Here is a 72,089-nt window from a genome sequence, read left to right as displayed (position 1 = left end):
GAGTTAGGAGTAGTCTCAGGGCCTTGCTTAGGGAGAGTGTCAGGGTTGGAGTTAGGTGTAGTGTCAGGGCCTTATTTAGACTAGAGCCTCCAGGACCCTCCCTGATTTCCAAAGGGCAGATTAGAACAGTTGCTAATCAGGGAAGGGAGGGCATGCAGAGACAATGGAGGAACCCTCAAAAAACAATAGTGCAGCCTTGGGGCAGGATCCTGGTTTTGCCTCAAGGGATACAGGTAAGCATATCTTTGGGCTCTTTACCAACCTAAAACCCCCACAAAATAGAAGGTTTTAGTCTTCTTTATTTCAGAGAAGCTCATCAAGAGACCATCTGAGGCCAGATTAAAAGGGAGTTAAGGCCCTGTACACACACGAAACCTTAGGAGCAACTGCGTCCTTAAACCATTGATGTAAAACTCCTCACCAGATCCTCCTGCATTGGGACGCATGGTTTTTGAGGGCACGAGTTTTCTGTGTCCCCGTATGGCTGCCAAAGCAGCAAAGCTATTCTTTTCTACTTCCTCCAAACCACTCTCCCTCAGATTCGATTTGGCACTGGTGCACAGTGGTCGAGTTTTCGACATCAAATTTAGTACCCAATGTGGGGCTGACTTGGGGATGGCCCCTGTGGGTCCCCTGACTCAATCGGGCACTGAGATTTTCTCCACGCCAGCCTCTTTCGAGAGAGTGTAGTGTTGGAGAATTCCTTTAGAGGCCAGACCACCTGGGACCCTTGCCTGGAAAGGCTGTGCCCCAGTCATCCCAGCAGTTAGAACTCTGGGGAGGGAATAGATGGTGGAAGAGGGAGCACCCTAGCAGCTGCCGAGGCCGTCTTTGCCTTGAGGACGTTCCTCTCTTCCTCCTGCCTGGGCTGCCCCGAATGTCCTACTCCAAGGGATTATTTTGGGGAACCAGAAAAATAGCATTTGGGAGGTTGCACCACCTCAGCCAGCGTGTGGTAACTCCCCTGGCATGCAGTCTGAGGTCCTTTTAACCCCGTACATTTGGGGGAACTTTGGTTCCCATTTGGGTGACTTTTCATTCCAGGAAATCTCATTTGGAAGGTGCACCACTTGGACAGAAGTCACAGGCTAAGTTGAGACTTGGAAGATGATTTGAGTCTTGTGCTGTTTGGTTTTTGGTTTCTGTTTGGTTTCTGGTTCCTTTGGTTTGAGGCTTCCATTGGTGTTTAGGATTTTGTTTGTTTTTAGTCCGTGTATGAGTGTTCTATGGTTCAAGCATAAGAAGTGCTGCTTCTTCAGTTCCATGAGATAGCCAATGGGCAAAATCCTGGCAGACTGGTCAACCTATAGTTGTAAACCTAAGACTAAGAAAAGAATGAAATTCTATTGTAATTTTGTCTGGCCAATGTATGGATACATTCTTGAAAAATGAGGAATGGTGGTCTTTGAGTGGGAGCCTAAATGACTATACTATCCTTCAGCTAGAGTTCTTTTGTCACAGGAAGAGAAAGACAAAAGAAGTTCCATATGTTCAAGCATTTATGAAGCTACGTAATAAAGAAAGTGAGCAGCTAGGTAACAGGCTGATGGTACAAAGAGAAAAGAAAGTCCCTTTGTAGTAGAGTTGGTTGTGTCTGAATGCGGAAAAAAATAAGGGGCAACATAAGATGGATACAGAAGGTGATGAACATTTGTGCAAAGGGAACACTGAGGAAAGAGTTGTGCATGACCAGGATTTTCTAAGATGGATTTTGTTGGCAGTGGGTTAGGGCAAGCCTGGATTTGGTTTCTCCCTCCAAAGTTTTCTTGGAATGCTGCTTTTGATTTTGAACAGCTTGTGAGTTCCTTTGCCTGTCTGTGACCTGTATTTTTGTTCGAAATCTCTTTACTTTGGTTCAGTGAATAAGTGTTGTTTGGCCAGTTCTAACAGTTCTTTTGATGTCCAGATAGCTTTGAGCTGCTTTTGAAGGCCCTTGAGCCATCTAAGAGAGAAACATTTGATTAGTATGTTAAATTACATGGAACTCCTAAAAAGCTAGTATGTCCTGGTAAAGTTTTATCAGTCATAATTCTAGTTATTTTTAAATGTTGTATGTAACAGCAATAATGGTTTCTTTTGTAATTTACATTGTGGTCAAATGCTTAACCATGACCTTTTAAGTCTTTATGTGATTTATAGATAGTTACTGTTGTGCTCTAACACTTTGCAAAAGTGCTCCATCGTCAAGAAGATCTATGTGAAGGACCTTTTGGCAAGCACAGGTCTCTGATAAATTTCATATCATAATGCCACACTGGGTAAGAAATAAAAAATCTTAATGGAGAATCGGATGGCTTCGTAAACAGTTAACAGAAGGATTGGTTATTCAGTGAACTGGTGAATATGGTTATAATGTTTTTGTTTTTTTTTTGTTACTGGCGTTGATCTGTGTTTTCCAGACACAGGGAAGTCCTTCCCCTCAAGCTACTTAGGACTTGGAGCAATTGGATAAATGACACCTCTGTATGGAAGTGTGTATTTATGAAAGTTACTGTGTTGGCTTCATTTTGCCCTGATGTGTAAGAGGAAAGGAAAATTACCTAGTGAAGTTATGAGAATGTAACTACTCATGATGAATCACTGTTTGCTTTAGGTCTACTGCTAAAAGCACATGTGCAATGCTTGTGTGACAATTGGGTATGAATAATAAAATGTATGGCCTATATAAAGCGTTTTCTCATTAATATTCCTCTGAGCAAGTTCATAATACCTGATCAGTATTCCCCCAATGTAGATTAACTAGGCAAATATACAGGAGGCCTAGCGCTGAGGGACATGATCTACACGTGGTCCAAACAGCTGAATCATTCTGGCACTGAGGGATTTACATTTTGATCATCGATGCTTTCTATTGAAAGGCTTGTAATCAAAAGGGAAAAAAACTCTTCACATATTGAGGTATGAGGAAGTCACTCTGGCTTATACATGATTTAACTTCAATTTTACTCACCAAAGTGGCCTGTTTTGTGGTCTTTTGGATATGAATTGTACATCTGCTTTGGCATTGAGGAGGGAAATGCATTTGACTGTCAAAAAGGAGTAACTGTGCTTCAGACATACGAGATAAACCTATGTGTCCATTGTAGATGAGATTTAGATGCATTCCCGTATTTTTGTTTTCTTTTTTCTTTTTTTTTCTAAGTCTTTATTGGAGTATAATTGCTGTACAGTGGTGTGTTAGTTTCTGCTTTATAACAAAGTGAATCAGTTATACATATACATATGTTCCCATATCCCTTCTTGCGTCTCCCTCCCTCCCCCCCATCCCACCCCTCTAGGTGGTCTCAAAGCACTGAGCTGATCTCCCTGTGTGTATCTTTTTGAATTCGTGTTTTTGTTTCCTTCAGAAAGATACCCCCAAGTGTAATTCCTGCATCATATGGTAGTTCTATTTTTAATTTCTTGAGGAACCTCTGTACTGTTTTCCACAGAGGCTGCACCAATGAACATTCCCAAGAGAATGCGTGAGGGTTCTCCTCATCCTCACCAAGGCTTGTTATTTGTTGTCTTTTGGACGATAGCCCAGTTTTTAAGTGTGAGGTGATAATCTCATTGTTCTTTTGATGTGCGTTTCCCTGATGATAAGTGATATTGGTCATAGTTTCATATGTCTCTTGGCCATCTGTACGTACTCTTTGGAAAAATGTTCGGTCCCAAGTTTTAGTTGGGTTTTTGATTTTTGGAGGTTCAGTTGTGTGGTTCTTCATCTGTTTTGGATATGAACCCCTTTTCAGACATATTGTTTGCAACTATTTTCTCACATTCGGTAGGCTGCCTCTTCATTTTGTGCATGGTTTCCTTTGCCATTGAAAAGCTTTAAAGTTGGGTGGAGTCCCATTGGTTTATTCTGCTTTTGTTCCCCTTGCTTGGGGAGGCAGATCCAGAAAATATTGCTAAGACGGATGTCAAAGAGCATACTGCTTATGTTCTCTTCGAGGAGCTTTATGGCTTCAGGTCTTACGTTGAAGTATTTGATTCACTTTGAGGTTGCTTGTGTAGGTGGTATAAGAAAGGATTCCAGTTTGATTCTTGTGCATGTCGTTGTCCAGTTTTCCCACCACCATTCATTGAAGAGGCTGTCTTTTCCCCATTGTATCGTCTCACCTCCGTTGTCATAGATGAATTGACCATATATGCCTATGTTTCTTTTGGGGCTCTCAATTCTGTTCCATGGATCTCTGTGTATTTCTTTTGTTCCTATACCATACTGTCTTGATTATTCTAGATATGTAGTATAGTTTGAAACAGGGAGTGTGATATGTCCAAGTTTGTGCTTCTTTCTTAAGATCATATTGACTATTCAGGTTCTTTCCTGTTTCCTTACACATATCAGAATTCTTTGTTCTAGTTCTCATAAAATTCCATTGGTATTTTGATAAGAATGGCATCAAATCTCTAGATTGCTCTGGGATGTGGAATCATTTTAACAATATGAATTCTTCCAATCCATGAACACATTATATCTGTCCATTTGTCTGTGTCGTCTCCAGTTTCTTTCATCAGTGTCTTCCAGTTTTCTGAGTACAGGTCTTTTACCTCCTGGGTTAGATGTATTCCTAGGTATTTCATTTTTGTTAATACCATTGTCAATGGGTTTGTTTTCTTAATTTCTCATTCTGAAAATGTGTTGCCAGTGGATAGAGATGCAACTGATTTCTATAGGTTAATTTTGTATCCTGCAACTTAACTGAATTTTCCAATGAATTCTATTTGTTTTGGGGGGGTCATCTTAAGGATTTTCTAAATAAAACATCATGTCGGGACTTCCCTAGTGGTCCAGTGGTTAAGAGTCCGTGCTCCCAATGCAGGGGGCCTGGGTTCGATCCCTGGTCAGGGAACTAGATACCACATGCATGCCACAACTAAGAGTTCTCATGCCACAACTAAGGAGCCTGCCTGCCGCAACTAAGGAGCTCACCTGCCACAACTAAGACCCAGCGCAACCAGAATAAATAAATGAATGAATAAATAAATAAATAAATGAAATATAAAACATCATCTCATCTACAAACAGTGACCGTTTTACTTTTTCCTCTACCGTTGGATTCCTTTTATTTCTTTTTCTCATGAAATTACTATGTCTAGGACTACCTAGACCATGTTGAATGAAAGTGGTGAGAGTGGTCGGGGTTAGAGTTAGGTCTAAGCAGAATCCGCCCTCTTCCCCTTCCTCCCTCCCCATCTCTCTGAGGCCTCCAGGAAGGACAGGACTATTCCTGGGTCACAAATGACTCAGGGAGTTGAACTGGACCACTGTTTCTCTGCCCCCCAGTCCTGGGCATAGTTTTGTATACTATCTCTGTACCTTCTTTGACCAGGTGTCTATTTAGAGCTTTCCCTATTTTTAATGGGGTTGTGTTGTAGTTCTTTGTATATTTTGAGACAAATTCTTTATTAGATATGTTTGCAGTTTTTGTCCCCCAGTGTGTGTTGTCTTTCGATTTTCTGAATGAGGTTTTTCACACAGTAGAAATCTTTAATTTTATAAAGTCCACAGAATCCCTTGTTTTTCTTTCTGGACTGCTTTTTTGCGTTGTGTGTTAAAACCACAAAGCTTGTGATGGACATGACCAAGCCCAAGGTCATATCAATTTTCTGTGATGTTTTCTCCTATAATTTTGAATAGTTTTGCATTTAAAACTTGTCTCTGAATCATTTTGAGTGAATTTGGTGTAAGTTGTCAAGCTTGTGTCTACATTCATTTTATTCCATACGGCTTCCAATTCATTGTTCCTTAACTACTTTGGAGAAGCTATGGGATATTGTCTTCATTTGTTTGAGTTTCCACAATTTAATGGGTTCAGCAGTTCTGCCAGCAGGGTCGCTGTCTCCAGTGACCCGTGAGGGAGGGGTGGCCTGCACTTCCCGTACCGACCACAGGGTGGCGCTGATCCCGCCTCTCTGACCCACAGCGCATGCGAGTTCCCCGTGGATCCAGCTCTGAGCGCAGCTGAGGGCAGTTGTGTCTCCTCAGGCAGCGCCGGGTTGTGGCTGCTGACGGGCGCTCGGTCTCCTCAAGGACTCGCTGGGGTTTCGGCTTCAGGACAACGTGGGGCTGCGTCCTCGCTGACGGGAGCTGGGTTTCCTGAGGACACAGGCGACGCCGGAGGAACAGGTGAGGAGACAGTGAGGAACAGTGGGGAGAAGCTTCCTGGGGGCGACTGACGGCTGCCGGGGTCCGTCCTCGTGCGACCCAGGAAGGGCTTGGTGTGCAAAGCTGGGTTTTTGGTCAGGCTGGTGTGCGGTGGAGCTGCGTGGGTTATGGGGTGTGCAGTCTCCCCCGTACCGCTTACCGTGGGGCTGCCCTTCCACTCGGTGTGTCCCTGCCCCCCTGGTCGTAACTTAACGGCCCCCTCCCCCGCCAGAGTGCGGGGTGGGTTCTGGGCTCTCCGTCCCGTCCCTCTGGTCTGTGCGCCTGTTTTGAGCCAGTTCCACACTGTTTGGGGACTGTAGCTTCGTGATGAAGTGTGAAGTCAGGGAGGGAGATGCCTGCGGCCCGTTCTGGTTTCTCAGGGTCACCTTGGCTCTTCGGGGTCCTTTGTGGCTCCACACGCATCTTAGGAGGATTTGCTCCATTTCTGTGAGAAACACCATTGGAATTTCAGGACGGCCTGCCTTCCCTGTGTGCACCGCTTTGGGTGGAACGGACGTTTTAGCAACAGTAATTCTTACATTCCATGAGCACGGGGAGTCTTTCCACCGACTTGTGTCTTCTTCAATGTCTTCATGAGTGTCTTAAAGATTTCAGGTCTTGCACATCCTCGGTTAAATTTATTCCTTGGTATTTTGTTCTTTTTGATGCAGCTGTAAATAGGTTTTTTTTCTCTTTCTGATGGTTCATTATTCGTGTTTAGAAATGCAGTTGAGTTGTGTGTACTGATTTTGCGTCTTTACTGAATTCATTTATTATTTCTAACAGTATTTTCTTGGTGGAATGATGTGGAAAATTGAACTTCCCAAATCCCGCTGTTTCTACCACATCTAAGTCATCCACAACAGGGAAGAAAGGGAAGTCCTTTATATTGGGAAGTTCTAATAAGTCTTTCCACAGTGCCTCTAAATGACATGTGGACTTGGGGTGAACTGCATCTGGGTAAGGCTTGGCCTCTGTATGGAAGTTTGATGTTTCCTCTGCCTTTCTGGCATGGTTTTGACATGGTGTTTTGCAAAGTACTTGACTTTCCAGTAATTTCAAACGTACAGACAGCTTTACATACAGAAAAGCAAGTCTTGTATCTTGATTAAATATATTCGTAAATATTAATGTTGACATTATTTAAAATGGAATTGTTTTCATAAGTTCTTTTTCAGATTATTTATCGCTAGTATATATGTATAAGATAGATTTTTGTGAATTGATATTTTTTCTATAAGTTTGCTGAATTAGTGATTAGTCAAATAATTTGTTGTTGTTATAGGAAGTTTTATATATAAGATGGTGTGATCTGTGTTCTGTGAATGCACACAGTTTTAATTTTTCCATTCACATATGGATGGCTTTGGTTTCTTCCCTCAAAACCCTGGGTAGAACTTCCAGTACACTATTATCAGTGGTGGAGGCCACCTTCCTGGCCTTGTTCCTGATTTCAGGAGTAAATCTTTCAGTTTTTAACATTGAGCATGGTGTTTGCTGTGGCTTTGTATACTACTCTTTTTCGTATTGAACAAACTTCCTTTTATTCCTATTTTCTTGAGTGCTTGTATCATGAAATAGCACTGGATTTTGATTATAGCTTTTCCTGCAGTAATTGATAGGATCATGTGCTTTGACTTCACTTCTTTATAGTTCTTCAGTACATTGCTTAGGTTTAATATGTTGAACAACCTGACATTTCCAGTGTAGAGATACTTGCTTATGGCATCATCCATTTAATGTTCTGTTGGCTCCATGTTGTTCTAATTTTGGGGAGGATTCTTGTGTTCATATTTGTAAGGTATACTGGTGTACATTTCTTTCTCATGATGTATTTGTGTGACTTGATTAGATGTGGCTTGGTGTTGGTGCTTTGAAGGGTCAGCATTAGGGCTGGAACTGGGTTATGGTTGCCCTAAGCGACCCTGACGTTGCAGCCCAGGCCGCCCGCCTCTGAGCACCGCGTCCCCCCGCCAGCTCCGACCTGGCCCTCTAGAGACTCCCCCCGTCCTTGGAGGGCAGGGCTGACCGCCCCTCGGCCTCCCTCCCCCCTCTGCATTTCCGTCCGTCCTCCCTGATTCAGGACACCCCGTCCTCCATGAGGCTCCTGGATTCCGGCCTGGGGGACCCACAAGCCCCCACGAGCTGTGTCGACCACGAGGATTGTCACCTCAAGAGGCCCCGGGAGACGGACTTCCCGGGACCTCAGTATGGGACTTTGTGTGCCGATGGGCCACCACAGAGCTGCCCGGGGTGAGCTGAGGTCACTGACCGGTGTGCGGGCGTCCTCATGGGGGGCATTTGGACCCTGACACATGGAGGAGAAGGCGATGTCATGGCAGAGACAGAGACGGGACTGGGAGTAGCCTGGGACTGACTGACCCCAGAAGCCGCCTAGGAGCGGGCCCCCAGCACCTTGACCTCGGGCTCCAGGCCTGAAGGGAAGCGTCCCCTGTCCCAACCACGCCCCCCGTCTGGTGTCCTGTGCCGGGGCCACAGGAATCCCACACCCGGCCTGCGGGGCGCGGCGCTGTGCTTGCTGACACCCAGGACCGTCACCGGCCTCCCCCGCTCTGGGCATGACCCCCTCTCCTCCTCGGTGAGGGACCCAGGGCCCAGGACCCCCGTCCCACACTTCCCCATCACAGCAACCTGCCCCGCTCCCCCAGCCACCCCTGGGGCATCTCAGGCCCCAGAAAGGAGCCACAGCAGCGTGGTGACTTGGCGAGTGGTCACAGGCCACCGCACCCACCCCGAGACCTGAGTGTGGCCATCTGAGAAGGGACCCACAATCCCCCCGAGCCAGGCGCCCCGTTTCACAGGGCAGGTCCTTTTGCCGAGTCTCTGGAGGGGAATGTCGAGCAGGGGTGCCTGAGGCCTGTGAACATGTGGGCCAGAGAGGTCCTCCCCAGGAGCCCAGGCACAGTGAGCCTCGGGGCGTGTGCATCCCTCTCCTCCTGTACTCCACGGAGTGAGGTTAAAGCCCCAGTGACCCCCAATAAGAGACAAGACACCCAGAGGACTAGACCATCCACAGACCGGGAACTGAGTGTCCACCTCATTTCCCTGGAGAGAACAGTGTGTTCCCCGGGACTGCAGCTGGGCCCATGTGCCCACAGACACCGAGCTTTAGTGAACCGGCCACACAGCAAACCCCCTTCCAGGGTCCCTTGTGTTACTAGACGCAGCCTTCAGGGCAGGGGGCTGGCCCAAGCGAGGATGCACGTGCTCCAGCGCCGGACACGCACTGCCCGTCCCCCTGCCCATCTCCCGGCCCCCTCCTGCACCCTGTGACCTCACCCTCTCAGGAGCCCTCCTCTCCAGGCTCCGAGCACCCACATTTCCCACCTGCACCCCATCACTCTCCACTTCAGTGTGCCCGTTTCCCCGCCAGGTGAAGTGGACGGCAAACGTCCCACACTGGTGTTTTCAGCCGCGGAGACGGGGCTTCCTTTTTCTTGCCGGCTGGGGTCTGGCCGGACATCAGGGTCTGGCCCTGCAGGGAGCAGCCCTGATCCCGCCCTGAGTATAACAGCTTCAGGGAATTCTGGGAGCAAGAAAAAAGAAGCCGCGGAGGGGATCCCCTACCCTGCAGTTGGGGTCAGAAGTCGGTGGGGAGGATCTTGGGGCCCTGGAATCTGAAGGGCCCCCCTACCAGGGGAGGGGTGGGAGACCCTGGGTGGCAGTTAATCTGAGTCCAAGGCCCTCCTGCGTAGGAGGCTTCCTAGCCCCGGGGATCCTGAAGAGGCCGGCTCCCTCCTCCCCTCCACCTGCAGGCCTGGTCCCTACTCTTGAGAGATTCCCTAGGGTGGGGTCCTGGTGCTGGAGGTGCCCCGATGCTGTGGCCTCCTGAGTCTCCAGTGAGGATAATGGGAGTGGGGGAAGCCCTGTTCACAGAAAGGGAGCTTCTGCCAGAACAGAGCCTGGGTCTGCTGCCCCCGACCCCAGGTGCACTGGGGCAGGAATGTGAGAGCTAGAATTTGACTAGAATGCAACTGTGAGACCCTGAGGGGCGAGGATTGGCTGACCTGGGCAGCCTGACCCTGCCGGCCAGCTCTCCCCAGGTGTGCCTGCGTTGAGGTCAATATAAACACCGCTCCAGGCAGCAAGAGCCCCTGCAGCTGGGCCTGACGCCATGTTCTCTGCCCCGTCAGCAGTCTCGGGGCTGGGCTGCTGGGAGGGAGTGAGGGGCCACGGCTCTGTTGGTGGCCCGGTGTGAGTGGGGCTCTGCTGGACTTTCTGCAGGAGTTGCTGGGCTGCCACCTGCTAAAGGACAGGATGTGTCACCCATACCTTCTGCTGGAATTTCTCCCTGGGCAGAGGTGAGGAAGGAAAAACGCAGTGGGGGCCGGGAGAGGAGGGGTATCTCAGGCAGGGAAATGGAAAGCTTCCAGAAGAGTGCCCAGGGCCAGGACCATCCTGGCTGGCCTGCAGGCACCAAGTCGGCCTGCGTGCTGTGGCTGGTGTGACTCCAAGCCCTTTCCTCTAGGCTTTCAAGTCCTTGCACACATTCAGGTGTTTTACCTGGGAAGGGTGGGAACAGTTCAGCAGCAGCTGGCCTGGGGCTCAGCTCACGTTTACTCACAGACGCCTCGGCACCGTCCCCCAGCCTTGCAATGAGGACACTCCTTGCGGGGGAGCTGCTGGCTGCATGGGAGTCGATTCCCCGCCTCTGACCAACTTCAGAATTGTTTACCACTGGAGCAAGTGCCCTGATAGGGTTTTCATCTGTATAACTAGTGGGTTTTTGATTAGCAACGTGAAGGGTGACATCAGAAGTCCTGAATCAGGATGGAAATACTTATCCCCAACAGGTACAGGCGTAAAAACCTGGGGAGGCCGTGTGCAGCCGGCACCCTTAGGGATGGGCTTCTGACTGACCCTTCAACGTTCTGGTGTCCAGCCACTGCTTTAGTATTTCTGAGTCCCAATGCTGACCGTAAGGGTTCTGTAACCCAGCCTCTGTGGGCCTTTAATAAGGCCCGCACTCCAGGATCCTACAGAGCAGGGTCTGTGTGACCATTCTGTGGCTTCTGTAACAAATGACCACAAGCTGGGTGGTTCAAAACAACAGGAATTCATCCTCCCCCAGTCCTGGAGACCAGACATCTGAGATCAAGGTGTTGCAGGACAGAAGTCTCTCCAAAGGCTCCAGGATAGGGTTCTTCCTGCCTTTTCCAGCTTTTGGGGGCTCCAGGCATTCCCAGGCTTGCGGCTGCATCCCTCCCGTCTCTGCCTCTGTCTTCACGTGGCTTCTCCTCTGTGTCTGTGTTTCTCCTCTTTTGTCTCTCATAAGGACTTTCTCAGTTGGATTGAGGACCACCCTAACCCAGGATGACCTCACTTCGAGCTCTTTAACTACATATAGAAAGACCCTTTTCCCAGATATGGTCCTGTTCACGTGTTCTGAGGGGTGCACATCTTTCGGGGCCAGCATTCAACCCATTGCCTGTGTATAAAATAACCCTCATTTTAGGAGATTGCCAAGGTCCCGTATAGACTGGCACAGACAGCAGCCATGTGGGTGCGGTCTGGGCAGAGTGAGGACCCTGGAATCACCTGGAAAGGATGGAGTCCTGGCAGCATTAGGTGAGCTCTTCTACCACGGGGCACGTGGAAACAGCCACTCCACCCTGTCCGTGGAAAGGGACCCAGTGCCGAGTCCAGAAATGGTTATATTGGAAAGCTGGCTCTCCTGGGATTTCATCATCAATAGCATCATGTGACCAATAACTACGGGCTTGGAATCGTTTTCTGGCACGTGATGACAGCACTGTCTCTTTAGGCTCATCCAGCCTAGAATAGGAACGTTTGAAGGAGAAGAGTTTGGGAGATTGTGAAGCTTGGTTGTCAAGGAAACTTCTCCCTTAAACTGAAGGCAGGGCTGGGAGAGCTGAACTCCAGGGACCTTTTAAAGGGGCTTCTCTGAAGCACCATCACCCGAGAGGTGGTATCAGCGTGAGCTGGGGTTTGAGAAAAGTGTGATGAGATGAAGCCTGACTTTCTGTGACAGCTGGGGAGGGGTTTGTAAAGCACCTTGGCTTTTAAGGTAAAGTTTGTTGCTGGAACAAAGTGTCTCCCCAAACTGGGCTGGAGCTCAAGATGTGTCTGTCCCCTTCTTGTGAGAGTCCAGGGCAGGTGAGTGTCAGGTCCCAGGCTCTGGCCCCCTTGTTTCTCCTCCCTGCTTCCAGGTGAGGTCTCCAACCAGCAGGGTGCAGTGACCAGCTGGGCTTCATGCCCTCTGTTGTAGGATGCAGGCTGGCCAAGTCCCTCACCAACTTCACCTGTTTCCCTTGGTAACAGGAGACACTACGCCCCAGCTGGAAGGGGTGGGAAGGCTGGGAGGTGCAGGGTAGCTGTGAACAGGAAAAAGGGAAATGGGTTCTGATGGCCAGCCGCACGGCCCTGTTGTGACGGTCACCTGGACGGTAGCGCACAGACACTGGGTCCTGTGAAGCTTCAGTGCTTTGTGGTTCTGGAAATCCTATAGGAGACGGTCCACAGCAGGTGAAGCTAATGCTCTCAGTGGAGCTGGTGAAGCCCAAGATCTGCAGTTCAGACTGAAGGTGCCGATGTACATACAGGACAAAACCATCTCGTGTGCTTGGACTTCAGGCACATTTAACATGAATGCAGCCATGTTAATGCCTAGCATCTTCTATCTTGTGCCTCCCCTCAGGGACCCCCTCCTCAGTTCCTGGGGTTCCTGTAACCCACGTACAGGGGGATGGAGAGCGGGCTGTGTCCAGTCTGAGCCCTGAGTTAACCCTGCGGGTGAGTCTGCTCAGGACCGCCGTAACAAATAGCACAGACAGGGCAGCTTGGGTAACAGACCTATCTCCCAGTCCTGGATGCTGTCGGAGATCAAGGTGTGTGCACGCTGGCTTCTCCTGAGGCCTCTGTCCTTGGTGCTTAGACAGCCATCTTCTCCCCAGGTCCTCACGTGGTCTCCCCCTGTGCCTATCTGTGTCCTTACCTCTTCTTGTAGGACATCAATGCTATTGGATTAGGATCCACCCTAGTGACCTCATTTTTACCTTGATCACCTCTTTAAAAATCCCATCTCCAAATACAGCCACATCCTGGGGTCCTGGGGGTTAGGGATTCAGCATGTGAATTTGGAGGGACGTGACTGAGCCTATACCATCCTCCTTAGGAACCAAGTGTGCTTCAGTCCTTCCTTCCCTCAAGTCACACGAGTTGATGTAATGGCTCAAGGAGAGGCCACTCGTGCAGAGTTTGTGTCCCAGCTGGGGAACCCTTCTCTGCTGTCTCTGATCAGGCCGTGGCAGTGCCGGCCCAGTCCTGAGGTGAGCAGTTCTGGGGTTTCCTGCCGTGTCGCCCGGCCTGCTGAGGTGCTCATTGTCAGGGAACTCAGGAGCCAGCAGCCTAGTGGGGATGCCGGGGACTCTCAGGGCCTTGGCAGATGTCTCTCCCGGCAGATACCCTAGCGAAAGTGGGGAAACATTTGGGGGATTACAGGCGGGAGAGAGTCGGTCTCGTTTATGCTTCAGAAAGACCAGGTTGGGGTGGGATGTGAGACGCACCGTGCGGGCAGGCAGCTTTGTCAGGCCTGATGGAGGAACCAGGCACCAGATGGGGCTTGGGCCAGGGCTGTGGGCGTAGAGCGGAATTAGTGTGGGAACTGGCCACAGCCTGTTGTCGAAATCTCAGCTTCCCTGTGCACCGAGGCCAAACAGAAACACGGAGACAGGGATTTTGGAGGAAGAGAGAGATGGCTTTATGTTTTCTGCCAGGCAGAAAGAAAGACACAGCTGGCTAGCACCTCAAGAACTGGGCACCCCCCCCTCCTTGAGAATCAGGGAAAATTTTATGCGTGGGGCTCTCGCAGTCCGGCGTATAGGATGAGGATAAAAGTAGTGAAGGTCTTGCATTCTTCCTTTCCTTTGCATTATTTCAAAACAGTCATAGCTGGCATCAGGCCGCCTGGTAATTGGGGTCCAGCAGTCTGGTAATTGCATACATTTGCCTCTGGTTTATCGGTGGTGACCTCGTTTCTGAAATGCAGAAACTATAGGGGTTGATTTGTTATGAGGGTCAAATAGAATGTAAGTGCTGGATATAATAAGGTTAGGGAGTGAGAGGCAGGGGATGTAACTCACACAGAGTCAGGGGTGATGGGTGCTAAATGTAAATTACATAGTGTCAGGGAGTGAGGTTAGCTTTGAAAAGTACAAATCTAATTATTACAGATGAGTGACAAAGTAAAACAAGGAGTGATGAACACTTTCAGGCCAGGTTATGTTTCTTCTCTAGCCTGTTCGCTGTTCCCTTTGTTTTCCTTGTTCTCAGGGGAAGGAAAACTTCATTTCTACTTTTGCTGCAACAAGACTGGAGGAGCAGATGACAGCCACTGGGGCAAAAGGAGGGTGGGAGCCTGGGAGGCCCCAGTGTTACTGAACAAAACATGGGTCGGCTTGCCCGAGTGCAGTAAAGCCAGTCTACTGACACCGGGTGTGGTGAAGGAAAGTGCAGCTTTAATTGTAAAAGTGCCAATACAAGGAGGCCAGGTGGCTTGTGCTCTAAAACCCCAAGCTCCCCGAAGGATTTCAGTAAAGCAATATTAAAGGCCAGGTGAAGGAGGGGCGTCGCAGGGTATGTGATCAGCTGGTGCACAATTCTCTGGTTGATGGTGAGGTAACAGGCGGTTAACATTATAAATTCTTAGGCGCCAGAAGCTGCGGGGCTACCTGTTCATGATCATCAAGTAGTTAATTTCTTCCACTTGGTGGTGGTTTTAGCATCTGTAAAACAACTCAGGAAGCGTGCATCAGGTACTGTTATCCAGGCACTTCAGAGAGGAGCTACAGCAGAGCATGTGGGGGAGGGGTCTGTCCTGGGAAGGCCCAGTAGGGTCCTGCTCGGTTACACCCGGTGCCTGGGATCGGCAGCCTGGGAACGTGGGGCTGCTCCTGGGTGTGGGGAGCTGTGGGCCCAGTCCTCTGAGGGGCCTGTTAGCCCCCAAGGTGAGATGAGGGTGCAGTGGCTGGACAGAGGCGTCTGGCCTGGGAGAGGGGTCCAGGCTGGAAACGTCACGGGCATCATCACAGGGAGGGAGAGGAAAGGCCAATGGGGGCAGGTAGGTCACAGCAGACTATGTGCAGGTGACTGCGGTCCTGGTGGAAGCAACTCAGAGCCACAAAGGAGTGGCCGTCAGGGGCTCAGCTGCATTCTCCTGTTCCTTTGTAAAACTGCTGTGTCAGAGTTTGAGGCACCGCCAGGAGACGTCAGGGCCCAGTGCTGCCATGGCTTCATCAAAGGGCCCAGGTGGAAGAGAACCACTGCAGGCTCCGCCCATATCCGCACCGGGAATGAACCCCATTGGGGCTCTTGGGCTCACAGACTTGAGGGAACCTCTGTCCTCAGGACCAGTCTTCCTCCCTCTTCTCACCTGCTGGTCAGAGGCCCAGGAACCCCCAACCTGGCTCCACACCCAGGGCCTGGATTCAGAGGCCCAGGAACCCCCAACCTGGCTCCACCCTCAGGGCCTGGATTCTGGGACAGCTTAGGGTAATCAAGACCCTCATGCTCCTTTATCTGCCCGGGGGGGGAGATGTTGACTGATTATGGAGGGCTGAATGTTTCCAGCAGGTATGGGTGGAAAGATGGGGTGGGAAATTCCTATGTCTGCAGGGTCTTCCCAGCATGAAGATCTGTGTGTTTTCCCCGGCCAGTCAACATCCTCCCAGGAAGCCTATATCCAGGATTACGAGGGCAGAGGCTCTCCCCTTGCTTATCTGTAACTTCCCACTCCCACAGCAAGGCTGTGGCTGGCTCCCTGGCTCCCACCATCTGCCATTTATCTGTGCATTGCTCCTTTCCAGGTTACATGTGCAGAGGTTTCAGAATTGTTAGCTACTACACCCTGGAAAGAACTTCCTAGAATAAAGCCCACTGTTTATATACGGTCCATTTTGCCTTTAGTCTACAGATCCCATTCATTTCCAAAGGTGACTTAGGTCAGCACCTTTTATCCCATCCCGTACAGTGAGTTGTTTCCATATATTTCTAATACAGTTAGATTCTGTGACATTATGTATTCCATCCTCCAACATTCCTACATCCTAAATAACTAAATTTGAATAGATTATGATTGGCCCCTTGGGCTATGCACATCTGTGGGCTTAGACAAATGCATAGTGACAGGCATCCACCCTAGAGTATCACATGGACTACTTCAAACCCCCACCCCATGATCTGCTTATCATCTACGTAGCTTTGCCTTTCCCGGAATGTCGTCAATGGGGTCATGCTGTGTGCAGCCTCCGCAGACTGGAGTCTTTCACTTAGCAGTGTATACTGAAGATTTATCCATGTCTTTCCATAGGTTGGTGGTGCATTCTCTTCTGCTGAGTAGTATTCCACTGCACGTGTACGGGAGGAAGAACAATTTTCCCTCTACTTTTCTAGGTTCTTGGTTGAGGCCGCCCCCGCCCCTGTAATAAAAGACAGATTACCAGGAGAAAAGCCGAAGTTTAATAACATGTATACCTTCTGAATACAGGGGGGATACCACGGGAAACTGAGTCAGGCCCTGAAATGACCAAAACCATCCCCTTAAATACTGTCTTCAGCTAAAAACAGAAGAAAGATGCTGGGGAAGTGGGGAAGGCCAGTTATGGCAGCTTATCATGCAAAGCACAGTAAACAAGGGTATGACTGTTTGCACATTTAAGTCAGGACTTCCCCTTTGAAAAGAGTTACTTAATATTTAATTATCCTTCTATTTTTGGTGCAAAGAGGGACATACCCTTATAATTGGAGATTTCCCTGTTGTAAATGTCCTTCATAAAACGGCAATCTCAGTTTTCTGAGATTTTTTAAAAAAATTATTATTTTTGGCTGCATTGGGTCTTCGTTGCCGCGTGCAGGCTTTTCTCTGGTTGTGGCGAGCAGGGGCTACTCTTCATTGCGGTGTGCGGACTTCTCATTGTGGTGGCTTTTCTTGTCACGGAGCAGAGGCTCTAGATGTGTGGGCTTCAGTAGTTGTGGCTCACAGGCTTAGTTGAATTGCGGCATGTGGGATCTTCCCGGACCAGGGCTTGAACCTGTGTCCCCTGAATTGGCAGGTGGACTCTTAACCACTCAGCCATTGGGGAAGCCCTGTTTTGTTTTGTTTTTTTTTAAAGCAGACCAATAATCCTTATGCCAGAGAGACATATTTTGGGGTGACATATTTTACTCGCGTTGACATGGATGTACCCCAATTTGCTTATGCATTCATCTTTTGAAGGATATCCTGATTTCTTCAAGTTTTTAGCCATTATGGAAGTGCTGCTCTTCATAATTGCATCCTTGTTTGCATTTGAACATAGATTTTCAAAGCAGTTGCCTAAATACTGGAAGTATGATTGTTGGATGCCAACATGAGACTTGTTTAGCTTTGGAAAAACTGCCAAATTGTCTTACAAAGTGGCTGCACATGCATCCCCCCAGCTATGAGGGAGAGTTCCTTTTTTTCCTCACCCTCTAGCAATTGGTATTGTCATATTTTTGGAGCTTAGCAGTCCTAATATGTGTGCTGTGATAGTTCATGATTTTAATTTGTAATTCCCTAATGGTATATGATGTTGAGCTTGTTTCTTTTTCTTTTTTTTTTTTGCGGTACGCGGTCCTCTCACTGTCGTGGCATCTCCCATCGCGGAACACAGGCTCTGGACACGCAAGCTCGGCGGCCATGGCTTACGGAACCGGCTGCTCCGCAGCATGTGGGATCATCCCGGACCGGGGGACCAACCCGTGCCCCCCGCATCAGCAGGTGGACTCTCAACCACTGCACCACCAGAGAAGCCCTTGAGCTTGTTTCTGTATGACTTTTACTGTCTGTATATCTTTTTTGGTGGGATGTCTGTTCAGATCATGCTGTTCATGTTCATGCTGAGAGGAGCCCTGTCTCCTCAGGACCTGCTGGGGCTTTGGTTTCTGGAACACGTTGGGCTGAGTCCACGCTGATGTCCAGGCTTCGGGACAAGCCGGGGTCGAGTCCACACTAACAGGAGCCGGGTCTCCTCAGGACCCGCTGGGCCTTCAGCTTTGGGACACTGTGGGGTCCAGTTCATGCTGACAGGAGCCTGGTCTCCTCATGACCTGCTGGGAGGTGATGCCACTGAGGGAGAAGGTGAGGAAAAGTGGGCAGAAGGTTCCTGTGCGTGGCTGACCGCTGAGGGTGTCTGTCTTCAGAGGACCCAGGAGAGGAAGGGCTTGATCTGGAAAACTGGGTTTTTGTCCCCTCTTGTGTGTGCTGTAGACAGAGTGCAGTGTTGTTCTTTGGCGTGTGGCATCTGATTTTCCCAGCACCGTTTATTGAGGGGACTGTCCCTTCCCTGGTGTATGTTCTTGGCTCCTTTCTTGTGAATTAACTGACCACATACCTGTAGGTTGATTCCTGGGTTCTCTGCTCTGTTCCTCTAGTCTGTGTGCCTGTTTTTGTGCCAATTCCACACTTTTTGGGGACTGTAGCTTCGTAATGTAGTGTGAAATCAGGGAGGGAGACGCCTCCAGCCCGTTCTCCTTCCTCAGAGTCGCTTTGGCTCTTCTGGGTCCTCTGTGGTTCCACACACAGCTTAAGATTATTTGTTCTGTTTCTATGGAAAGTGTCTTTGGACTTTTGGGAAGGATTGCATTGAATGTGTACATTAATTTTGCTAGACTGCATATTTTTTAAAAATTAAACAAAAATTTGGGTCACACCATGTAGCATGCAGGATGCGTGATCTTAGTTCCCCAACCCGGGATCGAACCCGCACCCCCTGCAGTGGAAGCACAGAGTCCCAACCCCTGGATGGCCAGGGAATTCCCACCATAGAATGCATATTTTCACAGTATTTTTTTTTTTTTTTTGTGGTACGCGGGCCTCTCATCGTTGTGGTCTCTCCCGTTGCAGAGCACAGGCTCCAGAAGCACAGGTTCAGCGGCCATGGCTCACGGGCCCAGCCGCTCCGCGGCATGTGTGATCCTCCCAGACCGGGACACGAAGCCGTGTCCCCTGCTTCGGCAGGCTGACTCTCAACCACTGCGCCACCAGGGAAGCCCTTGTTTTGTTTTGGTTTTTTGCGGTATGCGGGCCTCTCACTGTTGTGGCCTCTGCCATTGCAGAGCACAGGCTCCGGAAGCACAGGCTCAGCGGCCATGGCTCAAGGGCCCAGCCGCACCGCGGCATGTGGGTTCTTCCCGGACCGGGGCACAAACCCACGTCCCCTGCATCGGCAGGCGGACTCTCAGCCACTGCCCCACCAGCGAAGCCCCTCCATTTATTTTCGTCTGTTCAGTGTCCTCTATCAGTGTCTTCCACTTTTCAGTGTGCTGGTCCTTCACGTCCTTGGTTAAATTTACTCCTAGTTATCTTTTTGGATGCAATTGTAGTGGGATTTTTAAAAAATTCTTTTTCTGATGGTTCATTATCAGTGTATAGAATCACAAATGATGTTTGTGCATTGATTTTTCTTTTTTTTTTTGTATCCTGCAGCTTTACTGAATTCATTTTTTAGTTGTAACAGTTTTTTGGTGGTTGAATGTGGAAAACTAGAATTCAGAAATCCCACTGTTTCATCTACATCCAGGTCATCCACAGCACCCAAGACATAGTGGCTCCCAATATAATCTTCCCATGGTGCCTCTTGTAGTATGTGGACTCCTACAAGGGTGATTAGCATCCCCACTATGGGCGAACTGGATCTGGGTAGGGCTTGGCCTCTATAACAGAGTTTGATGTCTGTATTTCTGGCATGGTATGACATGGTTGTTTTGATAAGTACTTTATTTTCTAGTAAATTTCAAGTATATCAAAAAGTTTAAATAGCAGTATAAAGTTTTCCACCTTCACAAAATACTCCAGTTTGTTTTACCCTGTGAGAGTGGGAGGGCTACTCTCCCAGGGAACCAGCACATAACCCCAAAGTTATCTGTAAACATGTGAATAAGTGGCTGTTTTAGATTTCTTTTTTCTCCTTTTTTGTTATTTTTTAAAAATAGCTATTTAATATCTTATATCATTTCATTTTCCCCATATATTATTTCAGAAGTTTTATACTTTTTTCTCTTTTTATAGTTATCCTAGAAATATCATGCATCCTTGACTTTTCAAAATCTAAAAATAACCAGTAGGGCTTCCCTGGTGGCGCAGGGGTTGGGGGTCCGCCTGCTGATGCAGGGGACACGGGTTCGTGCGCCAGTCCGGGAGGATCCCACGTGCCGCAGAGCGGCTGGGCCCGTGGGCCATGGCCGCTGGGCCTGCGCGTCCGGGGCCTGTGCTCCGCAACAGTAGAGGCCGCGGTGGTGAGAGGCCCGTGTACCGCAAAAAAAAAAATTTAAAAACTAATAAAAATAACCAACATCTTTACCTTCCTCTTAGATAATACAAGAACCTTAGTAGTTTAATTTTATTCAGCCCCTCATGACTTAACATGTTATTATTATGTAGTTTAATTTTTTTTTAATATTCTTACAAGACAGAAGGAGACCTGTTTAGAATTGTTATTGTGTTTTGCCATCAGTCCTTTTTTATATTTCCCACATTTTTGCTACTTTCTCTATTATTCATTGATTGTTTTATCTTTTAGACCATCCACCTAGGGCCATTTTCCTTCTGCTTAAAGTCTATCCTTTAGAATAGATGAACTCTCTTAGTTTGTGTTTACCTGAAAGTGTCTTTGTTTCACCATCACTTAAGGGAGATGTTTTTGCTGAATATGGCAGTTTAGGTTGGCAGTTATTTTCTTGTAGCAATTTGAAGATCTCATTCCTCTGTCTTTTGGTTTCCATTATTGCTATTGAAAAGTCACCTGTCAGTCTTTCAGTTCCTTGTCTCTGGCTGCTTTAATATTTTTCCCTTTGTTTTTAGCTTTCTGCTGTTTCACTGTATCTATATTTATCTTGCTTGGGTTTATTTGGCTTTTTTAAGTCTGTAAATTGGAGGTGTTTTGAAATGTGTTTATTGACTTATTCATAATTCCTAAACTGTGAATTTCCATTTTTATGTTCTGTTGATCTATTTGTCTTAATGTATAAATAAATCTTTTATAACCTTCATAGTAAATATTTTCTCCTGGTCTTTTGCTTTTCTTTTCCTTTGTTTCCCACAGTTTCCCCAACAGACTGCATTGCCAAACTCGTGGATTTTTGATAATCTGATAAGTGAAAAGTGAACCTTGACAATAAAACTCTGGAACTGGTCTTTTGAGAGGAGTAGGACTGCAACTCCTCTTTCAGGTTTTTCATCGTAATTGGTCTATTCAGATGTTTCTTCCACTTAGACCAATGTTAGTAAATTATATTTTTATAACTTTCAAATTTATTGGTATAGTGTGTGATAATTTATTATTTTAGAAATTTTTCCCTGTATTTGTGGTTAGCCTCCTTTTGTTGACATTTAATTTTTTCTCTTTATTGATTATATTTGCTAAAGGTTACTTATTCCAAAAGAACCAGTTTGGGGACTTCCCTGGCGGTCCAGTGGTTAGGGCTTCACCTTCCAATGCAGGGGGTGTGGGTTCAACCCCTGGTGGGGGAGCTAAGATCCCACATGCCTCATGGCTGGCGGGGGTGGGGGAGGACAAAAACCGTAAAACAGAAGCAATATTGTAACAAATTCAGTAAAGAGTTTTTTAAAGAAATGGTCCACATTAAAAAAAATCTTTTTTTTAAAAAAAAGAACTAGCTTTTGGTTTTTATTGTTTAACTCAATTGGCCTTTTGTTTTTAAATTTGGCCTCTCTTTTTATTTATGAATTTTCTAAGAAGTGTCTGGGGCATACTTTCTGTTTTCTCTTAAGAATTGAGTAACACTTAATTGGATAACTAAATCCCTTGGTAATATTCTGTGTTAAAGACTCTGCCCTCCTTGGTACGGTGAAATAGACCCTGTTTAGAACCTTTGGGTACACCTGCTTCCTCATTAACTATTCAAGACCCCAACTCCTGAGGCCTGTTTTGACCAGTTGAAGCACCTGCTTCACCCTGTGGTTATCCTCCACTTCTCTATGAGCCACCTTTAGTAAATAGGCCTATTCTCTGCCCAGGGCATTTGTGATGGGATATATCTAGGGGTGGTGGTGATTAAAAAAAAATCATTGTTATGGTATGGATTAGATGTCACTTTCCCTTTTGTTATATGTGATAATCAAAATAATCTAAAGCAGGTCTTAAAATGTAATTGACCCTGAGAGAAATTTAGTCTTAGGATTTTCTTGGAAGAAGGACAAAACTACTTAACAGTATCTTTGTAGTGTATAAATACAGTAATGAGTTTAATGCAGCCATTCATTGCAGGCTGATAGTTTAATGCTGAAGCACAAATTAGTAAACGTGGTTTGATGAGCCAGAGCAAAGGCCGGTTCCTTTATACAGATGTCTGAAAATGGCACCATATCAACTTCGAAGTGATTCTAATAAAAAGTGCATAATCTTGAATATGGAAAGTATGTTCTCCAAAGAATCTGTTGACGTTTTACACAGCATAGCAAGAAAGAAAACAAAATATGATATAAGATTATAAGCATCTGTCTGATATATAGAAATCTTTTTTATAGTAGAAATGGATTTTGAAAATGTTCAAACAGTCTTCAAAAATTGAATATTAAGTCTAAAAGTAAGCCACAGTTAAATGAAACAATCATAGTACAAAGGGATTTTTAGCAATGGAAATAATTTTTTTTTACTTTTGAATTTTCTTTATATTTTATATAGCAGGTTCTTATTAGTTATCCATTTTATACATATTAGTGTATACATGTCAATCCCAATCTCCCAATTCATCACACCACTACCACCCGCAGCCAATTTTCCCCCTAGCAATGGAAATAATTTTTTAAAGTTTTTAAGAAGAAGGCAGTTGCTCTCCCATTGCATATGTTAAATATGCAGAGTGATTTTGCTATTTTCAATAGTAATTAATCTACGTGATTCTTTATGAATTTAAGTAATTTCCTTTGTGAGTTAAGGTCTTCCTGTATGTTTTCTATTTGTACAATACCATAGCGGCAATGATTCTCTAGGAGCTCCTGATTAGTTTTCCGCTAGCAAGTGCAGATACGGTCCAGGAAATGCATATGGATGTCTTAGATTACTTGGTTAAAACATAAGCCAAAAGGAAAGACGTCCTTAGATCAGGCCAAACACCACACACACACACACACACACACACACACACGCACACACGCACACACACACTCCAACTTTATTTTTCATGAGTTTTGTTAGGGCTGTGTGGCTTAGTGGGAGGGACAAGCACCCCATCCCAACCCTGGGTGCTGGTATCAGCATCTCCTGGGCATATATGGAGTATCCAAAACCATATTCAGTAGACCTTTTATTTTTGTAAATTACAGAGCAAAGCCCCATGAAACTATAATCAGCGAGTTTACTAGACAATAATGGGAAAGCTTTATAGCAGCGGTGAGTTAGAATAACTTGGGGTCACTGTGGTGAAAAGACATGGATTTCGGTTTAGGTCTAGGATTTGCAATCCAGAATGGTTACTGAATAACCTGCAGGCAAGACCTTCGAGGGAATTGAAGCTTGGAGCGATCGTTGTAAAATAACAATAAAACTGTCCACCTAAGAGTATTGGGAGACGTCAGAAACAGGGAACTGAGGACACTCTGCTTGTCCAGCCCTCGGACCAGACTGCGGCTCCCCGAGCCGGCGCACGGCCAGGTAGCCTGGCTGTGCGCGTGTGCGCGGCTCGCGGTTCGCCACCCGCCCTCGTTGACTTTTAAAGGCACAACCCGCGCCGCCCCCGCCACACTGGCTTTCGCTGGCAGGAGGGGGCCGGAGGGGCCAGCTGGGCAGAGGGACAGCCCCCTCCGCCACACGCCATGAGGTGAGGAGGAGGGGCCGGCCCTAACCCCCACCCAGCCAGGGGCTCCTGGAGACACCTGCGTCTGGGGCCTCCCACCTGGCCGGTGAGCTGCCTGCCAGACAACTGGGTGACGAGGAGACTGGGAGAAGGGACGGACTAGGTGTCCCACCTTCAGGGGGCTTTGGGGAGTGAAGCTTTGGTGGGGCCGCCGAGGTAGGTGGTGAACAAACGGTTGTATGTACTTAAGGGTTTACGGAGCGCCTTTGCCTCCTGACTCATGGGATTCTGCGAGCGTGGAGTGGAGAAACCCTTGCCGAACTGCCAGAGAGATGGCATCACTCTTTACAACTCTTCTGTGTGTGTAGACTTACAGTATTTTAGGAAATCTTTTGAATTGTAAAGCAGTGATTCCAAATGGACTTTTGCACTTCAAATAATAGCAAGGGTATCTTGGTTTTTATTCTTTCTGTGGGTGATTATCTTGACATTAGAAAACATTTAAACTTTTGTACATGGTAGACTTTTTTTAATTTAAGAAATGTTTAAAGTTTAAAAATTTTTAAGAACTTAAAAATTGTTATAAAAATCATACATTTCTTATTCTGTAGTATTTTCTATTTTTTAATAGAGAAGCTTTATCTTATGGGTCTCTTACTGTTTTGGCTTATGGGAAATGCTATTTCCATTCATTTACTTTGTGTTCATTTTAAAAACTAACTTGCTACTACTTAGGGCCATGGAAGATCTTTTTTTCCAAAATGAAAATAGCTTTAGTTCCCCAGATTATATTTATGCTTACGTAAAATTTCAGATAATACGTAAAGCTGTAAAAAGAATGAAACAGGAACTACCTGTACTTGACCTACCCAAAGATAACTTGGTAGAGCGTTGAGTACTGTGGTGCTAGGAGCTCTGCTGGGTACTGAAGGTCTTTGTGAGCAAGACAAAGAGTATCTGCCTCTGTGGACCTTACATTCTGCTGGGGAAGATGGACACACACACACACCCAAAAGTAAATTGACAAAATAGCTGTATGTTGTAATGAGTGATTTAAAGAAAATACCTACTTTAGGCGGGGTGATCAGAGGAGGTTTATCTGAGGGAATAACTTGAGATTTCACTCAAAGAAGAGAGGGAGCTAAGCCGAGGGCAAAACAGGAGAGCGAGCGTTTCAGTCAGAAATAACAGCAAGTGCAAAGGCCTGAAAAGAGCAAAGAGCTTGAATGGAAAGACCAGGGTAGCTGGACCGTAGTAGTAAGCCAGAGGAGGGAGGATCAGGTGAGGTGGAGGAAGCAAGCAGGGGTCAGATTTCACAGGGCCATGGCAGGGAGTGTGTGTTGTATTCTGGGGGCAACGAGAAGCCGCGAAGGGTTTAAGTAGAGAAGTGAAGTGATTTGGAATATGGATTGATTCATTCAATACATGAAATGTTTATTGAAACCTTACTGTGTACCAGGCACTGTTCTGGGCACTGGGGTACAGCATGGAAAAGGATAAATTCCTGTATTCATGAAGCTAATAATCTAGTGGTGGGCGCATAATCAAATAAACAAGAAAAACATCAGATAAACATTATACAGATGATGACCATTGTTTAAATCATAGTATATGTTCTTAAGACTTTGTGTATATATATACATACTTCTCCTTTGTTATCAGCTTTTCTTTCCCCTAAACAACTTATGGTAGGATTTTTTCTGTGTTACATTAAATGAACAGCTTTCTTTTATTTGGAAGCATCAGTTTGTTTTGTAGATTAAGTATGGCCAAAATAATACTACATAAATGAAAAAAATACTGTGCAGCAACAAAAACTTGTCTAAGTCATCTGTTTGGAAAGAAGTATATAGTAACTTCCTTTGGACAGTCTGACATGTGGCTCTCCTGCCTCATCCCATGTTCCAGCAGCCCCTCATGATAACTTTGACCTGTTAATGTGGTTAGTTAAATTTATGGATTTCCTATTTATTGAACCAATTCATACATTCCTAAAATGTACCTTAATTGACTTCTGTTATTATATTAGTGTCCTGATGGATTCCCTTTGCCAATACATATATTTTAGGATTTTAGTATCAATATTCGTGAGATCTATAGTTTCCTTTCTTAGTATTTTCTTTGTCAGATTTTGGTGTTAGCATTTGACTGCTTTATAAAAAAAATCGGGAAGCTCTTTTTCTGAGTTTTGGAACAGATTAAATTGCATAAGTATTATTCTTTCATTTAATTATCAAATACATATTTACTGAACATTCACTGCGTGCCAGGCATTGGGCTGATGCTGGGTAATCACAAGTAGACAAAACAGACATGATTCCTGTCCTCATAAGGCTTGGTTTATTAGGTAAATAGACATTAGTGAAATAATTATGATTATGTAATTATAAACCATGATAAATGCTCTGAAAGAAATCGTTGAAGATCTACTTTGACTGTTCTTTTCATGTATTTGAGTAAATGGTTATTGCGTTAATACACACTAAAAATTAATTCTTTTAAAATTAATATTTGTTGAAGATTTGATATGTAATTAGTTCTGTGATAAATACATAAGTAAATAAAATGAGGTCTTCATAATTATAAAAGTTAAAATAAAAATAATGGTGATAGTAGCTACCATGGTAGGTGGTATATTGCACATTTTTTGATTGAAGAAATTAAGACTTACATTAAGTAGACACTTCAGTTATGTCTGTGACACCTCCAGTTGTACACTCCTCTGGAAATTCCACTAAGATTATAGTAACAGAGTAAAGATATAAATCCACAAAGATCAAGAGAGTGAGAAAGGAGAAGATAAATGAAATCAGTATTTGGGAAACTACAAAAGAAGGTGGTCAATTACTAAATGATTTAGTGGATTAGAGAATGCTGAAGGCTGAAGAGAGGTAAGCCAACAAGAGAAGCAAGCCGATTCCCTCCACAGAATCTGGAAAAGGCTCAGGATTTAGAGGTACCAAGTACTTCTCAGGGCAGGAATATGGGTGGAATAGAAATAGAAGTATCTGTAAACTGTGGTATCTTTAAAAAGAAAAGAGAAAATACAACTTACGTAAAAGAAGAGATTCTTTTTTTAAAAAAGGGAGAGAAATTATTCAGGAAGCAAGAAAGGATTAGATAATAAAGCTGAAGAACTCTCCTAAAAAATAGAATAGCCACAACAATTAGACAAAAAGAGTGAGAAAGTATTTAGAAAATAAAGGTCCAGTCAAGAAAGTTTTTCATCTAATCCAGTGGCAGGAAGAAAAATCTATAACGAAATCAGTACTATAGATATGTGGGAGAATCTGGAACATGATACAGTGGGTAGCCAGTGATACCAACAGCCAGTGTCATTGAGATGGGATATGTCATGAAAGGTTTCAGAGAGGTACTGATACCTGAAATCTAAGTAAGTATTCAAATGATAAGCCAAAAAAGGGCACTAGTGTATACATTTTCAGGGCAATAGAAATAGCAAATGCAGAGGTGGAAACACGATACACATGAGGAACTGCAAGCAGTTCATTATTTGAGAAATTCAGTATACTTTACAAAAAATAGCATGTATAGTTTTATAATAGTACACCTTTTTTCAAAAAGGATTTGAGGTAGAACTGTGTGAATATATTTAAGATTCTTTAGAAAAAGTAGCAATATTGATTATATCGTTCATTATGTCAAGAGGGGAGAATTAAATTGGGATTCAGGAGACCAGGATTCTAGTGCAGACCTACCACTAACTTGTTGAGACCTTAGTGTGATAATGTTGTTGACTGCCTTCCCAGTAATCACCTCCCTTTTTCTTCCCTTCCCCCAAACCACAATTTTGTCTAGCTTTTGGGGTGATCCCATGCTTCAGGAGCAGCTTGGGCGGGTGAGAGTGGGGGGCTGTGTGACTCTTAGTTACTCTAAGCTCATTATGGTAATTCCACTCTCTTTGGTTAGTGATTGTTTTAGGAATAAACGTGTGACTCAGTTCTGGCCAATGAGTTGAGAATGGGGTGCCTGCAGAGAGAATTCTGGGAAAGCTTTCTGACTGAGGACAAAGGAAAAGATGCCCTCTCCCTGCCTTCATCTTATTCTAGCTCTGAAGATGTGTTTGAGCCCAGTGTACGGATGCAACAGAGCAGTTTTCAGGCTTAAGGGTTCCCTCCTCTGCTCCTGAAGCTGAGGATTGTTTTTAAAAATATGGTGCCTTTGTTGCTACTCCTTTTCTAAGTTGCAAGTGTAATCTGGTTTGGGAGGGTCTTTACTTCCAGCTCTGCTTTCCTCTTTGAGACCACTGTCACCAGGAGATACAGCCCTTGCTTTCCAAAGGTCACACACTCACTCTAGGAGTATTTTGTGAGCGCATTCTAAGATCTCCAGGCCACCGGGACGCTTTCATCATAGAGACTTTTTCTCGTTTGTCTTGATAAAATGCAGGGTATAGCATAGTACTAGGCACATAATAGTCATCACTAATAGTTTTGTTTAATGAAGGGTGAATCAAATATTACTTATGTAGGGGTGGGGAGAGGTTTTATTTGTGTTCTATTTGATTTTATTATTTCCAGCCAGTAGAACATGGGTGTGGTTCTATAATCTGTGCATTTTGAAAGGTTTTTTTCAGTGAGGCAAAATTGATTCCTGTTTATCTCTGCGAAGAAAATTTTCTTTAGAAATTAAAGAATTGGGGGAAAACCACTTCAATTTATGTGTGTTACTACTTCTTATACAGCAAATTTAGCCTTTAGCTCTGGAGACTTGACAAAGAAGGGAAACATTACAAAATTGTACCTAATGCAAACTAGATGCTCAGTAAACATTTATTTATATAGTAGATATGCCTGAAATAGAACTATTCACTTTATGATTTAATTTTTTCTTTTTTCATTTTAGCATTTATGACATTAGCAGAGAACAGGACTATGTCAAGAAGTCCGGGGGTATACTTGGTGCAAATGAATTAAGACCACCCTCCCAGCTCCATTCCCTGTGAGAGAAGACCGAGACAAGGTTCATATCAGAGAAGAGTGGGTATTAAACTAAATGCTATAAGCTATTACTAATGAATCCAAAGGTGCACAGTACAGTTTTTTAGATTTTAATTTAGATCATGTAAAATGAAAGGACTTTTTAAAAAATTCTAACTTCCAGTAGCTACAGATTTCTTATAATTATTAGTCCAAAATTGATAGGTGATTAAGTTTGCAAATTGCATCAGAAAAGGTGTGTGTGTTCAAGAGAAATTGTCACACTCCTCTATTTGTATTTCTTTGAAATTATGATTTATTTTACTTGATTTTAAATTGAGATATTTTAAATAGTAGAAGTAATACATGCTTATGTAAGAAAAATCTAAATTGTAGTGATATATATAAGGCAAAAGTATAAGTTCTCCTTTTTGTCCACTCCCCACTCACCATTGGTGTATATACTGTTAACGGTTGGATTTCCCATCTTTTCTACATCTTTTTCTGTATACTTCCAAACACATAATTTTTTATGGTTTTTTTTTTTTACCAAAATGACAGATAATACATATTATTCACTCAGTAGTATACAATAGATATCTTTGTACGTCAGTATATACAGATTTACTTTGTTTTTATTTAGTAAGTGCAAGGTGTTTCCCTATTGATGGCAATTTAGGTTGTCTCCAGTGTTTTTGCTGTTATAGGTGTTGGTGCATGGAACACCCTTGGACATATAACCCCTGCACTTATGCTAATATTTCTGAGGAACAGATTCCCAGAAATGGAATGGTTATTTGGTACGCCCATTTAAGTTTTTGTTACTTTCTGCCAAATTGTGTTCTAAAAAAGCTGTATATATCTTAAACTGGCAGTCCTTTGATATCTTAAAGGTAAGGCTAGTACATTTTAGGATTAGGTGATTAAAGAATGGGCTGTTCCTTCAACAACTGTCAAATGACCTACTTAGAGGAGATACAGTATATAGGCATGGAGAGTATTAAAAGGTGTAGGTTGCCTTCTACTAATAAGGGCCTTTAATGGCACATATTGTTGGGTTCTTAGTGTTTCTGTCTCTGATAAGTGCTATTGCTTAATTCACAAACAGGAGTTGTGGTCATGTAAGTCTGGGGGAGATGGAGAAGTGGCTAGATTCTGTTAGATTACTGTGACACCTAAGTTGTTGACGTTTGTTCATCTCATTATTTGCTTTCAGACCAGATGCTTATAGAATGGAAAATAGATACCTGTGGTATAGCATCAGAAGCTGGTTTATAATTTTTTTATCTCTCTTATTAGAAGTTATAAAGAGAGAAAAAAGTGTCCCGAAATCAGACACTCAGTATCCCTGTCATGGATTTTGAGATGGGGGAGATTGATGCAGGGCGCTTTGAGCAGAATCCAACTTGTTGTGTCAAGCTTGACCTAACTTTTTTTTTTTTTTTTTTTTTGCAGTACGCAGGCCTCTCACTGTTGTGGCCTCTCCCATTGCGGAGCACAGGCTCCGGACGCACAGGCTCAGCGGCCATGGCTCACGGGCCCAGCCGCTCCGCGGCATGTGGGATCTTCCCGGACCGGGACACGAACCCGTGTCCCCTGCATCGGCAGGCGGACTCTCAACCACTGTGCCACCAGGGAAACCCAAGCTTGACCTGACTTTTAAGATCCAATCCACAAATGGCAGAGAAACGTGCCCAAAGCCAGGTGCTACAGGAAAGAATATTAACTCAGTTTTCAGAGCCATTTTGATTCAACTTCAGTTTTTTCCATGTGCTCTTTGTTGATCACTTAAACAGTAAGGGACACTCTTTATGCTTTACAGACAGGTACTTTTCAAGTTACCTTCTTAGATGTTGCTTTAGATTTCTTTGTGGAATAGCCCCCTCTTCTTTCTCTTAATATTCTGATCATCTTGAATGTTAAACTAGAGCATGTGCATTGCTCAGCAAAAAATGAAACTATCCATTTATTTAATGCTCCTCGTTTTGTACGCTTGTTTTAGGCGGTTAAATGAAAGCGCATTGTGTGGGAAGAGACAACGTCAAATGATTTATCAGTAAAATTCTCATTATGTCCTTAATTATAGAGCAGGAAACTTGTGCTTTCTTGAGAGTATAATTGAGGTCATTTATTATGAAGTCATGAAAGATTCAGGGTTTACTGTGGTTTTCCATTAACTTCTCTTTTGATATGCTTTTCCTTCTGCCAACTGTAAAATTATTACTTTTCTAACATATGGCTATTTGGAGAGTGCTGACATAAAAAGGAAGCATTTTTAACCATAAATAAATGGTTTTAGAAGTTACAGTATAAAAGTACAAAATAAGTCATTTCTTACTTGTTCCTCCTTGTTTATTTTAAATCATTACCATTAGTCCTAGCTTTATTGGGAGCAGTACTCCCCACATTGTATTAGATGGGGTCTTTTAAATTGCATTATTTCTCACAGTTTTCAGCTTATTATTGTGCGTTGACGCTCAAAATTGGGGATATATGTAGTATTCAGTACTTGTGAAACTTATAATCTATTAACATCTTGCAGAATTTAGGGAAGTTGATAATCATAGATTGGTCATTTCCAAAGCGATGACAACTTTTATTTCTTTCACTTGTAAGCAACATCTTTCACAAATATTGAGCCTCATGGTATAATTAGATTCTTTAAATATTATATTGCCTTTTAAAAAATTTAAATACTAGGTTTCCAAAATTATAATTTTTAAAGGAATCCTGATTTGCATTTGAGCTAGCTGTACAGATTATTTGTAAAAGGAGTTTGCAAGTGCATAGGCTTCCCAGTTTGTTTTGAGGAAGTAGCTAAAGAAAGCCATAATTTTTAAATTGTTATCACTGGTGTTTTGCTGTTTGAATCTCTTTAGAATATCCATATTTTTCACAGCACTGGTATACCGATATTGAAAGAGAGAAGGTGAAACTGAGGAAAAATCAAAGTCAGATACAATCGATATAGATCAGATGTGCCAACTTCAGAATATTCTTAAGTGTTTCATCCTCTTTTCTTTCTTTCCTTGCTATTTATAATCTTTTATTTTTGATACGATGAAGTATTATTATCAAAATCATTTTTAAATTACCTTGGGAATTGAAGCATTAGGACAGTTTAGTCCAAATGAATTTTACTGAAATGTTTGTTTTGATTTCTGTAATAGTCTAGGGTTTTTTAATCTGTTGTTCATAAATTAATTTTAATTAAAAAGCTTATGTTTTCTTTAACTTTTGAACTCTAGTGTAATTGGCAGAGTCCTGGTATAAGTAGGAAGCCAGATTAATGTACTTATTTATACTGTAAGGCCCAAACTTCCAGTCTTACATAAATTATTCTCTCTATTATTTACAAATAATCAGTGTGTATCCGCCCCCCCAACCTTGTTAAAGAGAATAGAGAGGAGGTAAATAGAAAGGAGTAAACAAATCAAATAGTTCAATGTTATGAGAACTCATTAGGCTCAGTTCTTGCTAAGTCAGGACTGGTAAAATCAAAAGACACAAGGGCTCAATCAAGAGAATTACTGGATTGAGTCAGTAGTTCTCAATTAGGAAGCATGCCTCTCATGGGAGGGGTATACCAGCATCTTTGGGATAACACATGGGTATGGTTTGAAGAAAGCACTTTCAAGAAAAGTAATAAAGTTTTATTTTTGTAAAATGATGATTTTATAATACAGCCCATAAGAAGTAAATTTTAATAGATATGTACAGGCTGGTGAGGAAGCCCCAAAGAAACATGATTTCTAATGTGTTTGCTGAGTGTGCAGTAGTAGGCTCCTTCCAAGGAACCTAACAGACTTCCTTGGGGATTTGGTGAGAAGACAGGAAGGGTAAGTTTATCAAAATGTGGCTTAGGTTTAAAAAAATTTAAGAATGAGAAGCATTGGTCTAAGCAGTTGCTGACCACCAACTTGACACTACAGTTGCATCTGCTTTTACCCAGTGTGGCTACAGCGCCCAGCTTGAAACCAAAAGGGATTTATTCTTGCATTAAAAGTCATTCACCCTCAGTTATAATCCATTTAGGTTATTTTCACATGTGAGATCTTTTAAGATAGTCCAGATATGGTAGCCAAAACACATTGTAAATGTCTTAATTATACAGGAAGGAAATAGATGATTATTTCCTATTATCATAGATGATATATTTCCTGTATCAGTATTCAGTGATATTTAGTGTGCCACTTTTCCCCATCCTTTGGTTATCTTAAACAGTTGCATTATTTTTGTTTGTGTTTTGCAGTTTTTGAGACAGTGTCCTTGAGTTCAGACTCTCTCTTCCAGAGGGCAGTTTCAATTCTCCATACTTCTTACTTGGACTCTGCATCTGAGCATGGTTTTCAGTACAGTCAAGTGACTGGTGAAAAATGACATTTTCTTAAATGAGGTGAGGTGCTTGGTACACACTGTGTCTGTTTTATTTTAGTTTTAAAGAAAGAGACCCATTATTTTTGATATATAAGCCTAGTTCTTTTTAGCTATCCCATTTCAGCTGAAATAAAAGATCCTTGGAAATAGTCACTTGAAAGGTAATTATAATATATTCTAGGGAATAGAAAAATAATAAATTTCATTAGTCTTTTAGCAGGAGGAATTCAGATGATGCATTTTTAAAAGTTAATTTTCAAGGCAAAATAACATGTTTATAACATTTGATTATTCTCTCCTTATACGGTACAAAACTCTTTACCAAGAAAAAAAAGCAAGTAACTGTACTCACGAAGAACTTCAAGAAACTTACGGGTTTCTTCTGTTTGAAACTGAAAATCAGGTAAGGGAATTCGATCGTAGAAAAGTAATTTTGTGATGTTAATGTACAAAATTAATTATATCATTAAAGTTAAATATTGGTATTTTAGGTCTATAAAGTTTGTAAGATTACCAGTTCATCAGTCTTTTTTGTTAGTTTGGTGGCAATGTAAATGACAGTGAAAGCTTGTCATGAAAGAGATTGGATTTCTACAACTTTCCATAGGTTTTCTTTAGTTTTATCTTGAATACATTTGTAAGCTCGTGGTGAGATTTTGATTAATACAGATTCCTTAAGTATTAATAATGACTTTTAATGGAGTGAATGGATATTTTCTATTCTCGATCATTGTTTAGATAGATATTTTCTATTTCTTGTGGAGGTTTTTCAAGTTTAAATTACATGATTTTGGGGACAAGATGAACACGTTCAGCATTCTAGTTACTTGGAATTGTTTCATGCCTTATTTTGAAAATTGAACATCCATATTGTTGGTTGTACCTAAATTGTGGAGAAGGAGACTACTGTGTGCAGGTATGTCTCCAGAGATGTGTGTGGCTTCTAGATACAGTTCAGCAATGCTAGAGATCTATAATCCAACTTAAAGTAATTCCAAGGTAGTATTTCGGTTGAGGTCATGATTTTTAAAGAACAGGGATAGATTTGCTAAAGAATAATTAACATTACCATATAACTTATGGATTATATAGTAATACTAGAGAGTTTGTTTAACTTCCAAATAAGATATGTTATGGATTCATACTAAAAAAAAAAAAAAAAAAAAGCATTTGCGGAGGAGACATTTTCAAATTTAGTGATTCCCAAGCTGTAATTGAAAAAGAAATCTTCAGGAGAGGACTTATCTGTGAGCTTGTTTAATTTGGTTTAGCTGGTGAGATTTTTGTTAACAGAAATAATAAAATTTCACGAAAAAGTTTGAACTGTTAATATTAACTAAAACACGATTGCCTTACGTAAGCTTGCTTTGTGCCATGAATGCATAGAACGTACAGATTCTGTATTGAAAGTCTGTATATAGATTATAGAGTTATTTCATGGACCCTCCCAAGAACGATATGATAAGCAAAGTACGATCTTTTGTTTAAGGCAAAGTTGGTATGTCAGCGTGGACTCTGTGTTGGCAGCAGTGCTATCAGCACTCTGGGTGACCCAGGGAAAGGTACGTCTGTAAGGAAAAGGAATCTCTTTTACAAGGTGAAGTGGGGTTTAGTTAGTTACATAAGATACCTATGTTAAATGCTAGTTTCATTGATGATAAATAGTGATCTTTGGAAGCAGACCTTTAAACATATAAATGAGCTTTGAGTCTAAGACTTAAGGTTTTCTAATAGGAGTTATCTTTTTTAAAAGGATGGTTGGACTAGAAAAGGTACTGAAGGTATCTTTCAGTGCCAAGAGTTTAGTGCAGCCATCTGGGGCTAGTGAGGATTTCTTCTGAATTATCATAATGGCAGTAGGAACACATAATAGAGGGAACTGACGCACCTTGGCAACTGTGGAATGTGAGGAGTAACAAAGAATCAAATGTAAGGTAACTTACACTGCACTGATATTGTCAGTAGAAGAGAGACACGGAGGAGAGGAAATTGTAGGGAAGCTGTTGAGTTAAAAGAGAAAGGTAATCTTACTGTCAAGAATGTGGATTAGCACTAATTTCTTTAAGCTTCACTTTCCTCATCTGTAAAATAGATGAAACTATCATCTAGATTTGCTGTGAGGATTACATGAGACTGTGTCAAGTGCTTAGCTTGGAGCTTACACCTAAATGAACACTACTACTTCAGTGAGCTAAATTTGAGAAATAATGAGGTGGTCATAAGTGTTTCTGAAAGCTGTCCTGCTGGTGGTAAAAATAGTTGGAAAAGGGATTAGAACTGGAGGTTGGGGTTCAAGGTGGCAGCGGGTGGGTGTTAGCTGAAGCCAAAAACATTGTTACATGGGGCAGCAAAGATGGCAAGAGCAGAACTTTCAGGTGGTTATGGGAGCAAGGGATGGGGCCACGGGGCAAGGCTAGGAAGAGGGAGTTGAGAGCAGTCCAGGGGATGAAGAATCAGGAGGTGGAGTTTCACAGAGAACAGAAGGCTGTAAGGAGGGGTGTTAGCAGTGTCAGATGCTACAGAAGTTGGAGATCAGCACTGAGAAGGATTACTGGGCTCCATGGCTACATTCCTGCTGACCATTTCTTTTAAATAACAACTTTATTGAGATAACATTCACATACCATTCGTTTCACCTGTTTAAAGTATACAATTTTTTTTTAGCATATTCACTAAAATGAATATGCAGCCATCAGCACAATCAATTTTAGACCATTTTCATCAGTCACTCCCCACTCCCACCAGCCTAAGCAACCAGTACTCTACTTTTTGCCCCTATGGATTGGCCTATTCCAGACATTCCATGTAGATGGGATCGTATATGACCTTTTGTGACTAACTTTTTTACTTAGCTTAGTGTTTTTGAGATTCATCCATGTTGTAGCATATACTTCATTCCTTTTTTGACTGAATAATATTCCACTGTACCGCATTTTCTTTATCCATTCAGCACTTGATGGACATTTGGTTGTTTCTACTTTTTGGCTATTATAAAAAAATGGTACTATGTACGTTCTTGTCCAGGTCTTTATGTGGACATGTTTTTTCATTTCTGTTGGGTTTATACCTAGGAGTGGAATTGCTGGCTCATATGGTAACTCTGTGTAAAACAAATGTTTTTTTAAACTTATATTCAGCTCTTCTAAAGGACATGAAAGGGGATAAATTCATAACCCCAATAACAGTTTACCTAAAACCTTTTTTTCCTTCTCCCCTACTCTTTTTAACCCCCCCTTCTTTTCATTATGAAAAATGCTAACATAGAAAAAGTAGAGAGCATAGTATAATATACCTATCACCTACGTTTAACAGATAATGTTTTGCATTATTCTCTTCATTTGTTTAAAAAAGTTTTTTTTTCTGAAAATTGTGAAAGTGAATTACAAGCAAACACCTCAGCTTACATCTCTAAAAATTAAGGCCATTTTTGCGCTTTACTGCAGTCACATGAGTTTATTGTTGATGTTTGAGAGGCTGGCTTCAGTAGGGTGGTGGAGTAGATAGAGGCTGGATTGCTCCTATAAATACACAATCTTCATCACATGTACTGGGGGTAATAATAAAATAGCACTACTGCCTGTGTGTGTTCTATAGTTTTGGGCTCAAATAGAAATGGATAGTTCTGTGTATGAAAGTAATCCTTTATATTACTGTAGTGTATTATAGTTTTAAAAGTTTATGGATCTTTTTAAATCTTCCTGAGAACCCTGTGATTTATGTATCTATACTCATGCCCACCTTGCCCGCTTAAGTGACATACTCCTCAGTCACATGGTTATTATTAGCAGTAAGTGAAAAACCTGGAAATGGAACCCAATCTTCTGGCCACAAGTTTATTGCTCTGTCTGCTATATCCATGTCCTCACCATTGTCTTTTATGTTTCAAAAGAGATACTTCAGGAATATCTCTGAAATGTGTCCTTTCCTCCTTATTCTCACTGCTGCTGCCGGGTGGGGATCCTCTTCTCCTGTCGTAACTTAAAGGAGTCTCTCCCCTCTTGAGACTCACTTCTCTATTAAGCTGCAGTGGGCTGTGATGTGGCTACAGTGGTGAACAAAACAGATATAACCCCCGCCTCCCTGGAATTCACAGCCCAGCAGAATAAGCTGCTTGAAGGCAGGACCTCGTTGTATTTCCCTTTGTGGCACTGCTGCCTGGCACACAGCTGCAGTGTAGTAGACCTCAGCACACATTCTTAAATATGAGTACTTACTGAGATGTTTTGCAAAAAATGACTTGAGAATCAGATTACTATAGGCCTTTTCACTGAATGATTGCATGGAGAAAAAACAGACTCACGAAGACTTTTCCAAACATGTGATACTCTTATCCCTTTTCACTTACCATACCCAAATAGAAAATTGGTTGTCGAACAGATGTATTGTATCTTAGCTCTAATGTTTCCATACCTTTAGAATATCTCAAATAGTTTTTAAAAGGTAAGCAGTTTCAAAATAGTTTTTTAATGTTAGCATTTATTTGTCTTTTGTGTTGTCTTGTTCAGTTAAAGGTAACCCATGTGTAAATAATCTTTTTAAAGTGTAAATTAATCTATTTTTATACTTTTATAGGTGTATACATTTCCAAATACTCAGACTATCTTCATGCAAGACCTTGGTATCATGGGAAGTCTGGTTATGTTGTAATTTTTAATCTAATTAAGGTAAAGACTAAATGTGCTTCTATGTAATTTTTCTTTTAAAAATGAAAGATTATCAGTCTGTGATAATGTTCTTTGCAGATCATTTGCTACACATAGTCCTTGCCAAAGACAGCTATCTAAAGTCAGAGAAAATAACTGCTTTTTGCTTTCCTTTACGGACAAAGCTTTTTTTAAATTCATTTTATAGATGATCTATGAATATGTTTTTTTTTAAAAAGCTTCAAAATAATACAACAGGTATTCAGTGAAAAGCTTTCCTCTCACCCTGTCCCACAATGGCACTTTTTAAATAGTAAATAACAGAAAACGAGTAGCTGCTTATAAAGCAGTGTGATTTCAGTTATAAGAGATGAATTTAGAAAGCAACATTCATTGATTTAAGTTGTCAAAATGAGAAACCTTTATATATTTTTTTAACCCCTAAAACATTGAGACCTTGTTCACAGTTTCATGGGGCACCTGCAACTGATGATCTCAGAAATTTTTAAATGCCCTTAAATAGTCCAGTATAAATGAATCACGCAATTAGAATTTTCACTCAAATAGTAGGAAAACTCTAATTTTAGAGGTTGGGGGGCTTTTTGAGGACATATTCTGTGGTCTCGTTTTGGTTTTGCTTTTGTTTTAGCTTTCCTACTATCTTAAGTTCTTTGGTTATAAACGTAACACTACTGATTTTTTTAAGAGTGTGAACTCTTCATATTCCAAAACTTGTCCCCAAGAACTGGAGGGAAAGTAGCATTGCATGGGCTCATAGTCACTGCTTCCCTCCCTTACTCTTCCCTCTCCTGCTCTGTGATAAGTGCTGTAGTTCTGCCGCAGACAACGTGCCTGTCAGCTCAGGTAACAAACATTTTTTCTTATGTCAGATTGTGCCTCGCCATTGGTTTCGTGCCCCCGTATCCCACCCTGTCTGGTGGATACTGCTGTTTAGTTTTTGCCTATGTGCTCTCAGTCTTCCTTACTTTACTGCTTAGAAGCCAGCCCTGCCCAACATCATAAGCTGTTTGATGGGGAGAGAATACAGGTTTTGATTGCTCACTGAAGTACCATTTATATTATTTGTCTTCTTAGTATTGCCTTTGGTGGTCCTGTTGATGAAGAGGCGGGACCTTGACAGCAAACATGTGTATATGTTCTTTATTAGGCTACTTTTAAATAAATCCTAGAGTCAGATTATTGCTATTTGAAAACATTTGATTAGTCTTAATATTTTCATTCTAGGGAAGAGTCAAGTTTGTGTCTGAGAATTATACAACTAACTATACCAGCCCATCTTCTGGCTATGATTGCCACGTGGCTGTAAGTACTAACAAGTTTTCTCACAAGACAAGTCAGTTTCGCACCTTTGAACTGAATCAGGTATAGTCACCTGGGAATAAATCATTTCTAAATCTAAGGAGTTAAATTTTGGGGTTGGGTAGGGTTGAAATAAACTTGATGCACGTGGAATTCTGTAGTATTACCCTGATAATACTTATTTTGCTTCTTTCGGTATTACCTCTATGAACTTTCAGGCAGCACTGTTATTGAGCGACCCAGACAGATCTGTCCTTATGTGATTGTAGCTTTTCAGTACAGGGAACCTAAAAAGATGGCAGCACCAGCTCATAATCATAAAAGCAAGTAAGTAATTATGTACATACTTTGTTTTACTGGATTTCTTTCCTTTGCTCTTATAAAATATGCTTCTTTTTTTTCCCCCTAGACTTGAACTCAAAGAAGATGGTAAGAAATTATTTAATTGGTTCTTTTAGCTGTTTCTTTAAGTAAATGTTTTGTTCATAAATAAAATAATCAGTTTCTTTCTTACCCTCATTTCTCACAGTTCTCATCTATCCATGGAAAGGGAAATTAATTATTCAAGGCTGTCTGATGTGTGATATAACCCTTTGGTCCTCTTACGGCACATTGGTTCCAAAACAACTGTAAGTATTGAATAAGTGCCTTTACTGATGCTTGTATAATTTTTTGATTCTCATTTTGAGGTCTTGCTTGTTGGCACTGGTGTGAAATACAGCAACTGTACTTGGTTTTAGATTACTCCTGGGGAGATGTATAGAGCACAGGGCCATGACACAGGAGACCTAAATTCAGATATAAATCTGACCGTTGCCTTGAAATAAGTTAGTTTTATAATCTTTGACAAATCAGTTTTTATATTTTAGTATCTTAATCCATTTATGGGAAAATGATCTCTCAGGCTAAATTAATTTACTTGATGCTAGAAGTTTGACTTTCCCCAAGAAACAACTTGGACTTGCCTAGATAACAGATGCAACAGATTCTAGCCACTGAATTCTATTAGAATCTTTATAAGGTTTGCAGTATCTAGCTTTTTAATTTTCACACGATTTTCCTAGACTAGTATTAGAGTAGCCTTTACATGTATTTACATTATGATGAATTACAGTACTTGCTTCTGCAGAGAGAACTGTGAAGGGCATCTTGTGATATCTTTTTGTTTAATCTATTCTTAGTTTGCACCCAAAACTGTTGAAAGTTAGACATGCTTTAATTGAAACATAAAATGAAAACTGGTGTGCTATTAGAAATCATTTACTTTCTACTGGCCTTTTTTAAGAAGAGAGAGGGAATTTATAGCCCATAGAATAAATTAAGGATTCTGTGAATAAATAAATGGGAGAGAAGGGAAAGTTCTTTCTCACTGTAGAGTGCAACTAATAGGTATAGAAAGAGCGATGGAATTTGGAAATCACATTTTGGCAACATCATAATAATCAGTGGAGGCTTGATGTAGTAGGTGAAAGTTTGATGGTATTTACATATCTCGCAAAGGAAAAAATAAAGACTTTACAATGGAAGAAGCTACAGAGACCATCTTAACTAAGTGGTTAAGTTAATGTCACCAGGAGAGGAATAAACATCATGTGCTTCCTGATACGATGCACAGAGAATAACACGATATCAGTCTGTGGTGCTCCTGCCAATCTAATCAGGAAGAAAGGTTAGACATGCCCAGATTGAGGGACATTCTGCAAAATAAATGGTCTATATTATTCAAAAATATCAAGGTCACTGAAGATAAAGACTCAGAGATTGTTGCAGACTGAAGGAGACTAAAGAGACATACGTAAATGCAATGTGGCATCCTGGATTGGATCCTGAACCAGAAAAAAGTACCTTCTTTTGTTACAAGGGACCTTAGTGAGACAGTTGGCAACATTTGAATGAGGTCTGTAGGTTAAAAAATTGTCCTGTATCATTGTTAATTTGTTGATTTTTGCTAATTGTTTTGTGGTTATATAAGGAAATATTTTTCTTAAGGGTACACATTAAGAAGTATTTGGGGGGAAAGGAGGCATCTGTAAGTCTGCAAGTATTTAAAAATGAGTTTTAAAGAAGGAAAAGGTAGTCAGGGGAAATGATGCAAGTCTGGCTGCGGTTCATCCTGTGGCACTGCATGGTCGGCAGTCCCATATTATCAAAAGTTCTTACGTAGTGTAATTTCTAGAAGATTCTCGTTCCAAGATGCATAATTCTTCCACATGTCTGGATATTTTGGTTATAACAGAAATGCATGCATTCAGAAAATGGGAACACATTTGCAGACCATGGTTTATGAGGTCACATACTCAAAAATCTATAATATTTATGAATATGTACATTATTTGATCTGGCGTTTATAGATTTAAGAATTTTTTGTGGTTATAATATTTTTGTTTGCTTTATATTCGAAAGCCAAAACTTATGAAGCTGTAGTTTCAGTGTTTATTACATTACATGATATTGTTATTTTGTTTTTTAGACCACACGAACTAGAGTTTAAGTATGTAATGAAAGTGTCGTCTTTGAAAAACAGACTACCAGAAGCTGCTTTTAGAAAACAGAATTACGTGGAGCACAAAGGTCTGTTCAGATGTCATGGTACACTGCATGTCCTGAGCTCTGTTCCAGTTCTTTTCCACCCTCTCTTTCATACACACATGCACGCGTGCATGTGCACTCTCTCTCTCGCCCTCTTACTTCTGTTTTCCCTTAAGTACTTCTTAAAAGGGTCTTTTGTGAAAGGTGTAGAGTAGCTCTGTGATTCAGTTCTTGGGAGGTTCCGCCTCTACCTACTTTCTGGAGAGTTTATATCGTAAATGGGTGCTGAATTTTCTCAAAAGCTTTTTCTGCATCCATTGAGATCATCATATGGTTTTTATCCTCCAATTTGTTAATATGGTGTATCACATTGATTGATTTGCGTATATTGAAGAATCCTTGCATTCCTGGGATAAACCCCACTTGATCATGGTGTATGATCCTTTTAATGTGTTCTTGGATTCTGTTTGCTAGTATTTTGTTGAGGATTTTTGCATCTATGTTCATTAGTGATATTGGCCTGTGGTTTTCTTTCTTTGTGACATCTTTGTCTGGTTTTGGTATCAGGATGGCGGTGGCCTCGTAGAATGAGGTTGGCAGTGTTCCTCCCTCTGCTATAATTTGGAAGAGTTTGAGAAGGATAGGTGTTAGCTCTTCTCTAAATGTTTGATAGAATTTGCCTGTGAAGCCATCCGGTCCTGGCCTTTTGTTTGTTGGAAGAATTTTAATCACAGTTTCAATTTCACTGCTTGTGATTGGTCTGCTTATATTTTCTGTTTCTTCCTGGTTCAGTCTCGGAAGGTTGTGCTTTTCTGAGAACTTGTCCATTTCTTCCAGGTTGTCCATTTTATTGGCATATAGTTGCTTGCAGTAGTCTCTTATGATCCTTTGTATTTCTGCAGTGTCAGTTGTTACTTCTCCTTTTTTCATTTCTAATTCTGTTGATTTGAGTCTTCTCCCTTTTTTTCTTGATGAGTCTGGCTAATGGTTTATCAATTTTGTTTATCTTCTCAAAGAACCAGCTTTTAGTTTGATTGATCTTTGCTATTGTTTCCTTCATTTCTTTTTCATTTATTTCTGATCTGATCTTTATGATTTCTTTCCACCTGCTAACTTTGGGGGTTTTTTTGTTCTTCTTTCTCTAATTGCTTTAGGTGTAAGGTTAGGTTGTTTATTTGAGATTTGTCTTGTCTCTTGAGGTAGGATTGTAGTGCTGTAAACTTCCCTCTTAGAACTTTTGCTGCATCCCATAGGTTTTGGGTCGTGTTTTCATTGTCATTTGTCTCTAGGTATTTTTTGATTTCCTCTTTGATTTCTTCAGTGATTTCTTGGTTATTTAGTAGCGTGTTGTTTAGCCTCCATGTGTTTGTATTTTTTACAGTTTTTTTCCCTGTAATTGATATCTAGTCTCATAAAGTTGTGGTCAGAAAAGATACTGGATACGATTTCAATTTTCTTCAATTTCCCAAGGCTTGATTTGTGACCCAAGATATGATGTATCCTGGGGAATGTTCCATGAGCACTTGAGAAGAAAGTGTATTCTGTTGTTGTTGGATGGAATGTCCTATAAATATCAGTGAAGTCCATCTTGTTTAAGGTGTTATTTAAAGCTTGTGTTTCCTTATTTATTTTCATTTTAGATGATTTGTCTGTTGGTGAAAGTGGAGTGTTAAAGTCCCCTACTATTATTGTGTTACTATGGATTTCCCCTTTTATGGCTGTTAGCATTTGTCTTGTGTATTGAGGTGCTCCTATGTCAGATGCATAATATTTACAGTTGTTATATCTTCTTGGATTGATCCCTTGATCATTATGTGGTGTCCTTCTTTGTCTCTTGTAATAGTCTTTATTTTAAAGTTTATTTTGTCTGATATGAGAATTGCTGCTCCAGCTTTCTTTCAATTTCCATTTGCATGGAGTATCTTTTTCCATCCCCTCACTTTCAGTCTGTATGTGTCCCTGGGTCTGAAGTGGGTCTCTTGTAGACAGCATGTACACAGGTCTTGTTTTTGTATCCCTTCAGCCAGGCTATGTCTTTTTGTTGGAGCATTTAATCCATTTACAGTTAAGGTAATTATCGCTATGTATGTTCCTAGTACCATTTTCTTAATTGTTTTGGGTTTGTTTTTGTAGGTGTTTTCCTTCTCTTGTGTTCCCTGCCTAGAGAAGTTCCTTTAGCATTTGTTGTAAAGCTGGTTTGGTGGTGCTGAATTCTCTTAGCTTTTGCTTGTCTGTAAAGGTTTTAATTTCTCCATCGAACCTGAATGAGATCCTTGCTGGTAGAGTAATCTTGGTTGTAGGTTTTTCCCTTTCATCACTTTAGATATGTCCTGCCACTCCCTTCTGGCCTGCAGAGTTTCTGCTGAATGATCAGCTGTTAACCTTACGGGGATTCCCTTGTGTGTTATTTGTTGCTTTTCCCTTGCTGCTTTTAGGATTTTTTTCTTTGTATTTAATTTTTGATAGTTTGAGTAATATGTGTCTTGGCATGTTTCTCCTTGGATTTATCCTGTATGGGACTCTCTGCACTTCCTGGACCTGACTGGCTGTTTCTTTTCCCATGTTAGGGAAGTTTTCAACTATAATCTCTTCAAATATTTTCTCAGACCCTTTCTTTTTCTCTTCTTCTTCTGGGATCCTTATAATTCAAACATTGGTGCTTTTAATGTTGTCCCAGAGGTCTCTGAGACTGTCCTCAGTTCTTTTCATTCTTTTTCTCTATTTTGCTCTGCGGTAGTTACTTCCACTGTTTTATCTTCCCGGTCACTTATCCATTCTTCTGCCTCAGTTATTCTGCTATTGCTTCCTTCCTGAGAATTTTTATTTTCATTTATTGTGTTGTTCATCATTGTTTGTTTGCTCTTTAGTTCTTCTAGGTCCTTGTTAAACGTTTCTTGTATTTTCTCCATCCTATTTCCAAGATTTTGGATCATCTTTCCTATCATTACTCTGAATTCTTTTTCAGGTAGACTGCCTATTTCCTCTTCGTTTGGTCTGATGGTGTGTTACCTTGCTCCTTCATCTGCTACATATTTCTCTGTTTTCCCATTGTGCTTAACTTACTGTGTTTGGGATCTCCTTTTCGCAGGCTGCAGGTTCGTAGTTCCCTTTGTTTTTGGTGTCTGCCCCCAGTGGGTAAGGTTGGTTCAGTGGCTTGTGTAGCCTTCCTGGCGGAGAGGACTGATGCCTGTGTTCTGGTGGGTGGGGCTGGATCTTGTCTTTCTGGTGGGCAGGGCTGCGTCCAGTGGTGTGTTTTGGGGTGTCTCTGAATTTAGTATGATTTTAGGTAGCCTCTCTGCTAATGGGTGGGGTTGTGTTCCTGTCTTGCTGGTTGTTTGGCGTGGGGCGTCCAGCCCTGGAGTTTGCTGGCCATTGGGTGGAGCTGGATCTTAGCGTTGAGACAGAGATCTCTGGGAGAGCTCTTGCCGGTTGATGTTACATGGAGCCGGGTGGTCTCTGGTGGTCCAGTGTCCTGAACTCGGCTCTCCCACCTCAGAGGCTCAGGCCTGACACCAGGCCGGAGCACCAAGACCAACCATGTCAGCCACACGGTGGGTCTAGGGAGAAACGGAATATTTCACAATAGCATTTTAAAATAGGAAATGTTCTGTGTTTCTGATTTTCTCCACAGTCTGTTGCCAAGATATGTGCTTCAATATGTATGAGGTGAAACTGTCCAACAAACAAGGGGAAAAAGTAGATAAACTAACAGAGTACATTAAAAGGGAGCAATTGGTAAGAACCATCAGTTTAAAATATTATTATTATGTTTTCCTTAAATTGAGAAATTGATATCTGTTTATTAGTTGGCTGTGCCTAGATTGAATTGTTTTAGCTTGCTCAAAAGGATTTTTTTTTTTTTTTTTTTGGTCACGCCACACAGCTTGTAGGATCTTAGTTCCCTGACCAGGGGTCAAACCCGGGCCCACAACAATGAAAGTGCCAAGTCCTAACCACTGGACCGCCAGGAAATTCCCTTAAGAGGATATTTATCATTTAATATTTATTGACATGATATTTATTGGCTAACATGTTCATCCCCTTTGTATCTTAGTTTACTTTTTCTGTGTCTCACTAGTCAGTTCATACTCCTGGTTTTAAGTATAGGAGGACAGTTTTTCTCAAATCCTTTTTTGTTGTTGTTTTTGTTTTATGATGGAAGAATTGAGTAGATCCCTGGTATTTCTGCATTAATCAAAGGAGATTGATTTGTGGGATATTTCTTTAAAAGTGACCCTTGTCAACACATAGGTGTATAAAGAAGAAAAAGTTGCTGCTTCTATTGTTTTCATAGCGTAGAAAAGCACGATTCTACTGAGAAATATGTAACATCCAAAGACCTCTCCACTGTGTTAACCAGGGCTCCTCGGTCTGAGGATAGGAGTAGATGCTGACCTTATAGTGAGTGATTCCCAAACATCCCAAAGGAAACAGTGTGCATGGTGGAAGTGAGCAAACAAGTCTGCTCAGCCCTTTAGTGGCACAACGGACTTATCCCCATAGTAGACAGTATGAAACCGGTAAATTAACAGAATAGATAGGTGAGCTGCCTTGGGGGAAGTGTCAGGTAAGATGCTTGAGTTGCACGTAACAGAAATTCAGACTGGCTTAAACAATAAAGAGTTTTGATAGGCTTACTTTTGAGTTTTAGATGGTAAAGCAAGTTCAAGTGCTGTTTGCTCAGGACTCTTTTTCTTTCAGCTTCTCCCTCCTCTGTGCAATAGTTCTGTCCTAGGCTGCCAGTCAGGGCTGCGTGCTTCCTTTTTGCATCCAGAGAGAACCCGTCCTCCAAACCATGGCTTCTGTCCTTAGACCAGTTCCATCATCTGCATGTCTCTCAGCAGCAACTAGAAAGGGAATGGCCCACACTGATTAGTTCAGGCCACTCAGAGCCCACCTTCCAGAACTGGGTGCGAGGTCAGGGCCCCCATTCTGCAGTAAGGAGGTGCAGTGGCTGACACAGGATGCTGAGCAGGTGACCACTGAGTATCGACTGGGATTACAGGCTATGTGTTTTCGAAGTAGTGTAGTTCATTTTATATTTGGAAATTCAAAGGAAGGAAGTTCAAAGATACTTTGAGAAAATGCATTAGTGAAGGGTCTACTTGTGAGTGCTTCTGGTATTGAACTCAGGAGACTCGGTGCCCAGCTTTACTTCACAGTTTGTGTGTTAATTACTTAACAGAAATTACTTATCACATAAGGTCCTTCGCTCTCAGTGCTCCAGGCTGCTTTTCCTGCCTCATTTTATAATGAATAATCTTTACATATCGGTCTCCCTACCTAGACATCGAGCTCCTTGAGGGTAGGTATCATGTCTTAAGCATCTTTGACACCTTGGTGCCTGGTGTATAGTGGACGAGCAGTAAATGTCCCTTGTACCTACAACACTGGACTTCAAGAACAGTACTGAGGAAGGTCTCTTCTTTAAAAGGTGGTAAAGACATGTATGGCTGGATTTTTCTGTGTGTGAATGGAAAAGGCTAGAAGTAGATATTTCAAAGATTCTATGATTTTTTTCCCCACAAAGGTTAAAATAGGAATTTTATATAGCCCTTTCAGCACATAATTTGAGAGACTAATAAGATACACTACATATTTGTTTTACGTGCACATATTTTGGAATAAAGGAATGTACAGTTTTAAGCAGATATAGGATTTTACTTTCATCTATATTACAAAACTAAAATTCAGAATAATGTAGCTAATTATTGTCACTTTTACTCTTTACACCGATAAAAAGATAAAGCAAGAATTACATCTGTTTGCTGATAAATACCAAAGATATGGGTATATATAACTGTTGATACATTTATTCAGTAATTCTTTCTTGAGTGCTTACTGTGTGCCAGAAGCAAAAAGACAAATTGTCCCTGCCATCAAGGAACTTACAAGACTATAGGAGACAAAAATGTAAACCAACCAATGCATAGGGGCTGTGATAGAAATGTTTGGAGACTCACAATAGTGATTGTACCTGTGGGTGAAGTTTCAGTCTCATAATTAGTTCCAATAAATAATTAGAAAAGAAGTCTTTTTTTCATACTTGAGTTGTTGAATAATTTATTGATTTATCATATTTGTAGGCTTATGACCTGTCAAGTTTTGAAGTATGTTTTATCACTTTATAAAGTGGTATCTTTTATTCTGTTTTTTTAACTGAGAAATTATTGTATGACATTGAATTTTATCTTTGTTAAGGGTATATAGGCTTTTGAAATGGTGACTAATGGGGAAGAAGAGCTGTTATCTCTGTGATTTAGAATGACAGAAGATGCCACTGAAGACTGTGGTAGAGGGAAAATAGAAGTATTTATTTTCATCTGCATTTCTTATAACCAGGGGACCTAATGATGTTATTTCCTTTTATTACTCATCTCTTAGGAAGCTGTAGAAAGGATTCTTCTAATGGATGGTATCTTCCAGTTTTTCTAGTCCCAGGATTCTGTGATATGTTTTGTATTAAAATGAGCTTAACATGTTAATCATAGGTCTGATTGACCTTGAATTTGTAGTGGCTAAATGGGAACAGAGCGGCTACTCAGCAGTATGAAATGTCCAACATGTCAATGAAAAAAAATGAAAGACGTTGTTTCTGATTGATTTGTTATGTAATTGAACACTATCCTAAAACTAACCCATGATGTTCTAGTTATTTATTATATGTAGCCATAACAAGGCCAAGATTACTTGAATGCTAAGGAGCTTGCAGTTTCTGATACTGGGGACAAAATTGTCCTGATTCCCATAAATACTGACATTTCAAGAATTTTTTTCTTTAACTTTTCATGAGCTTAAAAATCACTGAAGAATGTGGTAGAGGGAGAAGGAGAGAGGAATTGAATCTTCTTTCTTGCTATTTTATGTTTAAGGCAATCGTCAAATGCTTAGAAGATCGAGAATTTTTCATTTTGCTTACGTCGTCAGCCTTAATGTCAGAAACAAGTAAGAACAACTTTTTGAATAAATGTTTTTCAGTATGTTTACTTTTATTGTATAAGATCAGCAACCTCACTTTTCTTCTGATTCTCATTCTGTGTAGGTTTTGGAGAGGAGCAGATGGGTCTTCACGGGTTGCATTTATTCCATTCATCCCCGTCAGCAGGTAAGGACCAGGACTGGCAGTTCACTGCACCTGTGGGCCATTTTTCAGTCCTCATCTTAAACTCTCAGCAGCATATGACCCTGGTAACTCTTTTCTTCTCTTAAATAACTTTCTTCCTTTACTCTCCCTGGTTAATCCTTCATCTCCTTTCTTTGTAGGCTTATCCTTTCCTGTCTGCTCCATGCTCAGATATCCACCTGCCTATGGACATTTCTTTCTACTTAAATGTCTCAGATGGTCCTCACATTCAGCATGTCCAAAACTGGATTCATTTGTTATTGAACAACAAGAGCTGGGAGTTGGTTTTATCATAGTCTCCCCGTCAGTAGGACTTAAGGTCCTCACAGAAGCACTTCCCTCTGTCTGGACTACTTGTCTCCTTCCCCCTGATCAGATGATGTTGATCGCCCCCCAAGCCAGAACCAGGAATTGCCTGCTAGGGGCAAAAAATATTGCTCCTGCAGTCTGTAAATAGATATACAGTATATCTGTGGTATTAGAATTTCAGAGGGCAGTTAGGAAACAAAGTCTAGAAAGGCTGTCTTTGGTGGGGGTAGATAATGAATAAAATTGGAAGAGAAGTGCTGGTCTAGCCACTTACCCATAGCTGTCAGATGTCAGTTTAAATATCACTTTATTTATTCCCATCACCACTCTTCTTCCTTCAATGAGGACCCCTAGGCTTTTCACCAATATAATTTAAATATTTATTTTTATAATTATTTAATGCCTGCCTTTCTTGTATTCTACTGCATCCCTACTGCTTAGCAATGTCAGGCACCTAAAAAATAATGAATGCTTGCTGAGCAAATAAATAAATTAAAGTAAATGAGTCATTTCTTTTTGTCACATGAGGAAATTTTCCTCATTGTTTTATAATCACACTGTGTATGTTTAAACATGGTTTGTATATAGTATTTATAAAGCTACAACCAATCCAAAAAAATTCTTTTAATTGATGTTTTTAAATTGTATTCAGCTACTCAAAGCAGAGAACTGCTGGCATTACCTGTTTGGAATAAGCAAAATATTACCAGTTATAATAACATAATGGCGATAGCTGCTTGCATTTTTCAAGCATTTACTACATTGATATTCTGCTAGGCACAATTGATTTCACAGCCCTTAATAGGTATTTTTATTGTGACCATTTCAAAGATGAGGAAACTGAAACTTAAACTTGCCCAAGGTCAAACAGCTGAGTCTGAGCTGGCTTCCAGCTCTGTTCCCACACTGCCTCCCTCCGTATGCAGGAGCTCTGCCTTTATTCTTATTTTTAGGTGTACACTACCACCTGAATAAGAAACATTAGTTCCTGTACCATTTGGGGTTGAATAGCACAGGATTTCTTTTTGAGTAAACATTGGATTGTTGTGTTCAATGCTCACAGCCTCCTCTAGTTCGTTAAGACACTTTTCTATTTCTGGTCACTCAGAAATGTTCAGTGCTGTGGTTATTTGTTTTAAATTGAGTGACTCTTCGCTTAGCAGACTTAAAAAGTTCTTTTTCTTAGATTTCATAATAGCCTGTTACAAATCGTTCTGACTTCTGCCTTTCCAAATTCTTGAAATAATGAAGTTGTCTAGAAAACTGCTGCTTTATCGTGAACTGTTAGCAGTACATAAGAACTTTGTCATGTTTTATTTTTCCTTTTACTATCTAAATGAACTGCAGAGAAAGGAATTTTTATTTTAATGGCTAGCCACATTTTCCCATTTATTTTTATTTGCCATTCTTTTCCTGATACCTGCTCAAGTATAAATGTATTCAGCTAGGTGTTTCTTAATTTTGCAGTTACTTTTTCGTTAAAAAGAATGGTATACTTCAGTTTAGTAGGCACCAAAGGTCTTTATTATCTGTGGGTTTTTTATTACTGATAAATTACATTTTCTAGGATTTTATTACCTATTTCTCAGTGACCTGACCTTTTCTCTTTTTTCCTGTACTCTTTTCCTTTAGGTTATTGAGTTGCTGAAAAATTAGCATTTCAGTCAGAGAGTGAACCAGGGAGAGGAAGTAAAATACAGACGAGTCAGTCTAGTTACATAATATTAAAAAATTGCATTTGCTAGAGAAGGTGATGAAATATATACCAGTAGTTACCATGAGAGTTGGGGGTTACTTAGGGTTTACTTTCTTTTAGTTCAACTGGTTTGTGTTGTAACTCTAGTTTCTTCCAGTTTTATTGAGATATTATATAATTGACATACAGCACTATATAAGTTTAGGGTTTACCAGCATAAAGATTTGACTTACATACATTATGAAACAACTACCACAGTAATTCTAGTGAACATCCATCATATCATATAGATACAAAATTAAAGAAAATAGAAAAAACATTTTTTCCCTTGTGATGAGAACTATTAGTATTTCCCTTCTTTTTCCTTCTTTGGCTGCGTTGGGTCCTCGTTGCTGCAGGCTTTCTCTAGTTGCGGCTAGCGGGGGCTACTCTTCATTGCAGTGCACGTGCTTCTCATTGTGGTAGCTTCTATTGTTGCAGAGCACTGGCTCTAGGCACGCGGGCTTCGGTAGTTGTGGCATGCAAGCTCAGTAGTTGTGGCTCGCAGTCTCTAGAGCGCAGGCTCAGTAGTTGTGGTGCACGGGCTTTGTTGCTCCATGGCATGTGGGATCTTCCCAGACCAGAGCTCGAACCCGTGTACCCTGCAAAGGCAGGTGGATTCTCAACCACTGCGCCACCAGGGAAGTCCCAGTATTTACTTTCTTAACTTTCATATGTAACGTCAGCAGTGTTAATTATTTTTTATTATGTTGTACATTACATCTTTAGTACTTATTTATCCTATAACTGAAAGTTTGCACCTGTGACTACCTTCTTAAGAGAATTTGAAGTAGGTCATATAAGGTACAGATTAGATACATTTTAAAAGCAGAAGATGAGAATAGAAAAGTAATTCTGCCAACTCTAAATGCCGGTGCATTGAGCCCACGCTGGGCTCCTGGTCAGATGAGATGGAGCTGCAGGCGGGCCTGCCTTCTTCATTCTCACCTGGTGATCCCATCTGAGTGACTCTTTTTTGGTTCTGTGTGTGCGTGTTTTCATATATATGGAGATAATATATGTTCATTAAGTGCATCCATAAGTCTTCTATTAATTGCTATTTAGATTACCATTTGAAACACTGTATCATATTTAACCATCCTGTAATTTTGTAATCTAAAGCGTTTTTTCCTGCATGTTTTTGAAAAAACAAGAACTTTGGGTTTTTAATACATGTGTATATATTTTAGGGCTGAAAGACTTGAAAGTTGAAGATGACATCTCATTGAAGGTGGTACCTATTTTACCTGCCCTTAATTGTGCCCTGCTGGAAGCAAAGAAATCATTTTCTGAAAAAGGAATCTGTCCAAACACATTAGTAAAGCATAATCTCCAAGAACTGTACAAGGTGGACAAAAGTCCTTCATTGACTGCTGCTTCTCAGGATGGAATTAAAGAGACTGCATTCTTTGGCAAAGTGTCCAGTGGTTTTGACTTGACTCCTCCAGCTGAAAAGTGCCCTTTACAGTCTTTAACTCAGTTGAGATCTTATTCTTCAAATCCTAATGGGTACATTTTGGAAGTATCTACTGCACTAGACTTATTGGCAGACTGTCCTCAGTCTCCATGTATTTCAGATGGAATTTGTGACGCTGGATTTTCTTTAGTTATGACTCCAAATGCTGAATTTCACGACTCAGCGGCAGAAGTAAGAAAAGAAACAGAAACACAAAAGAATTCTGAAGAGATGTTTAAAGCAAGGCAGGGAGCCCTGGTCCCATTAAGTCCCGCATCAAATCTGAGAGTTCAGCGTAAGAGAAAAGCAGGCACGCTGCCCGTGGTACAGAGTAAAAGGGTGAAGTTGTGCCATCCCTTTCCCAGAAGAACTCGTGGTGGAGCAAAGAAGCGTCCAGACTCTCGCACAACTCTCAAGTTCCGTCAGAAAAGAGAAAACGGTAAGCATGGTCTGTATGGATTTTCAGATGAGCAATTAGTAATAACTGTTGTGTGTCAACCCTGTTCCTGTGTGACCATCCTGGACTGTAGCTTGACAGTGTCCATTAGCTCTCTCCAGGTGATCTGTGTGCATGCTAAAGTTGGAGAAGCGCTAATCTAGATAACATGAAAATCAAGAAATAGGACAAAAGCCCACCCACCAAAAGCTTGTATTTCACTTGTAAAACTGCTCAGATCATCACTCAGTTATTTACTTACCTGTCCAAGAAATAAGGTATTTCAGATGGAATTTGTGATGCTGGATTTTCTTTAGTTATGACTCCAGGTGCTGAATTTCACAACTCAGCGGCAGAAGTAAGAAAAGAAACGGAAACACAAAAGAATTCTGAAGAGATGTTTAAAACAAGGCAGGGAACTCTGGTCCCATTAAGTCCCGCATCAAATCTGAGAGTTCAGCGTAAGAGAAAAGCAGGCACGCTGCCCGTGGTACAGAGTAAAAGGGTGAAGTTGTGCCGTCCCTTTCCCAGAAGAACTCGTGGTGGAGCAAAGAAGCGTCCAGACTCTCGCACAACTCTCAAGTTCCGTCAGAAAAGAGAAAACGGTAAGCATGGTCTGTATGGATTTTCAGATGAGCAATTAGTAATAACTGTTGTGTGTTAACCCTGTTCCTGTGTGACCATCCTGGACTGTAGCTTGACAGTGTCCGTTAGCTCTCTCCAGGTGATCTGTGTGCATGCTAAAGTTGGAGAAGCGCTAATCTAGATAACATGAAAATCAAGAAATAGGACAAAAGCCCACCCACCAAAAGCTTGTATTTCACTTGTAAAACTGCTCAGATCATCACTCAGTTATTTACTTACCTGTCCAAGAAATAAGGTATTTCAGATGGAATTTGTGATGCTGGATTTTCTTTAGTTATGACTCCAGGTGCTGAATTTCACAACTCAGCGGCAGAAGTAAGAAAAGAAACGGAAACACAAAAGAATTCTGAAGAGATGTTTAAAACAAGGCAGGGAACTCTGGTCCCATTAAGTCCCGCATCAAATCTGAGAGTTCAGCGTAAGAGAAAAGCAGGCACGCTGCCCGTGGTACAGAGTAAAAGGGTGAAGTTGTGCCGTCCCTTTCCCAGAAGAACTCGTGGTGGAGCAAAGAAGCGTCCAGACTCTCGCACAACTCTCAAGTTCCGTCAGAAAAGAGAAAACGGTAAGCATGGTCTGTATGGATTTTCAGCTGAGCAATTAGTAATAACTGTTGTGTGTTAACCCTGTTCCTGTGTGACCATCCTGGACTGTAGCTTGACAGTGTCCGTTAGCTCTCTCCAGGTGATCTGTGTGCATGCTAAAGTTGGAGAAGCGCTAATCTAGATAACATGAAAATCAAGAAATAGGACAAAAGCCCACCCACCAAAAGCTTGTATTTCACTTGTAAAACTGCTCAGATCATCACTCAGTTATGTACTTACCTGTCTAAGAAATAAGGTATTTCAGATGGAATTTGTGATGCTGGATTTTCTTTAGTTATGACTCCAGGTGCTGAATTTCACGACTCAGCGGCAGAAGTAAGAAAAGAAACAGAAACACAAAAGAATTCTGAAGAGATGTTTAAAGCAAGGCAGGGAGCTCTGGTCCCATTAAGTCCCGCATCAAATCTGAGAGTTCAGCGTAAGAGAAAAGCAGGCACGCTGCCCATGGTACAGAGTAAAAGGGTGAAGTTGTGCCGTCCCTTTCCCAGAAGAACTCGTGGTGGAGCAAAGAAGCGTCCAGACTCTCGCACAGTTCTCAAGTTCCGTCAGAAAAGAGAAAACGGTAAGCATGGTCTGTATGGATTTTCAGATGAGCAATTAGTAATAACTGTTGTGTGTTAACCCTGTTCCTGTGTGACCATCCTGGACTGTAGCTAGACAGTGTCCGTTAGCTCTCTCCAGGTGATCTGTGTGCATGCTAAAGTTGGAGAAGCGCTAATCTAGATGACATGAAAATCAAGAAATAGGACAAAAGCCCACCCACCAAAAGCTTGTATTTCACTTGTAAAACTGCTCAGATCATCACTCAGTTATTTACTTACCTGTCTAAGAAATAAGGTCATTCAGTTTCTGAACTGTCCTCGGACAAATTCGAGTGGAAGAAGAGGATCTGCTAAAATCAGGCACACTAAGAACAGATGGCAAAAACTGATAAGTGATAGCCTGAACATGTTTAAAGAGGGGGGAAAGTGCCTGGACTCTCCCAGAACTAGAGCATCCTGGGGCAGAATTTCTAATCCTTTGTGTGTTTTAAAAGTGGTCGTCTGGATCCTACTACAGACCTACTGAAACAAGGTCCAGTGGCCTCGAGACATATATATTGAAACAGTTCCTCAAGTGGTTTTGTTGCCCCCTGAAAACTGAGGGAGAATCAGCGTCCAGAGCCATTTAATGTTAGTCAAATGCACTTCAGTGAACAGAGCACGACAAATAACACAATTTTGGCTTAGAGTCATCTCAGATTATGTGTGGTGTATTTTGTTTAAAACTAGGGAACTTATGCTCTATGACCCCTTAGCGAAGAGGTGAGCAGACTTGGGCCAAAGGGTCCCTCAGGCATTACCTGTTGTCTCTGTACTTCACTGTGCTGGCACAGGTGGGCGGCTGTGACTGAGGTCTGGCCCTTCACAGAAAAAATTTGCCAACCCTATCTATAGTATTTTGAATTTTAAAATTCTGATGCCTAAAGAAGAAACACTGGAGGTGTGTGGATCCCCAGGATCCTAGATAATTAAGATTTTACCCTGTGGTTTAACAAGTAGTTATTTCTGGCCAATTATAGTTTGAGAAATTGTGTGTGTGTGTGTGTGTGTGTGTGTGTTTAGGAGGGTGGTAGAAAGAACGGCAGTATGAAGCAGCAACTCACACTCTACATTTCCTCACAAATTCCAGGCCAACCATATTGGGTTTCTCTCTATATGAACCATTTTAAAGGTATTAAATAAATTACCTATAATTCAACATATATGTTGTCACTGTTTCTCAAGTGTGCTAATTTCATCCACTATAAGAAATATGTTTTAGGGATGTCCCTGGCAGTACAGTGGTTACAACTCCACACTTCCAGTGCACAGGGCACGGGTTTGATCCCTGGTCAGGGAACTAAGACACAACATGCCACAGAGTGTGGCCAAAAAATGAACAACAACAACGATGTGATTAAACCAGCCAAGATGACTAAATATAATACCACAAAAGCTCAAAAAAAAATAGAAAAGAAATACATTGTATATTGTAGTCCAGTACACACAAATTCATACATTACTGAAACAGAAATTTCAGGAAGCATTTACCCTAACTATGTGTAATACAATCTGATATCTTCTGTTTCATTTAACAAAGAATTCTGGTTGCAGCCCATTAATTTTATTTTATAATACACCCATGGGTTATTGCATGCAGCTTGAGAAACATGTCATTGAGTGATGCAAATAATCAGGGCAGTCCGTGCAGGGTCACCTGTTTCGTGTTTCTCCTTTTCCTCGCAGGACCTAGGTTGTGAGAGATGTTCCCCTCCCGCCCGTGCAGATGTTACGCTTCCCCTAGTCTTGATCATCTCATCTTATTTTCTTTCTCTTCTTAATTTAGTCTTAACAGTTTTCCTGCTTGACTTATATTTTGCCTTTTTTTATGCTAAAAATTTTAGAAATTGTAACCAGTATAAAATCAGAAGTCTTACTCTAAAAACAAAACTGCTGCTTTATTGCCTTTGATAGTTTAGTAGGGAAGAAAATAATTAGACCCAGGGAAATGTACAACATTAAGAGAGTCTAAAAGCTTTTTTAAAAAACCGTTTATTTTTCTAACCTTCAAAAGAATAAAATGAAACTGGTCTCTTTTCTACATTTCACTAATAACCATCACATTCTGAAACTGTTTAATATGTTTTCTGTTCTCAATCAATTAGAAATAGTATTTTCCATATAACGTGATTTTAAAATATTTGCAAACATTCACACGTGTGATTATTTTATATAGTCAATGGGGAAAACGTTTTCACAGGGAACATTTATTAACATTTTTTTTTAACTCTTAAAGGATTGAAACACTTTCTGCGTGTGATACAAGCAGGTTGTTAATAGTTTTTTCTCCTCATGTGCCCCCACCTTTAGTTCTTTCCTTCCTTCCCTGCGAGAAGTAAAGCTGAGCATTTTGTAAGAGAAATGAGCAATTATAATAGATTTATAGGAAGTTAAATCAGAAGAGGACTTTCTTCAATGTACCTTCCTCTGTCTTCTCTTAAGAGATGATTTTTCAGGCAGTGTTAAAGCTTTGATATTTAGGTGTAGTGAAGGAAAATATGTAAGATGGCTCTTTGTGAACCTACAGTCTCTTCTCTACAGTGTGATCATGGTTTTAACCATATGGCTTTATGGGAGCTGTGTCGCTTTTGTGTAAATTGAATTATCCGTCACCCTGTGCTGTGAACTAGCATGTTCAGCCTTACCTGCCACATCAGTCAGCAAAGATTATGGAATCTTTTTTAAAAATTAAGTCATGCCTTGTTTCTATAAAGTTACTACTCTGATATTTTTCTCCTAATCCTAATTAGGGATATAGACCAACACTTAGCAAGTTCAAAAATCTTTTAATGAAATACCCCCAATTTTATATTTTATTCCCCATTATTAAAGTTTCCCCCCCAAAACAAATCAAAGGAAAGCTATGCTGATAAATATGTGCGCCCCCTACCCCTTAGAAAACGGTGTCTTTTCTGCATAAGGTGCTGAAGTGCTGACTGCACAGTTTGTACAGACAACCAAATTGGATTGGAAAAACCAAGAAGCTCCTATTTCTAAAGCTGTTCCAGGGTCAACGAATGCTAAAAGGGCAAGGAAACGAGAGACATCTCCAGTCAAAACTGTTCCAAGGGCTGAGCCACCTGTGAAGAATTCTCCACAAAAACAGAGGGAAAATATAGTAAAAGGCAATCAGAATCCCAGAATCAGAAAGCAGCCACAACCTGGTAAGAAGTCCTCTTCCTGTAAATTTCAGCACCGTAATACAGACTAATCGAGATTATAAAGTAGTATATTGAAACAGTATAAGATCAGTTGAAATCTGTCACATTCTTGTGGTCTTCTTTAGTTCAGACACTGACAGGACAAGTAACTTGGTTTCCCATTGTGAATAAATAAGAAAGTGCCAAGATTCATATCTTCACTAAATAGACCCTACTTTTCATTCTGCAGAAAGCCTGAACATGAACTGTTTAGCAGAGTTAAAGTATAAATGGCCTTTTTTAATGACTAAATTCACAAGCAAGTAGCATCTGGCAGTATTTTTCTGGACCATAATCAGTTATAGAAGATATTATAAGTTTGTCCAGAGGGAACTGTAAAGACATGGTTCAAAGCAGTCAGTAATCTCGAATCCTGTATTTCACTTGTATTTTTTCTTGTTTTTTTTCGGTACGTGGGCCTCTCACTGCTGTGGCCTCTCCCGTTGCGGAGCACAGGCTCCAGACGCGCAGGCTCAGCAGCCGTGGCTCACGGGCCCAGCCGCTCCGCGGCATGTGGGATCTTCCCGGACCGGGGCACGAACCCGTGTCCCCTGCATCGGCAGGCGGACTCTCAACCACTGCGCCACCAGGGAAGCCCCTGTATTTGGTTTCAAAAGGCATTAAATTAATTTTAAAAGCAGTTTTACTTTTCTACTTCTACTTGTGCGGAAGTGAATAACCAAGTCTCCTTCTGTGAGCCAGCAGCTGACTGCTGGTTCCGTGTTCCACCTGCTGGAACCTCCTCGTTGCTGGCACGTTCCCTCATCACCGCGGACCTCACTTTTCTCCCAGCTCCATGTCCCTCTTCACACCCGTCTCTCTGAGTAGAGTGCAGCTCCACCAAGCTGCAAAATCTATACATTTTACAGTATCTTCGGTATTGAGTCCTACTGTGTTGTATGTGTGGTGGTGTTTTTTGTTTAGAAAAACCTTCATTTCCTCATATCTCTGTATTTCCATCAGTTTTCTGTCTAATCTCATGATTCTACTTTCTCTCATCTACCTTTAGGTTTTTTAAAAGCCTCAAATTTAGTGGAATTCAGGGAAAGACTCTTGTTTTGTTGGGGTGATGGTATTATGGATGAGCTTGGTTTTTTCTTTCCTCATTGTTTTAAAAAATTTTTTCGGCCACACCTTGCAGCATGTGGGATCTCGGTTCCCTGACCAGGGATCGAACCCCCACTGCCTGCATTGGAAGCGCAGAGTCTTAACCACTGGACCACAGGGAAGTCCCTTTCCTCAGTTTCGTTAATGTTGTTTATGGCTGAAGATTTTTCTGAAAGCTCCTCAGTCATATCACCGTACAACCTGTAGAGAGTCATACCCAACACAGACTCTCTGCTTGTCTCCCCAGGCAGTTACGAGGTGGTCTTACCCACGGGTCCACATTTCTCTCCTGCCGTTTCCCAATGCGTGCCTTCCCTGCCAGGCACATGGTGCCACCCACACGAACCACGCCTGTTGTCACTCCTGTGCAGTCCCCTCTGCTCAGCTAAGTCCACCCGGAGTCATTTCCTGATGCTCTGATCTGCACTCATTTCTCCTTTTTTTTCCATTTCTTTTTTGGGTTTTTGAGAACGTTAAAGAGTTAATTCATACTATTTTCCAATCATCTGGTGTGTCTTGGTCCTGTCTTTCCAATTAGTTTGTAAACAGGATGAGTATAGATACATACATAATGCATTGTATTCCCAGCCTTGTCATTAGAATTCCTTGTGCTGAATTGGCTTCTATATACTTGTAGGCTAATCGATTAGTGGGAGGAGGTGTGCAACTGGGCATTGGCAGAAAAGTGAGCCCAGAAAATGAAAAGTTTCCAGAATGGGTATTCAGAAATAGGGCGATTTGTATTGCAAGTGTCTGTATATATTGTGCAGCCACATTCCAAGTTAAAATTTTAAGATTACCACCTTTTAAATAATGTGTTAATTTTTTCTTTTATTTCTTAATCACCCATGCTAATCCACTTCATTTCTTTTACTTGAAATATCAGAGTTTAAGAAGGCTCAATCATTTTGTTACTGAAACTAATGGTTTTCTGTCCTTTTTAAAGTTTTCAATATAGTTTTTATTTACTGAACTCTTTAATTTTTTATAATTCATTTGGCATCATTTTATCTATATTTCTTAAAAGAGATAGATGATCAGTATTGTATTTTTAATTAATTGAAAACCTCTAACAAGTCAGTTATTAAATGATTTACCTGAAATGACACATATGAAAATGAACCCTTTTTCTTGACTCAATACAGTGTTCTCTAGATTCGACCTTCCTCATAGTGATACTCAGTGTAAGAACCATAGTATTTAAGGATAGAATGAACTTAGTGTCAGTAAACACATCAGATCCTAAAATGAATGTGTTTCCAGTACACCCGGAGGGTTCACGAGACAGCCCTCTTTGGGCCACTTTCTCGTACCTCACCCCGTTGGGCTTTGATATTTTAAATAAAAACTGGGCAGTGGTTGATTAATTTTACCCTCCTCACCATACACACACTCTTGTCATTCTGTTTGATGACCTCATAGGCCAGAGTTTTCTCTGTAAATGTACTGTCATTGGGCTTTGCAGACAGGTTAGTAATTTATTTCAGACCTGCTACTGCTAATTATAAAGAGGAGCACAGTTGGCTTTTCTGTCCATCCAGCCACCTGCTACAGGGACTCACTGCCCAGTATTGTTGAGAACTTTGTCCTTCATGATAATCACATTTTAAAAGGCTGAATCAAAGTCCTGAGAAGGCAAGTAAACCACCTGAGAATGTTAGTTTTCTGACCGAATGCCAGTGGGTAGATTTGAGTACCTGCTGTAAGGAGAATTATCAGTAGATGAGGAGATTTGCTTTTTTGCAGATAGAATAGAGAGGAAATGTTTTTAATGCAGAAACTGAAGTTTTAAAACTTGAAATTAATTGGCGATTCTGAATATTCTTACTTTTCTCATTTTTTATTTGTATCGTAACGTATTATAATTAAACATCAGTACGGTTAAAAATCATCTCTATTTTGAACTTAGGTGGTTTCTCTAATAACTTGCCAAGGGAAATGATTTCTAAGAAAGTACATTAACCTTCTATGATATACACTTTAAACTTAGAAATTCTTAGATTCTCACTAGATTGTAAGCTCTCTGAGGGCAGGAGTCTTGTTTTCTTGTTTTTGTTTTTTTCTCTTTGTATATTTCTTTAGCTGAGCAGTATGCCTTGTGTGTAGGTCAGTACATGCAGGTTTTTTTTGTTTGTTTGTTTTTGTTTTTTTGCGGTACGCGGGCCTCTCACTGTTGTGGCCTCTTCCGTTGCGGAGCACAGGCTCCGGACGCGCAGGCTCAGTGGCCACGGCTCACGGGCCCAGCCGCTCCGTGGCATGTGGGATCTTCCTGGACCAGGGCACGAACCCGTATGCCCTGCATCGGCAGGCAGACTCTTAACCACTGCGCCACCAGGGAAGCCTGAGTACATGCAGTTTTGAAGGGTGATTTCTTTTTAAATTAATATGCACATTCCTTAAGACTTGTTCCTTGGTAAATACATTATAATACATCAGGAAGTTGGACAAGACCTCACTCTGGTAATAAAAATTTAACATACAATTTATGCAACATATCAAGAGGTTTTTCTTGAATATGTTGACTTAACTGTTGATTTTCACTGAACCATAGGAATATGACAAAGAATTAATTCTATGGAAATCAAGTGTTATGTGTCTTTTTTTCTTTTATGCTGAAGCCAAAGGAGAAACTTCTTCACAGCTTCAATCAGAAATTTCAGATGGTCGAGAAGATGTTATTAGCATAAGTACAGCTCAACCAGAAAATATCACAGTGGCTCCAGAAGACCCACCTGAAAACTCCATTGTCAACTGTGACTCCCAGGCCCTAAATATGTTGGCTGATCTTGCATTAAGCGCTGCTACCTCTACCACACCATTCTCTGAGCCCAGAAACTTGCCCTGCTCCTCTGAATTGCCACAGAACGATGTTTTGCTTTCTAAAGAACATTCTTTGCGTGGTACATCAGACCATGAATATCATAGAGGAGTTAAAAGTCAAAAAGGTGGACCGTCATCCAAGCCCTCCTCTGATAAGAGTAATCTGACATCAGACCCCACGGTCAGCCAGGAGGAAGAAAGCTTGGTTGCTGGCATTCAGGCCCCTGCAGAAGCCCAGTCAGCACTGCCCGAGGAAACCCTAGAAAGTTCCGGCGCAAGCCAAAGCTCTGTCGTTGCTGTGGAGCATTCCTATGCCCTGCTCCTTGCAGAACATTCAAAGAAGCATCTACAGCAGAGAGGGGCCCCAGGCCCTGCGTTTGCCAAGAATGGCACAAAAGGCCCTGAATCGGGAACCCCAGTGGGGAAAGTGATGCCATTTCGGCATCAGCAGGTCACCTCCCCACTGCAGCAGCTTTCCGAGGCCCCAGCGCTCAGGCGCAGGAGCGGGGTGCTGCCCTCCAGCCTGCAGGACTTCTGCCGCTCTCGTACCGTATTCAGCTGTGACGGCTCCTTTAAGGTCACTTTCACATGGGAAGCAGATTACGTGTTCAGCTTAGACGGCAAGTAAGTATAGCAACAACCCCCTGGAGAAGACTGTAGTCAGAGCACTACACGGGTGAGTGGGAGTGACCCTGGATGAAAGTGGATGAACTTTTCTGTTGAGATAAATGTAGCGAGAAGGGATACTTGTGCTAAACCCTGGGGAGGGAGAAGGAAGTGTGTAAGATCCAGTAACTTGGGAATAATACCAAGCAGATTCACTGTAATTATTTGTTATATCAACTTCATTTTTATTTTACTCATTGTTTCATGTTCATGTAATTTTTAAAATAAAAATGAACACAAAAACTAAGGTTAATAATTAAGGCACTTACTTATAAGATAATCAACTAAAATAGTCATTTTCAATGATTTTGGTTTCTTCTTTCTTTAAAATCTCAGGCCTTGGAATACTGATTTACCAGATACCATGGAAGAAGTGAAGCTTTTACTTCATATGTGGGTAGCTCTGTTTTATAGCAATCAAAACAAAGTCATACAATCATCCCGAAAAGTAGTAGAACACAGCAACCCAGCAAAATACGTGTGCATAAATAGCACGTTAGAATCGTTTGAATTCAGTGAAATTGAAGAGTCCTCCGGTGTGGAAAGGTGCTCCGTAGACCCTCTGTTGGAGACTAATGAGGCTCCCAGAGGTCCTACTGCCAAAGTGTCCTTCCCAATCACTGACCCCCTGCTTCCTTTCATGAAACCACCGCCTGTGAGAGGCTTGGAGCTTTGGGTGCAGAATGAACAGAAAGAAATGTTTGCAACAGCAGGTCATCCAGAGACCCCAGAAAGCCAGAATTTCATCTATTCCTGTAATAATGAGGTAGGTAAAGCTGAATACTGTAAATGCTGGTGTTATTTTTGAAGAAATATTTTTTGTACGTAAAATCACATTCATAACAAGGCATTGGTTTCTTTTAGGAAAGTGGATTCTCTAGCTATGTAAAGGATTAGAATGCCAGAAACTTAGTTTACAAAGTCTGGATTGTCTGCAGGTGGAGCTTATCTACCATCCTGATTGAAGAAACAAAAGGAGGAAAAAAATCGTAGGCCTCAGATGATCTGGGAGCCAACCATAATTATGTAGCTTTTCAGTTGTATGATTTGGGGCAAATTACTTGTTCTCTGAGCTTATTATCTTTTAAAAGAGGTGAATAATACTTATTCTGTTTACCTATAATAGTGTTTATGGATCAAATGCAGTAATAATAAATATAAAAAATCTTTGATAAACCTTAAAGGAAACTAAAATTGAATATATTAAAAAATATTTTTAAAAACAAATCCTGAGGGCTTCCCTGGTGGCGCAGTGGTTGAGAGTCCGCCTGCCGATGCAGGGGACACGGGTTCGTGCCCCGGTCTGGGAAGATCCCACATGCCGCGGAGCGGCTGGGCCCGTGAGCCGTGGCCGCTGAGGCTGCGCGTCCGGAGCCTGTGCTCCGCAACGGGAGAGGCCACAACAGTGACAGGCCCGCGTACCACCAAAACAGAAAACAAATCCTGAGACAGTAAATAAAATGCCAGACCTCTCATAGTCTGCAGATAACTGTTTGTAAATATGAAAAATACACTTTGTTTCATTTCACTGTTCTCAACTGATAGGACAGATAATCGAATTTTTTTTTTTTTTTTTTTTTTTTTTTTTGCGGTACGCGGGCCTCTCACTGTTGTGGCCTCTTCCTTTGCGGAGCACAGGCTCCAGATGCGCAGGCTCAGCGGCCACGGCTCACGGGCCCAGCCGCTCCGTGGCATGTGGGATCTTCCCGTACTGGGGCACGAACCTGTATTCCCTGCATCGGCAGGCAGGCTCTTAACCACTGCGCCACCAGGGAAGCCTGATAATCGAATTTTAATTGGAGCAAATTAAAAAGTTGTATCAAGATTCTAAGTAAATGGATTGACAAAATACCTGCCTTTTTAAGCTTTCAGAGCAGATTTATTACAGAATAATTTTACATGGGTTTGGGCACCTTCAGTGCCTGTGTTAACATTGAGTTTCTGTACCTGGGCTTCCGTGGGGATTTGCAGGTCCAGGGGTGAGCCTCAGAGGGTCTGTGAGTGTCTGCAGATGCTCATCTTCATCAGAATGAAGACTGGTGGAACGCTGTGGGCCAGAGACTGGTCTGAGCCCTTCACTCGCATTAGCTCAGTTAATTCTCACACGGCCGGGTGAGGTAAGGACCGTGCCACCCATCTTATAGGTGAGAAGACTGAGGATGGAGAAGTACAGAATGGCCTGGAGGCACATAGTAAATTGTCCGGCCAAGACTCAGATCTGGACACTCTAGCTGTTTCTCAGTGTCTAATTCTGTGGATGTATTTATGTATATATATGCACATATGTGTGTGTTTATATGTGTACACATAAAATATATGTTACGTGTGTATGCGTTCTTTTTCTGAGGATGGGGTTCATAAATTTCATCTTATTCTCAAAGAGATACATAAAATCACTACCTTAGAATAAGAAAGTATTTATGTTTAGTCAGGCAGATTTTAATTATTACATATATATTTATACATACACTAGTTTCTTATAAAGTATTTTCGGTCGTGGTAATATATATTAACTTACTTTAGTAATGTCCAATTAGGAATGATTTTCTTGCAAACATGAAAGAGTATTAAGTAGAAAGTAGAATGTTAAAATTAACGATTCCTAACACTTTCTATAGCATATACTTAGAAATATGTTTCCGTCATCTCCTTGAATACTGTACGCATACTTTAAAGGTGCACACACATCCTGTACCACTCCCTATTCTAGGGCAAACTAGGATTATCAAAGTTTTCATTTCACTAAGAGCACAGGCATGGTGAGATTCACGACTATGGCCCAACATTATCAGCCACAGTACGATTGGGAGGGTCATAGAACTGTTCTCAGAATGAGTGTGCCATCAAGAGTTTTCTACGCTTTGTATCTGGCCAGTCGTGTCCCCTTAAAACCAAGTCTCAGCTCCTCCCTGCCAATTGCTCAGGTCAGTGTCTTTCTTTGACTAAGGCAGAAATGTTTTTAACAAGAGATTTGAAACACAGGTCCTGACTTACAACACGACTGCTTCAAAATCTGGCAGGAAATCTGTGGCCGTAGTGTTCCAGAGCTACAGGTGTAGGTCAACTGTATGGTCAATCCACTTTACCATATTCTGAACAAGACCATTCTTCAGCCTTTAAAAAAAAGAAGAAAAGAAACAGCCTTTTTATGAGGTTATCAAAATTGTCCAGAGGTATTTCTGTTACTGTTTATGCTAAATCCTTTCTGGTACTGTTTAAATCAGTCCTTTTAGTTGAGTTTATTAATGCAAGCTGCGCTGTGTTTTCTGCTGCTTTGTTGAATAGGGAGGTATTAAAATGAGAGAGAGATTATGTCCAGTTATAAGCTAAGAAGACAGCTAAGGGGTAAGGGACTTTTATTTAACAGGATAGAGATTGATACCTTGGGAAAGCTGCTTATCAGTGTATTCTGAGTACAAGAGATAATAATTAGTGTTTCCTCATGGGAACATTCCAGATGACAGTGCATTTATAGTCTAATTGAAAGCTGGTGTTTAAAATAAGTTATTCTTTGCTTTAAAGATTATCTTTTAATCTTACTAAAAATAATTTAAATTAATTGAGCACTTTTTCCTCTACTGCTGCATTTCTGAATTAAGTGATGCTATTTAGCAAACAGTCTGCATTTTCAAGTCTTTAAATTGCCAGTGGTCTAGCCACTTTTCTTCCCAAAAGTCCATTAAAAAAAAAAAACAAAAAAACAAGGCTGTGCAACTAAGAAAGTTTTGGAGTTCTCGTGTGTGTGTGTATTTAGATAAAACAAATTCCTATTTGGGGGGTATTTTAAGCCTAAGAAGAGAGGGATTTGCTTGATCTCTACCCTATGAAGATTCAAAAGAACAGAGCAAACTAAAATTGATCTTTGTCTGTTCTGTTCTTCACATATGTAAATGCTTGAAAAAAAGATCTATTTGGCCCTTGATTTTTTAAATTAATTTATTTCTTTTGCTTTTATCATTTCAGATAATTGGGGGGAAAGCCGAACAAGAGTCGTCAGATAAACTAGAGACCTCTAATCTGGTGCTTTCTAGCATTGGAAGTACCCAAACTAATGGATCTTCTATTCCTGCTGAAGATAAAACCTTTGAGCCACTTGATGGCACACAGGTGACATCTTATAATGATACTGTCACACAGTCCACATTCGCCAGGACTTACGATGGGATCAGCAATCCGTCAATGATTTTTCAAAAGTCTGTGTACAGCACCCTTGAAAGCAAAGTTGATGTTTTTCATGCAAAAATGCAAACAAAAACAGGTGCTTTGCAGGGCTTTATCCAGCAGAGCAGCCTTATAATCAAAGAATGTCAGTCATCCTTGGAAGGGGAGGATGATACGGAGTATGTAGTGATTAATCTGGAACGAGTTACATTCAGTTTTGAAAAAAATGCCTATGCACCAATACAGACAGAAGTTGTAAACAGAGCTGATAAACCTACACCCTTTAATGTGGAGTTGATTAAACAAGTATCACCTGCTACAAGCCTTAGACATCCTGTGTCCGCATTTGAAAAGACACAGGGTCTTAGGGACGTTCCCTCTCTGGCAATGTCAGGACAACAAGGCGCTAAGTACCTTTGTGCCTTCTCAGTGAGTAGAGAGATACTTGCTAAAGAAATGTGTTCATTACAGAAAGGGCAGGCTGCTGCAGGCTCACCATCGCCGTCTGATAATTGCCTTGTAACAGAGGCATTATCACTAGTTAAAAGTTCTAGTTATTTGTCACCCAGAGAAGAAATGAAGCTCTCTCAAGAATGTTTTCTGTCGAGCCAGAGTCTCTTCAGCATCTCTTCGGAAGACACTGTAGAGTCGTCCCAGCTTGAAGAAGTAGTCTCATCGTCAGCTTCTGATCCCTTGGAAGAAAAAGATTCACTTGACTGCATCCCATCAGTGAGGAATGCTTCGGATGGCTCTTCAGAACTAAAGAATGACAAGAGTGGTCTAAACAGTGAACACATGAGTTTTGAAACATTTAATTCTGCATTTACCAAACAAACCAGCCTATCTGTGAATAGAGAGGAAGTCAGCCTCGAGTTATCAGAGGAGGATTCTGACCTTGACCTCACTCTCACCATATCACCGCCCACGAGTCCCTGGGAAGAAGCATCCGCTGGTGAGATGGAGCAGCAGCAGGAGGCCCCGTTACCCTGCTTAGAGCTTCAGGAGACAGCGGAAGAAATAATTGAGCCTGAAGAGGTGCCTGATGTGAACTCTGCTGATCACACGTCAATGAAACCACGAGAAAGTGAGAGAAAAGGTGATAACTTACAGACAGTGGCTTTCATACTTTCGAAAGAAACCTGTGCCCTTGAGGTTGCAGAGGAAGTTCAAGTGGGTTCAGACTTCTCCTTCAGTTGTTTTTTTTGTTTGTTTTTTTTTTGTTTGTTTTTGTTTCTGTTTTTTTTTCCCCTCCTTCAGTTCTTTAATTAAAGAAGTGTCACCAGCTTCTAGTCCTGACTGCCAGGTACCAGGTGAAGAAGCACAGCCAGCTTGGGCTGTATTTCCAAGTAGTTTTAAACTCTGTGATGCACACTATGAGAAAACTGACAGATCCTCCCAGGTTGAAACAGTAGATTTGGCCATAACAGAAAAAGAAAATTCTTTTGTTGGTCCCACCCATCCAGTGGGACAAGATAACTTAACTCAGATATAGAAGGAAAAATACCAAAATTTAATAACGATGATATTTTGTGGGATTTTAATTTTATTCTTTATGTTTTCCCTGTATTTTCTACGGTCGGAATGACTACTTTTACAGGCAGAAAAAAATAATAATGCTTAGTTTTGTTTTTTTTTTAAATCAAAGTAAGAAATCAGCCAGGTTATTACAATTCATTGTCCAACTTCTTACCTCGCCTCAGCCATGTAAAACGGGGGTTGACCGAGACTTGGAAGAACCACCCAGACTGGCAGTGGCAGCATGGTTGTGTGAATGAAATGCAATGACTTTTCTCCGGTAACTTGCAGAGGAGACCTAATAAAAGCATCTTGAATAAGGTCATTACCCCTTCAAAGGAGGAGGAAGGCTGTGTCATAGCCTGACATGCCTATTTCTAGTACTCGCCTTTGTGTGAGAACAGCATGACTGGATTATCAGCAAAAGAATCTTAGGAAAAGGCCCTGCCAATAAGGAGTCAAAGTCATGTGAAAGGGTCAGAGGAAGAAAGACCAAGGACTCAGTGTGGGAGGGACTTCCCAGACATACTGTACAACAGACAGAAAATAGGCACCTTCCTCACCGTCACGAGGAGTAATTCACATCCTGTGACATTGCTTTCTGTCCTTGATTATCTCAAATACAAGAAAATATTATCAATCAGCCTTTCTGAAAAGTACCAATACCAATGATCCACATTTCCTTTTCCTTCATTTGTCTGTTAACAGTGTTGATGTAAACCTTCCTGAAATAGAAGCCAGCACATTTCTTAAAATATGTTTTTGATGAGTGGTGCTCCCCACTTTCCCTTTCCTATTATTTCCCATGCCTCTCACAAGAAAAAGAAAAGAATTCAAAATTTTTTCCCCAATTGATCATGCTTTGGTTAGCGGGGGAGTTTTAAAGCTACCTTTCCCAATTTGGGTTATTTCCATAACAAACAAAAAGAACTATATTGCCAGTATTACTAAGAACATGCATAAAAGGATGCTTAATCCGTTTCGATAAGCTATTCACAGGCATAAAGAAACATTCAGAGAGGTTAGTCATTGTCATGAGAAGCTCAGGAAAACTATCACTTTCAAATGCAGTATTTAGGACACACTCCCGTGCATTGAGTCATCCCTCCAGCATTTGCGGAGCTGCCACTGACTAAGCAGAGGGGGTTGGCCGAAGGAGCTAGCCTTGTGTGACATGCCAGCCCAGGCCTGCCGATGAAAAGCATGTAGAAGGACATCGTGGAAAATTCCTAGGTCCTGAAATCCCAGCGCCAAGTAAGGGGAAGTTGCAGAGGTTGCAGTGCGGGTGCACAAGAAGGAAGGCTACAGAAGTACAGCACAGAAAGACTTCCAGGGCCCACGCTGCCAAAATGAGGCCTGGAGAACATTGATTTGCAGAGCAGCAGGACCGATGCCTTTCGAGATAGGGTACAGTGTTTCTGGATGCTGATGGAGCCTCTTGAAAGGTAGATCAATTTCTGGGGTCCCTTTTAGGGAGACTCTCACCCCGGGCAGGCTGCTGACCATCACCGCTGACCTGAGCACAGCTATATACAGAAGGATGGCACCAGGAAGCCTAGGTCTGTGCCTTTGGAAAGAAAAGCATCACACTCAGAGAGTCTGGGGAGCTTTTATTGATATTAAGCAACAGATTCACAGGTGTCAATATAATATAGAAGCCAAACTTCATTTAAAGTCTATAACTGTAGGAAAGCTTATATATGACTTCCAGATCCTCACAAATCCATTTGTTTCAGAAAAGATTCTAAAGAAGAAGTCTGGAAAATCCTTAATTAAATTTTGGGATTTAGATGATGATGGGATACAGAATAAAGGAGGTCTCACAGATCTTTGGGGTTGATCGGAGGAAGGCCACATGGAGGAAGTGACTTAGGAATTTTCTTGTGAAAGTTTTGTTTATTTAGGGGCGCTGCTGGTTTGGCATAAATGGGACTTTCTCAAGTATCACTAATGAAATAACTAACCTCCATTCTATGAGTGTTTTCACCTGCAGTCCATCTGCTGCCAGGACGGAAGACAATGTAGCCTACATGCATAGCCATTTTCCCCAGTAGGTAGCATCCTATTTATGGAATAGTTCTTGGTTATTTTATTTTAAAGACAGAATTATCAATTTTGTATTTGTCCGGGTGATTTAACTACAGCTTACCTAGACATCGGTGATGCCAACAACAAATGAGTATTTTCCCTTTTCTTTGAAAACCTTTGATTTATATGAGAAGACTGTTCTGTGTACCTCAGTGTTCTACAACTTGGGGGAACATTTTTCTTCGTGTTTTACACATTGCCAGAATGTCTGACTTTGTTGTCTGGCTTTGTTCACAGCAGCACTGTAGTTTTCCATTAGTTTTGGGTTACAGTGTTCAATATTATTGTTTTAAATTATTCTCATTTTAAGCAGAATAGCTTCAAAGCTATTCATTGAAATTAATGATAAAAATAAGGATTTTACAAGTGTACTCAGTTGTAGCAAAAATAAGTCTGTTTTAACCAGTAGCTTTGTTTTTGCACGTTAAGGTCAGAAATGCACATGTAATGCATGTTGGAGTCTGTTTTAAAGGTTTTACCACCTGTGTAAAAACTAACATCTTCAATGGTTTTATCTGCTGTTATTCATGCTACACTACATAAACATTTTTTTCCTAAATGGTACAAATTTATAAACTGTCATTTTCACTTACTCAGTTTTTGTAAACAGCGTACTACAAAAATCAACCCTCTGAGGAAGAAATAATCATTTATTTATATTAGAAATAATTTCTACACCAATCTTTAAAACTCAAAACCAAGCAAAAACATTGGTAAGATACATAGTATCTATTTGGAACAAAGGTTTTTGTACCTAATTTGTTTCATTTTAATAAAGACAACTAAAAATCATTCAACTGCTTCTGCAATGATTTTATAGCAAATATTAAATTTGTAAGAGAATGTTTTACAGCACTTTAAATTTTTTAGGCCATTTAGCAGAATAAGTAGCTTCCAAAAGAATCCTACCACTTACCTCACTTTGGCCGCCATCTGTCAAGCCTCATCCCCGCAGGCCTGCCCGGTGCTTTCCCCTCCCTCGTGCGGTGCCGAGCAGCAGGCTCCAGCAAGAGGACACCTCACAACTCTCCAGTTGGCCCTTCCAGGGGGTCATGTCAGCCTGCACAGGAACTTCCCTCAAAAGCCATCTATCTGCTTTTAAACTCCCCCTACAGAACCGAAAGTGTTCCTTTCCCCTCGGTATGTTCTTAGGAGGAGGAAGAATGACTGAGTTTTAATTCTTACCCTAGCTCTTGCTTAGAGACCCACTCAGCTGATCTTTACCCCAGGGATAAGAATCTAATAGGACCATAACTGTATTCGGTACACTGAATTAATCTGAAATTACTACGGAAAAGGAAAGTACAGCGCACCTGCCAGCCGTGCTCCTCCCCTGAAGGACCTTCCAGCACCCACGAGGCCGCCCGTTCTGTAACTGAAGGCTTAGCCAGGCCACAGAGGAGCAGGCGCCTCCAGACTGAGCTTCTGCAGAGACTCTGCCCTCATCACCTTTGTGCCCCGTTGGCCTGGCACAGAAATGTTGGTTGTTCCCATAAATATGCCGAATGCAGAATATGAAGGCATCCTGGTACTTCCTTCGTACTACTAACCCAGCTTGTGCCTCCACCTGCGTTAACGGCTCACAATGCGAAATATTGCAGGAAAAGAGGGGAAAGGCCTGCTGGAATTTTAGATAATCTTATGAAAAGGAAGCAGTTGTTTTCAACCGGGGTGATCTGGGGTTGTCACGCCAGGGAGGTGCATACAATGTGCGGGACAGCCCACCTACAACAAAAAATTCTTTGGCCAAAAATGGACAGTATGAGATTGAGAAAGCTAAAGTAATCACTTGGATAATCGAAGTTATTATTACCCTAAATCCTTTAACAGATTGCCTACCTTAGTCTATGTCCTTCAGACTCAACTTTAAAAGAGAATACAGTTACAAT

The 72,089-nt window shown here is 41.5% G+C and overlaps 1 protein-coding gene and 1 long non-coding RNA gene across 2 annotated transcripts; both read left to right on the top strand.

The window, feature by feature from the left end:
• Nucleotides 1–28,166: 28,166 nt before the first annotated feature.
• Nucleotides 28,167–30,713, top strand: LOC149749485 (uncharacterized). Its single transcript, XR_016392570.1, has 2 exons — nucleotides 28,167–28,947; nucleotides 30,343–30,713. It is a non-coding gene; the product is annotated as an uncharacterized LOC149749485 (long non-coding RNA).
• A 21,330-nt stretch (nucleotides 30,714–52,043) lies between these two features.
• On the top strand, nucleotides 52,044–70,992 carry LOC149749484 (protein TASOR 2-like). Its single transcript, XM_089908623.1, is given in 6 exon segments — nucleotides 52,044–52,818; nucleotides 57,565–57,807; nucleotides 61,569–62,392; nucleotides 62,394–62,446; nucleotides 62,773–63,202; nucleotides 66,400–70,992. Coding segments are annotated over 6 exon segments (3,777 nt in total). The 5' UTR covers nucleotides 52,044–52,058; the 3' UTR covers nucleotides 67,867–70,992.
• Nucleotides 70,993–72,089: the final 1,097 nt, after the last annotated feature.

Source organism: Delphinapterus leucas, chromosome 3 (genome assembly GCF_059928025.1).
Source record: "Delphinapterus leucas isolate spDelLeu-1000000601 "Yukka" chromosome 3, BTC_Dleu_Yukka2, whole genome shotgun sequence".
Classification (NCBI taxonomy): domain Eukaryota; kingdom Metazoa; phylum Chordata; class Mammalia; order Artiodactyla; family Monodontidae; genus Delphinapterus; species Delphinapterus leucas.
Note: the sequence above shows the minus strand (reverse complement) of the source record. Positions and strands in the feature narration are given on the sequence as shown.